General features: G+C 40.1%; 1 protein-coding gene across 2 annotated transcripts; it reads right to left on the bottom strand.

Annotated features, from left to right (window-relative positions):
• Positions 1–27,818: 27,818 nt before the first annotated feature.
• LOC143021246 (beta-1,4-glucuronyltransferase 1-like) lies at positions 27,819–50,074 on the bottom strand. Of its 2 annotated transcripts, none has more exons than XM_076178642.1 (6): positions 49,636–50,074; positions 48,806–48,940; positions 43,411–43,653; positions 42,200–42,727; positions 41,757–41,930; positions 27,819–28,763 (listed from the first exon to the last, which is right to left on the bottom strand). In XM_076178642.1, the coding sequence occupies exons 1-6, from the start codon at positions 49,711–49,713 to the stop codon at positions 28,569–28,571; spliced, it is 1,353 nt and encodes a 450-aa protein (XP_076034757.1). In that variant the 5' UTR covers positions 49,714–50,074; the 3' UTR covers positions 27,819–28,568. The 2 variants fall into 2 exon arrangements, with proteins under 2 accessions (XP_076034757.1, XP_076034758.1); XM_076178643.1 differs by having other exon boundaries at positions 49,716–50,074.
• Positions 50,075–72,089: the final 22,015 nt, after the last annotated feature.

The following is a 72,089-nucleotide window of genomic DNA, read 5'->3' as shown; positions in this document are numbered from 1 at the left end:
TCGGGGGCACAACATGGACGCGAGGACGCGGAAGATCAGCCTCCTTGTTGAATAAGAGCATCCGACGTTAGGTAAAATAAATTGAGTAATTCGTAATTCAATTGATCGAGATGGTCTTAATAAAATTTAATAAATAAATAAATATGAATGATAAAATATTAAAGGATAGATAATTTGTTTTCCTAACATTGCACCTACCAATTCTATATAATTCCTTCTCTGGGCTTATATCCCACGTCAAGTGAAATCCAAGTACTAAATGATTACTTTTTCCCCTATAGGACACGAGAACATTAAGTAATCAATCACACCAGGTTTTTTGAAAAATGAAACCTTGCAGATTTGTAGTCTCCTCTTAATCCTGTCGCATCTTTGACCCACTGGTCCACTTGCTTTGTCCGTGACTACATTTAGCAGAATATTTCCCCATAAATCTTCAATTCTACTTCCCATTCCTCCCAACTCTAATCTTTACAGTTAAAGTCACCCTCCATGACTGTATTGTTTTTTTGTTGTTGTTTTTTTATAATAATTTTCTTAGGCAAAAAGATACATCTGATATCTGACATTTTTGGCTGAAATTTAGCTTTTTTTCCATGCCCTCATCTTGGGGGACACACTAATGCAATCTCTTCTTTATCCTTGGTCATGATTCTCAGCCACATCTTCCCCCAATATCATGTTACACACTTACACACACACATATATATACAAACATATACTTGTGTATATATATATATATATATATATATACACACACATATAAAAACACTATCATCATTCCACCTCACATTTCATCTTTTCTGTCACATCTCCAGATTCTGTAATTACCATTTTCCTAATTGCATAGCAACATTTCTTGGTTTTTCCTAACTGAATACAAAATATCAGGTTTATTTAACTTCTTGTAATCAGCAATTGCTAACTTGGCTGATACAAATCTATTTGCATTGGTACATCCCACTCTTAGTTTCCCATTTTTTCTTGTAATGACCTTTTCTTTCCCACTCTTTTATAATGACCCATCAATTTCTATTACTTTTTATTGATCTATTTATTCATTTATTTACTAATTTATTCATTTATTTGCATTCAAACTCACTATGGGCCAAAAATCTCAAATTGGCATACTCTGACACTGTTATACAACTATGCATCCATCCATACATGCATAATAACAAAGACTCAACAGTGTGAAAATTTTTAACCCTTTCCATACCAGGTGTCACTTTTAATTTTTCTCTGGTTGCTATTTAGTTCATCTCAACTGCACCCACTTAATAATGAAGAGATTACAGATTATCTCCATTAACCTCTTCTGTACCAGGTAGGGACAGGAAACAGAAGGATGAAGAGAACAATGAATAGGTGTAGGGTCAATGCGTGCTATGACTTGGTCACTCATATAAGGAGAAAAAATTGCCTTTTCGGGAATGAGCATATGCAGGCAGGCACCAGATAGCCATTTTCCTTTTATTTTGGCTGCTGCCAGACTATTTTATTCATCTCCGTGGCATCCCCTAAATATCACAGAGAATAATGATATGAAAACCTTAAATCATCTCTAGATGATCCTACAAGAAAAATATTGCAGTGGAGGTCTTCTAATGACAAATGAATCAGCAACAGAAAATAAATAGATAAATAAATAAAATAAAAAATACAAACAAAATTAATAAAAATAAATAAATAAATGAATGAACGAATACATTAATTAATAAAATATGATGTCAGAAGGTATTATGCTGCAAGTTGTCTCCTGTACCAAATGAGGTCAGCACAGGTTGTCAGCTATCCTTATGGGTCAAGATGAAAGGAATACAATTATGGATGATGAGAGATCTTGTGCCTCATTCTGAGGTCAAGTGTCAGTCTCTCTGGAATGCACCTCTCGATGGAGGTGAGAGTGTTGACAAGTTTTGAAGATGGACTGCAGGGAGCCAATTTTGGTGTCTGTCTTCCACAACTACCTCCTGCAGGCATCACTTGCTGGTCCCTCAATCTAATTTAATTCCAAACCTAGCCTCTCCCCCTGGGACCAAACTGTGGGATGCACCCTCCCACCCACATCTAGCCTTTCAACTGGGCCTTCACTACAGGTGTCAATCCTGCAACCACATACATTTCCCAACACCTTATCTTATCTATCAGCTTGGACATACTTACCAAGCCATTATTTCACGAATGAAATAATGGCATAAATGATTATCCATATATTCTTGAGCTCTATTAGGTACACAGGTGCAAAAATAATTGAGATTACTGTAATTGGTTGGATACTTGTGAAGATGAAAAAATAATTGTAACAAATACTTAGATATATCTTGTCCTAACACATTACCTATATCTTAATGCCATGACAATTTATAACAAAAGTGCCAATTTCATCTTGAGAAACCTACATAAAGGTTTATACAAATATAATATTTGGTAAGTTAATCTAATCTGATATAAAATAATTAATTGGGAGGTGAAGTGCATTGCCTACATTTATTACTAACCTTTGTCATTCACCAAACTATAAAGAGATTTTTATGATAATAACACTATACATTTGCAATATTTCATTTGTGGTTACATATTTTGCTGTATTTTACAACTTGCAACTTTGTATAAACTACCCTCAAGCAACTCCATCCTGTGGAGAGACTACTCTATTCTATGCAATGTAGGTGAACTCCAGCCACATTCACCTCTTTGCAGTTTTGCAACTTTGCTCTATTGTCAGGTAATTTTAAATTAACCTGCCATTCAGCTAAGTAAGCCCCTACAGCAATAGGGTAATCATTGTAAGATCATAATTTTGTCAAATTTACTTCCCTCCTGTCAAACTTGTTTGAATTATTAATAATTCACTTTTGGAATGTGGGATGAATAATGTTACAACCTTTATTGATTACAGTTCAATTCAATCAAAATAATAACTTTGTTTATGCATAAAATTTGAACAATAATCTATAAAGGCGAGTAAATGCAAAATACTGGGGGATGCCACCTCCCCCATGGAAATTATGGCCTTGCAATTAACTACATTATGACTGCATATATATTGTTTTCACTTTACTAAAAAATAACTACCGTCTTCATCACAAAATATTGCTTTTAATGGTCCATAGGCCATCCTACGATCTCTAAGAAACTTTCAACTGTTGTCTGTTTTGTGTAAATAAGTGTGGATCTCTACAGGTATATATGTTATTCCCCATCTCAAAACGAGTAGTCAACAGTTGCATGATGTTATTGTGTGAGAAATAGAGAGAAAATGGTCAAAGCTGATGGAGATATTTTGGTACTAGTCAATATGACCGAATGGCTTCCCCTTCAAATGGAAGTAAAAGTGTGGAGAACATGACACTTTTTAAGGATGGACGGTAGAAAGATTTTCTGCCATGCCTACAATGAAGGACTACCACTTGCAGGTATCTATCCTAAACCCCTCATTTTGCAAGATGTACTAGCTTCGTTTACAAAGCGATTGCATACAGTCTACCGCCTATTGTCAACAGACATCCAATAATTGAAACTGGTGTTTTGTTGGGTACTGATATAATATGACATATCAATAATTTAATCTTACTTGTCTGAAGAATCATCGACTGCTGAATGTTTGGTTTAGGAAACTGGTCAAATTTGAAAAAAAAAATCCACGCGAGACAGCACTTAAAACCACCAACACTCATTAATTAGGCACATGCTCATTGCGTTAATCTAATGAGACATAATTAATACAAAAGATGATAATTTACTTACATTAACCATTCTTTATATACTCGTCTACTCTAATGTAATTTATCAAAATTGGACTGAATTTTTCTTTAATATTATATATTTTCGTTTTATAATTCAAATCTCCTGTTTTGTTATTGTAAAAAGTAAAAACATTACTTATAAGTCTCATAACTATTATATATATATATATATATATATATATATTTATATAAATATATATATAAATAATATATTTATATATATATATAATATATATATATATATATATATATATATATATATATATATCACTGGTGAGAAATGTAGTAACACATTTGTAAATCACAACTAATACCACAGTCGAACGAAAGAAAGTTGCGTAAGCGAAACTATATATTTTGATTGCAACTGCAATCCTCTTCAGTAGTAAAAAGTGGAAGGAGGATGCTATCCTCCTTCCACTTTGTACTACTGAAGAAGATCGCAGTGAACAACCGAAATATAGTTTCGCTTACGCAACTTTCTTTCGTCCGACTGTGGTGCTAGTTGATATATATATATATATATATATATATATATATATATATATATATATATATATATATTACACACACATACACACACTTTCGTCGGATGGACGGCGAGGATTAGAGTTCTGTAGAAAATTTGAAATTTTCGTGGACCTCAACGCAAAGGAAGTACCTATTGTATTTACAGGGAAGGGGATAGCTCGTGGTGTCGTGGGAAAGTGAGGAAAAAAGACAAGGGGAGGGATTACTGAGGGAAATGAGGAAGGGGAAGACTTGGTCCAGGAGGCCAGGCGTCTTGTAAACAAACGAAGGACCGATGATTTTGGTGATGGGATTAACAAAAATGGAAAGATGAGAAAGATAGATAAGAGCAGCACAATGGAAGGTGAGGATAATAATTTCCATGGATTTAATGAGGGGGGAGGCGGATACCAACCTCCCCCGATTAGCAAGACTAGAGGAAAAACTTGATAAAATGACCGAACATTGGGAAAATAGGTTCGGTAATATAGCAAAGATTGCGCAGAGAGTTGAAAAACTGGAAGAACTAGAGAAGGCGAACAAAAACTTAACTAATAAAATAGAAGAATTTAAAAGAAGTAGAAGAGGAGAATGAAGAATTAAAGAGGAATAATAAAGACAACAAAGAGGCCATAGCAAAAGAAGCACAGGGTTGGGGAAAAAAATCAAAGAAAACAGTAAAGTTGCATTTACTGACATAATTAAACAGCAAATGAAAGAACAAACTGAAGACTCAGTTATTAAAATGATGAGACAGAAGGAGAATATAGTAAGAGACTTAGCAGATAAAAAGAAATGTATAATTATATTAGGAATGGAAGAGAAACCTAGATAGAACCACAAGAATCACTGAGGAAAAAGAAAAAGTAAACAGTTTACTAGAATTAGTTCAGGAAGATGAACCTGAAATCATGAAACACATTGAAGAGATGTTTAGACTCGGAAAGTACTGTATAGTACAGATAAGACCAGACCAATTAAGATTAAATTCGGGTCACAAACGACGGCAGAGAATATCTCAGCAAAAAACAGGGAAACTAGCAGTAAGTGAACAATATAAAAAGGTATGGATAAAAAGAGAAATGAATAAAGAGGAAAGAGAGGAGGAAAAATGAAGAGACATGAAGCTAAGGAAAAAAACGAGAACAGAACAGAGTCAGAAAAAGAGAAATTCTATTGGAGAGTAGTGAATATGAAAGTAAGGAAATACGACATACTAGAGAAAAACAAAAGGGAAACAGAGAATACAATGGAAGTGGCAGAAAACTAGGAGTGTCTTACACAAATATAGATGGACTAATAACAGGATTGAATGAGCTGAAGGAAAAAGAACCGGACATAATGGGAATTGTAGAAACGAAATTAAAAGGTCCACTACCACCCAACAGCGTAGGACTTGATGCATATAATTATTGGATTAGAAACAGAGAGACAAAGCGAAGGGGTGGAGTTATGTTCCTGACTAAGAAGGATATAAACGTGAAGAGTGTCACATATGGAAAGAATACAGTAGAGATGATTATGTTCGAAGTGGAAGACAGAGATAAGAAGAGCAGAAAGTTTGTGATAAATTATGTGCCTCCAAAAACAGCCTCGTGGGAAGAGAGTGAACATAAAAGTATGTTAAAGGACACAAGGATAACATTAAATAAGATAATGGAAGATGGAGGAAGAATAGTTATGATGGGCGACTTTAATTCCAAAGAAGTCTGCTGGGAAGAGATGACAGTAAAGGGTGGAGACGGCTCATGGGGAAATGTTCTACTCGAGATGATTATTGACCATACAATGACACAGTGGATACAGGAGAACACTAGGTATAGAAATGAAGAACCATCGAGACTAGACCTAATAATCACATCTGAACCTAGAATAGTGGACAAGATTGAATATAAAACACCAATAAGTAAAAGTGACCACATATTGATTGAACTGGAACTAAATGAGGAAAAATACATGAAAAGAAAGGAACAATATAGAAAAGGAAGAATGATGTATGAAAAAACAAACTTTGATAAAATAAGAGAATTCTTTCAACAAGAAAACTGGGAAGGAATATACAAGGAAGAAACAACAGTGGACGAGAAATGAATATTTTGACAAAAAATTATAAAAATAGGAGTGGAAAAGTATGTCCCAAGACAAAAACAAGAAAAAGAATATGTAAAGTGCTGGTACAACAAAAGTTGTGGGGAGTTAAAAGACAAAAGAGATAAAGCTTGGACCAAATGGAAGAGACAAAAGACCTGAAAAATGGAAAATATATACTTGTTATAGAAATGAATATGTACAAGCGTGCAGAGACGAAAAGAGAAAATATGAAAAAGATGTCATAGAAAAATGTAAAGATCAACCAAAACTATTTTACAGATTTGTAAACAACAAACTGAAAAACAAACAAGATTTGGAGAAATTACGACAAGGAGTTGAATACACAGAGGAAATAGAAATGGCGGAAATTATGAACAAGCATTTTAAATCAGTGTTTACAAGGGAGAACATACAACCTGAAGAGATTGAATGGAAAGAGAAAGTCCCCCCTATGAAAGAAATAGAAGTAACAAAGAATGAAATAATGAAACACTTGAGTAATCTTGATGTCAGAAAATCGCATGGACCAGATGAAATAGCAAACTGGATTTTGAAAGAATGCAGGAATATTCTGGCAGACAAAATACATAGCATAATAAACAGTTCCTTGAAAGAAGGAAAAGTTCCAGAAGATTGGAAAAAAGCAAATATAGTACCTATATATAAAGGGGGAAATAAAGAAGACCCTACCAACTATAGACCAGTCTCTCTAACAAGTACAATAGCAAAAATTTGTGAAAGAATTGTCAAAAGTAGATGGGTAAAATATAAAAAAAAAAAAAAAACGTGCTAAATCCAAGGCAATTTGGATTCAGACAAGGACGATCATGCGTCACCAATTTAATATGTTTCTATTCAAGGCTAATAGATATAATACAAGAAAGAGATGGATGGGCTGATTGTGCATTTCTAGACCTAAAAAAAGCTTTTGACAAAGTACCACATAAGAAGTTGCTTAAGAAATTAGAAACTGAAGGAGGAATACAGGGCAAACTGCTTAAATGGATGGAAGACTTTTTGCAAGAAAGAAAAATGAGAGTAGTGATAAGAGACAAACACTCAAAATGGGATGACGTAATAAGCGGTGTTCCACAAGGATCAGTTCTGGCCCCAGTAATGTTTGCTATATATTTTAATGATATGGATGAAGAAATTGAAAGTTATATGAGCTTCTTTGCAGATGATGCAAAATTATATATATAAAAAAAGAACACGGAAGATTGTGAGTCACTACAGAGTGATCTAAATAAAGTATGGGAATGGAGTAGGAAGTGGGAGATGGAGTTCAACACTAAAACGTGCAGTATAATGGAATTTGGAAAAAGCAAAAACAGAATAACAAGATCATATGAATTGGGAGAAGAAGGAATAAAAAAAAGTAGAAAATGAGAAGGACCTGGAAGTTATTGTTATGAATATGTCACCTGAGAAACATATAAGTAAGATTTTTGGAGAAACTTATAATTTAATAAGAACAAAGTGCCATTTACATACCTGGATGAAGAAATGGTGAAGAAAATTCTAATCACTCTGATAAGACCAAGATTGGAATATGCAGCAACGATGTGGTCACCAAGTAAAAAAAAAAAAAAAATTGAAAGAATACAAACAGCAATTACGAAATCGGCACCAACACTCTCAAAACTATCATATGAAGAGAGACTAGCAAAACTTGAACTACAGACACTAGAGCAAAGAAGAGAGGAGATTTAATAACTATTTACAGAATCATGAAAGGCATAGAAATAATTGATAGAAAGAATCTGATAAAATGGGATAATAGAAATACAAGAGAACACGGAAAGAAAATCAAGAAAGACAGCTATAGAAGAAATCTGAAAAAGAACAGCTTTCCTCACAGAGTAGTAGACAGTTGGAACAAGTTAGATGAGAAAGTAGTGTGTGCAAAAACAATACATGAATTTAAAAATAGTTTAGATAAAATGAGATATGAAGACGGGGACACCACGAGCATAGCTCCCCTTCCCGTAAAATACTAGGTAAATACACACACTTTTGTCGGATGGACGGCGAGAATTGGAATTCCGAGGAATAAGGAAAATCTACGTGGATATCAACGTCAAGGAAGTACCTTATTGTATTTATAGGGAAGAGGAAAGCTCGTGGTGTAGTGGGAAAGTGATAAAAAAAGGAGAAGGGGAGGGATTATTGAGGGAAATGGAAGGAAATGAGGAAGAGGGGGACATGGTCCAGGAGGCCAGGCGTCTTGTAAACAAAAGACGGACCGATGATGATGATTTCGGTGATGACGGGATCAACAAAAATGTAAAGATTAGAAATATAGATAAGAGCAGCACAGTGGAAGGTGATGATAATAGTTTCCAGGGATTTAAAGAGGGTGGGGGGGGGGTACCAACATCCCCCGATTAAAAAGACTAGAGGAAAAACTCGATAAAATGACTGAGCATTGGGAAAATAGGTTTGGTAACGTAGCCAAAATTGAGTAGAGAGTTGAAAGATTGGAAGAACTAGAGAAGGCGAACAAAAACAACTAATGAAATAGAAGAGTTAAAATAAATTAAAGAAGAGAATGAGGAATTAAAGAGGAATAACAAATACAATAAAGAGGCCATAGCAAAGGAAGCACAGGGCTGGAAAAAATCCAAGAAAACAGTAAAGTTGCATTTACTGACATAATTAAGCAACAAATGAAAGAACAAACTGAAGACTCAGTTATTAAAGTGATGAGAAAGAAGAATATAGTAAGAGACTTAGTAGACAAAAAGAAATGTATAATTATATTAGGAATGGAAGAGAAATTTAACCAAAATAGAACCACAAGAATTAAAGAGGAAAAAGAAAAAGTAAACAGTTAACTAGAATTTGTTCAGGAAGATGAACCTGAAATCTTGAAACAAATTGAAGAGATGTTTAGACTCGGAAAATATAGTACAGATAAGACCAGACCAATTAAGATTAAATTCAGGTCACAAACAACAGCAGAGAATATCTTAGCAAAAACAAGGAAACTAACAGCAAGTGAACAATATAAAAAGGTATGGATAAAAAGAGATATGAATAAAGAGGAGAGGAAGAAAAAATGAAAAGGCAAGAAGCTAAAGAAAAAAACGAGAACAGAACGGAGTCAGAAAAAGAAGAATTCTATTGGAGAGTATTGAATATGAAAGTGAGGAAATGGACCATAACAGAGAGAAACAAAAAAGTGTATACACCACCTACATCACCACCATTTCCCACGCATTGTGAACGATGTCACAAACACCAACCAGACTCTCTGGCGCCTACCATATCCGCTCAAATCGCTGAGTCTGCATTTTAGCAGCCGAGCGCACCTCCCCGGGCGCCCACACACGGACTCACGAACACACACACATAATGGATGCCATTAGACACGACCCACATAACACACGGAAACATTACATATTAACGAGCCACCCCCCTGGATATGTATATATTACGACTTGTACAAAAAATATAGTAGGTAATTAGTGGGTTGCCCCAGCCATGTGGGGCGACGGACTTTCAAAGTGGAATTATTAAACAAAAGGATAAAACGCACCTCAAAAATTTGCTGAGTTAGGCACTTCCGGCAACAAAAACCCGGCGCACAGCGCCAAGAGGGTCGGTCTGATAGACGTGCCCTGTGTAAAGTGGTGTACTGCAAACTCTGTGTAAAACCATGTATAATAGTGTACTGCAAACTCTGTGTAAAACGATGTATAATGCTATACTGGAAACTCTGTGCAAAGGTGTGTAGAAAAGTGTAGTGAACTCTCCTTAAGATTAACCAATAAAGTGAAGGAAACTCAAGATCGTATCTGTAATTCCAAGAAGATACGGGAAGGGTAGGTAAATACTGGTGGCAGCATAAACCGCATCCCATTTCCTCTAAAAAGAGACTGGTACCTAGAAACCACCGTATTCTCAACCCGAAGCAAGCCAGCCACGCCCACCGTCGAGCAGCACGGACCTCGGCCGCGAGCTGACATCGCCTGCCTTTGACATCTCATCGACACCGCAGTACACTCTACACTGTCACGGGCATCGTCATCACCGACTCCAAATTACCTAACCACTTCTAAACAAGGTAAATAATATATCAACCCCTCACAATACTTGATAATATTGAAAATCCTCACCTACCCACCAAAACCCCCCCTGATACTTGCTTTTCTTTTCCATTCCATGCGAGCATCATTCCCCCATACTTCGAGTACCAACCCCCAACAAACCCAATAAGGAAAAGATAGCACCAATCCATCAAAATATATTTCATCCACGACCCAAACTGAACTTCGACCAAGATTCCTACGTCTGGCAACTCACAGTCTACGGGCTGCGACAGCCGCACCTGACGGTAGCTGCACGTACGTCCATACATCCAAATTCAGTCATACCTTTCCAAGGTATCCCAATGTTTATACATTTATGTATATTTTACGATTCATTCTAACTTTTTTTTTTAAATAACAATACATCCAACTTAAACGAAGCAAATATCATTATATTAATTTTTTTTTGTAACATCACTAAGATAACCACTCACTTATCTTTGCAAATAATTAAGTTAAGAGATTAGTCACTACGTAACATAGTACTATAATAACTACTTAGTGATAAAAAAAATTCCTCCTTACAAAGTACATATTCACTAATATTTAAGTATTATTTTATATATTATTAATTGTTACCAATCCATAATTATAATACCATTTCCTTTTACATAACCTTACTTTGTATTTTCCCAATTTATTATTTACATTTAATACCTTTTCAACTTTTACAATAATTTATATAGTTATATTGATATATATACCCTTTTTGTTATATTTCCACCACCTTATTATTACAAACCCATATTATATATCTCATTGTATACCCATTTACATTTAATATCTTTTCAACTTTTACAATAACTTATATAGTTATATTATTATATGTACCTTTTTTTATAATCTTATCCAATTACTACTACAAACCCATATTATATATCCCATTGTATACCCATTTATATTTTATATCTTTTCAACTTTTACAATAACTTATCTAATTATATTGCTATATATATACCTTTTTGTCATACTTTTATCATATTGTTATATGCACCTTCTTGTATATTCCCATTGTATACCCATTGACGCCCTATACCCCCCCCCCTCTTATCTAACTAGAACACACTACCTCTTAGGTAAGACATACCAAAGTTTTTTAATTTAACTATTTCAACTTAGAACTCCCATCTCACCTAACTACTTACTATACCTGTTAAGTAATACATGCATCTCTAGTTAGACACTAACATGGCTACAGGAACGAGAGCCAAGGTCAGAAATTTAATTGATGTATTTCTTTCTGCCTCTAAAGAAGAAAAACCCTCCCATGACTCAGACCATGCCACAACTAAGGCAGATTCTCAAATAATACCTGAGGATAACATTGACAACCCCCCTTTCACCATGACCACTCACAGGAAGATCCTTTTAACCCAACCCAACTACAACAACTCCCCAACCCCCTCCCCCACTCCACACCAAAAGTTCAAGTTACCCCTCAACTAGACCCTCAACAACGACCCCCCCACACCTCACCGCAACCCCAAATTCCCCCTTATGTAGACCCTCAACAACGACCCCCCCACACCTCACCGCACCCCCAAGTTGCCCCTCATGTAGACCCCCAGCAACAATCCCTAAATCCCACAACCCATGCATACGAGAACTTAGCCTTCCCTTCTCCCAACTTCCCGTCAAGTCCAACAGCCTTCACCCAACATCCCTACCCAGCACCTAACCTTGCCCCAACCCCATTGCAACATCCTCACCCACAACTCCAACCTACAGTAATCAATAATTACCAAACCATTACCCCTCTAACCGAAATCCCCACCTTCTCTCAAGCTAGCGGACTCTCCATCACTGACTTCCTGACGGCATGTGACCTTTTCTTTTCTAAAAATCCAAACTACTCTGACTTAGATAAGATAAATCTATGCCGCCAGAAAATAGAAGCATCAGATGAGCACCGATCTACCGCTCGGATGCTAGACAGTCTGATAGCCACAGGGATCGCATATAGCGATTATAAGCAGCATCTGTTAAATGTCTTTCAGAGCAAACAAGCAAACAACATTAACTTTCTCCTCACATTTCTAAATAATACTAGAACTCAAAAACAGACTAACATCAAAGACAATGTAGCCAACGCAATCAAGGAAATTAGGGAAAATCTAGAAAATAACAGCCCTTGGATCTGTACAACCATTACAGGAAAAAAGGCAGTGACATTAGAAAACCTATACACATTCCTGGAGATAGGCCTTTATCTTTCCCAACTCCCACCAAAGTGTCAAAGAGAAGCCACAAAAAGGGATTTAAACACTAGAAACCCATTAGCTTACACATACATATTAGACATAACCAACGCTTGCAACATCTCCCTCTCTGACCAGCACCATTTTGCTAGACTAAATAGCCTTCAGTCACACCAGCCCCCTAGCTCCAATACAGCGCAACCATCTAACTGGTGTTCCTACCATCTTTCAACAAGTCACAACACCAGAGACTGCATACAGAAACAACAAATGCAAGCACAACACCACATTATCCCTTGCTCAGTTCATGGAACTACTTCCCACACGGATTCTCACTGTAGAACGCAGCAATACCATCACCCGCAGTCAACACACCACACTACCCCTTGCTCAGTTCATGGAACTACTTCCCACACGGATTCTCAATGTAGAGCGCAGCAATACCAACACCCGCAGGCACAACACCGCGCTACCCCTTGCTCAGTTCATGGTACTACCTCCCACACAGATTCCCAATGTAGAGCTCAACAACAAATCAAACAACCCACGCCCCCCAGACCCCCCAACATGTCAAAACCAACACGGCCAGGCAAATACTGCAACCTACACAAAACCACAACTCACTCCAACGAGGAATGTTCTCAACAAAAATCACAACCACAACCTCATCAGAGAACAAACAAACAAGTTACCGCACCTCGACAAACACAACACATACAACTCAACACCGATTGGGGGAACGTGCACCAGCCTCACGCACCAGACCACCATAGGAACGTCCGACACACCACACAACTATATCACCCTAAAGGTGACATTAGATCAAATTACTGTTGACATGATGGTTGATACAGGAACAAACCTGAACCTCATCCCCAGAGCTCTCTATGAAGCACTAAATGACCCACCCCAAATTCAGTATTCAAATACGGAAGGCCTACTGATAGAAGGATCAACCATATCACTTCATGATATGATTGATATAAATATAGAAGTAAACAATTCCCAGGTAGGCTTCACATCCTTCCACTTAGCTGATGAATGGAGTCTCGACCAACAAGGTATAATAGGTTTAAAGTCCCTACGAGACTGGAAGTCCATCATCAACTTAGATACCAACAAAATCTCCTTCCGAGATGAAAGTAATGAGTCAACACTTCCTGAAACACCCGACCCAGACACACAACCTCTTTCATATCTATCTAGCTTAAATAAACCCTCTCCAACTAAGAGCTACTCATTCCGTCCACCACCTTATGTCACCTCAAAAGCACTGATGTCTAACACAGTCATCATACCCCCTAGACATTCAATAACAGTTCCACTATACATACCCGGAGCAATAGAACATCAGGATGTCATAATTGACCCAGATACGTCAAGAATAAATAACATAACCCTAGAATCTTCATGGGATGTAGTGTCAGAAAATAAACACACCCTAGCTATGTTAACGAATCTCTCAGACCAACACCGCAAAATTAAAGAGAACACATAAATTTGTTCAGTCCATCTCCATAATTCCCCAATCCAGGAACCACTCCCTCAACACATCAACACTGTAAGACAAACACAAACCCTCACCCCACATCCACCCCAACCAAATCACAACATCAGCCAACGGAGAGATGCGTGACAAGCTACAATACATCCTACAAAGGAATAGATCGGCTATCGCCTTAGAAGGCGAACCCTTAGGCAAATGTGATATAATCAAACATCACATCCAAATTCCCCCCAACACCCCCCCCCTCATACACCCCCGCTTACCGCATACCCCACAGTAGGAAAACACAAGTCAACAACAGTGTGCACGAGATGTTACACCAAGGTGTAATTTCTCACTCAGACAGTCCGTGGAACAGTCCCCTCTTCCTAGTCCCTAAGAAAGACGGAACCTTACGCCCTGTTGTTGACTTTAGGAAAATAAATCACCTAACTCAATCTGACCCACACCCACTCCCTGCCATGCAGGATGTCTTACAAGCTATAGGTAACGGAAACACAGTATTTTCCACAATTGACCTTAAGTCAGCCTTCTGGCAAGTGGAATTGACTGATGAATCAAAACCCGTAACTGCATTCTCCACTGATAAGGGACATTTCCACTTTGAGCGTATGCCCTTTGGCCTTAAGAATGCCCCCTCAACCCAACAGAGATTAATGACTCGCATTTTCAGCGACATGATAGGAATCTCATTATTCGTCTACTTAGACGACCTCATCATCTATAGTCCCACACAAACTGACCACCTTCATACACTAGAGATTGTCCTAAAAAGACTCAAAAACACCGGACTGAAAATCCAAATAGGAAAGTGCAAATTCCTACAGACAGAACTCACCTTCCTAGGCCATAAGGTAGACGCCACAGGCATCCATACCACCCCAGATAAAATAAATGCCATAGTCAACTTCCCAACCCCCAGAAACGCAGATGAAACTAGAAGTTTCGTAGGACTAGCATCATACTATAGACATTTCATACACAAATTTGCAGAAATTGCATCCCCTCTCACCAAATTCACAAGAAAAGGCGAGCCTTTCAAATGGTCTGAAGAGGAACAGACAAGTTTCGACACCCTTAAACATGCTCTTACCACAGCCCCTGTCCTTGCCTTTCCTGACATGAAGAAAGAATTCCTTCTTTACACCGACGCCTCCTCTAAAGGAATAGGCGCAGTCTTACAACAGAAAGATGAAAACGGGAAAGAGCACCCCATAGCCTACGCAAGTAGAGTACTGAATAAGCCTGAAAGTAACTATTCAACTACCCACAAAGAAGGACTTGCATTGATATGGGGCTTGAAACATTTCAAATATCTTATACTAGGCTATAAGATAAATGTTTTTACAGACCACCAACCCCTAGTCTACCTCTTTAACTCTAAAGACTTACATGGCAGAATTGCTAGGTGGAAAACCACCTTATTGGACTTTGATCCAAAATTAACATACCTAGCTGGAAAGGCTAACGTAGTAGCCGACTCACTAAGCAGACAAATCCACATATCCACCTTAACAAAAACCTGTATTCCTATGCAAGACCTTAGAGAAGAAACAGACAAAGACCCGACATGGTCTAAAGTAAAACAACATCTACTTTCAAGAACACCCTTACAGTCCCGACCACCTGTCCCAATAGAGGAACTCAAACTGGTCGACGGAATCATAAGGAGAACCACTAACGACAGAGAAGTTACTGTCATCCCCAAAGCCCTTGTTCCCAAGGTCCTACAAATATTGCACGACAGTGCAATGGGAGGCCACTCGGGCAGGGATAAGACACTGAATACTGCTAGGCATTCTTTCTTCTGGATCAATATGAAAAAAGACATAACCACGCACATACATAATTGTGTGACTTGCAACCAATTCAGAGGACCTGACCCAAAACAACTCAATATCAAAGACATTCCACTCCCTGCTGAACCATGGGAAACACTTGGCATTGACCTACTTAAAATGCCAACGAGCCATCAAGGTTCCAATTATGTACTCACGGCAGTCGACTATCTGTCAAAGTACACAATCCTAGTTCCACTACAGGACAAAACAGCAGAGACTGTGGCCAAAGCATTGGTTAACAACATATTCTGTAGATACAACATCCCCAGGCGAATGCTGTCTGACAATGGTTCAGAGTTCAAGAACCAGGTAATGCGCGAAATAGCACATTTATATAACATAAATCAAACCTTCGCCACTGCCTACCATCCACAAGGGAATGGACTTGTGGAACGAACAAATAGAAAAGTGCTTGAAATCCTCAGACCTTTGGCCAACGATCTTTCGGATAGTTGGGAAGATTGGCTACCCCAGGTACAAGCCAGTATCAACAGCACAGTCAACTCCGCAACAAAGATGTCCCCCCATGAGATCATTTTTGGCCAAAGAATGCGCCTACCCTACCAAATATTCAACCAACCACCACCCCCCTTATACAACCTAGATAACCTTACCCAATGCCTAAAAAGAGGCATGCAAAGTATATACAAACAAGTCAGAGAAAACCTCAAAGTAGCTCAAGAAAGAAAGAAAAAAAAAACACAAACGATCATCTCCACTTAGCATAACACTTGGAGACACAGTCATGGTCAGAGACTCTAATAGATCTAACAAACTCAAACCCAAGTTCTTAGGCCCCTTCACAGTCACAACCTCACTCCCCAACAATGTTTTCCTGTTAACGGACCCTTCCGATCACACAACCGTAACCATACACGGAGAGAAGTTGAGAAAAGTTAAACTTAACCTCGACCCAACCCCACCTCCCAACTACAACTCACCTACCGCACTAACACATAACTCACCCAAGCGCAAGTCCCATCACATGACACTACGTCGACGCAACTAAACATGCACTCTAGCTCTCGCCCCTGAAGATGCAGGACGTCATGCATCCCTCAGTGGAGGTTAAAATGGCCAATTTACAATAAGAACTCCCTTCCAAACATCTATCAAACCCTCTCTACTTCCTTCCGACCACTATAACCTTAGCGAGAGTCAGATAGCCATATCCTCATTCACTAAAACATAACCTTCATCCACAGGATGCAACCCATAATCCTGCTACCCATTCTCGTCCACCTCTCACTCTCCACTCCCATACTGATACCAGGAGCAATCGTCAACAACCATGGCAGCTTGCAAGATAGCACGACCCAACTTCCATATCTGTCCAGCTTACCCCTTCCATTTCCAATTAACCAAGTCCCAACCTTGCCTCTCAGAACTCACAACACCCAAAGTCAATTTTTCCGAGACATGTGATTTTCGCTTTTCGGACAACACTCAAATACACCACACCCACGTAGGACATAAACACTTCATATTTCTTCCCCACCCCACATTAGTATCCGTAATATGCCTACACAAACCACCCTCCCATCATAAGATCAACGGCTCTATCACTCTACCAGACACCTGCCACATCTATATGATGGACTCAATGCTCCTCCCCAACAAACTCCATTACCAAGGCACTCTCAACACCACCCACGATCTAGGTCCCATAACCCAACTAACGCTTCCACCCCTCCCTAAGATCCCCGATACCATCCTCCCAAGTAAGATAGACATGGTACGTCTCCTAAATAAATCAACTACTCTTGATATGGACTCATTAGATCTACACTATAAAATTTTACCCTATGCCTCCACTGCCCTCTCAATCTTAATCATCATTTTTGTACTAGTGATACTAACAAAATACTTTTGCATGAAATAAGTCTTTGAAACAGGTTTTTTTTTCTCCTTTTCCCAAATTGCTGTAAACCTAGGTTAAGTTTTATCTTGTGTCTCACCAATATCTTATAGTGACATATATATACTCATACAAACTCGTAGATAAGTTTCCCAGAAAACATAGAATATGACTTACAAACAGTGATATGTGAAATGTCATATAAACTCTTATATGATAGTTGAAAATATATGTAATATTGGTGAAACACAACCTTATTCCCCATTCAGAGACACAACATCGCATACCCATTATTTCTGGTTCAACATGTCCTCTTGGGACCTCATAATCAATTCAACATCACCCCCCCCCCCGTCTCCACATATAACCACCCAAAGATTTTGTGTCTCTGACTATATAACCATATAATTGTATATATGTATCAATATTTTGTTAACCATGTACCATTAGGTGCCGGGTGCTACCTAACCCCAGGGGGAGGGCGATATGTATACACCACCTACATCACCACCATTTCCCACGCATTGTGAACGATGTCACAATCACCAACCAGACTCTCTGGCGCCTACCATATCCGCTCAAATCGCTGAGTCTGCATTTTAGCAGCCGAGCGCACCTCCCCGGGCGCCCACACACGGACTCACGAACACACACACATAATGGATGCCATTAGACACGACCCACATAACACACGGAAACATTACATATTAACGAGCCACCCCCCTGGATATGTATAAAAAATATAGTAGGTAATTAGTGGGTTGCCCCAGCCATGTGGGGCGACGGACTTTCAAGGTGGAATTATTAAACAAAAGGATAAAACGCACCTCAAAAATTTGCTGAGTTAGGCACTTCCGGCAACAAAAACCCGGCGCACAGCTCCAAGAGGGTCGGTCTGATAGACGTGCCCTGTGTAAAGTGGTGTACTGCAAACTCTGTGTAAAACCATGTATAATAGTGTACTGCAAACTCTGTGTAAAACGATGTATAATGCTATACTGGAAACTCTGTGCAAAGGTGTGTAGAAAGGTGTAGTGAACTCTCCTTAAGATTAACCAATAAAGTGAAGGAAACTCAAGATCGTATCTGTAATTCCAAGGAGATACGGGAAGGGTAGGTAAAAAAGAAACAGAAAATACAATGGAAATAACAGAAAGTTAAGAGTGTCCTACACAAATATAGATGGATTAATAACAGGATTGAATGAACTGAACGAGTATCTGAAGGAAAAAGAACCGGACATAATGGGAATTGTAGAGACAAAATTAAAAGGTCCACTACCACCCAACAGCATAGGACACAATGCATATAATTATTGGATTAGAAACAGAGAGATAAAACAAGGGGGTGGAGTTATGTTCCTGACTAAGAAGGATATAAATGTGAAGAGTGTCACATATGGAAAGAATAGAGTAGAGATGATTATGATAGAAGTGGAAGACAGAGATCAGAAGAGCAGAAATTTTGTAATAAATTACGTGCCCCCAAAAACAGCCTCGTGGGAAGAGAGTGAACATAAAAGTATGTTGGAAGACACAAGAATAACATTAAACAAGATAATGGAAGATGGAGGAAGAATAGTTATGATGGGCGACTTTAATTGCAAAGAAGTCTGCTGGGAAGAGATGACAGTAAAGGGTGGAGAAGACTCATGGGGAAATGTTCTACTTGAGATGATTATTGACCACACAATGACACAATGGATTCAAGAGAACACTAGGTATAGAAATGAAGAACCATCGAGACTAGACCTAATAATCACATCAGAACCTGAAATAGTGGAAAAGATAGAATACCAGGCACCAATAAGTGACCACATATTGATAGAACTGGAACTAAATGAGGAAAAATACATGAAAAGAAATGAACAATATAGAAAGGAAGATTGATGTATGAATTTTTTTTTTTTTTTTATAAAACAAGAGCATTCTTTCAAAATGAAAAATGGGAAAGAATACACAAAGAAGATACAACGGTAGAAGAGAAATGGAATATTTTGACAAAAATTTATAAAAAAGGAGTGGAAAAGTATGTCCCAAGACAAAAACAAGAAAAAGAATATGTAAAGTGCTGGTACAACAAAAGTTGTAAGGAGTTAAAAGACAAAAGAGATAAAGCTTGGACCAAATGGAAGAGAGACAAAAGACCTGAAAAATGGAAAATATACACTAGTTATAGAAATGAATAGTGTACAAGTGTGCAGAGACGAAAAAAGAAAATATGAAAAAGATGTCATAGAAAAATGTAAAGATCAACCAAAACTATTTTACAGATTTGTAAACAACAAACTGAAAAGCAAACAAGAATTAGAGAAATTACGACAAGGAGCAGTTGAGTACACAGAGGAAATAGAAATGGCAGAAATCATGAACAAGCATTTTAAATCAGTGTTTACAAGGGAGAACATACAACCTGGGGAGATTGAATGGAAAGAGAAAGTACCCCCTATGAAAGAAATAGAAGTAACAAAGAATGAAATAATGAAACACTTGAGTAATCTTGATGTCAGAAAATTGCATGAACCAGGTGAAATAACAAACTGGATTTTGAAAGAATGCAGGAATATTCTGGCAGACAAAATACATAGCATAATAAACAGTTCCTTGAAAGAAGGAAAAGTTCCAAAAGATTGGAAAAAAGCAAATATAGTATCTATACATAAAGGGGGAAATAAAGAAGGCCCTACCAACTATAGAACAGTCTCTCTAACAAGTACAATAGCAAAAATTTGTGAAAGAATTACCAAAATAGATTGGTAAAATATTTAGGAAAAAATGTGCTAAATCCAAGGCAATTTGGATTCAGACAAGGACGATCATGTGTCACCAATTTAATATTTTTCTATTCAAGACTAATAGATATAATACAAGAGATGGATGGGTTGATTGTGCATTTCTAGACCTAAAAAATGCTTTTGACAGAGTACCACATAAGAAGTTGCTTAAGAAATTAGAAACTGAAGGAGGAATACAGGGCAAACTGCTTAAATGGATGGAAGACTTTTTGCAAGAAAGAAAAATGAGAGTAGTGATAAGAGACAAACACTCAAAATGGGATGAAGTAATAAGTGGTGTTCCACAAAGAACAGTTTTGGCCCCAATAATGTTTGCTATATATATTAATGATATGGATGAAGAAATTGAAAGTTATATGAGCTTCTTTGCAGATGATGCAAAACTATTAAAAAAAAGTGAACACAGAAGATTTTGAATCACTACAGAGTGATCTAAATAAAGTCTGGGAATGGAGCAGGAAGTGGGAGATGGAGTTCAATACTAAAAAGTGTAGTACAGTATAAGCTCTTTTAACCGGCACGAGTGGGACCAAAGACGTGCCGGAAAGGGGAAATCCCAGTTATGAGAAGGAATATTAAAAAAATACATTTATTGCCTTTATTCATAGAGTACTTAAATAAAATTCATTCAATGGCTTCACTTTTGTTGTTTATTTATTTACCAGTATATTCATATTTATCTATCTTTATTTATTTTCATGAAATCACTTATGTCTCTTTGTTTAGAATTTTTGTCTCTGCATTAAAAATTCATTTTGAAGACAGTGAAGAGACATCACATCGTGAGTCCCCATGTAGGTGCACTGCTCTGCAAACTTGATAAATGTTGCCAATCCTTTAGCAGCATCCTTCCACGTTACTCTTGGCTCTGGGTCATCTTCCTCTTCACTATCAGCCTCTGTTTCCTTACCATGCTTCTCCTCAATCACTGCCTGAATGATTTCGTCGTCAGTTAGTGTGGGGGTGATAGCTTCGTCATTGTCGACCTCCATCCACTCCTGAAGAGCTTCATCAGTGATGCTAAACTTAGCACTACCACGCATATCCTTCAACTCAGCCATCACTGCAGTGAGTTCCTGGAAGTGCACCCCGTTGTTTGCTGTCGGTATGTGTTTGTGTGTTGAGAGAGTTGCTAATAGACAGTCGCACGCTTAACATCAGGCGTCTTATTACAGTGGGCACTGGGCCTGACGGAGCGGTGGGACTTGTGGGAGATGGCGGGAAAGATGCGCGCCTCTAGCGGCGGCGGGAGTGGTGCGGGAATTTTAAATTTTATTTTTTCAAATTCTTACATTTTTATACAAAATTGTTATTTCCTCGTGAATAATATGCCGGTTATAAGAAGGAGCCGGATACGAGAAAAATGGATAAAAGAGCTTTTACTGTATAATGGAATTTGGAAAAAGCAAAAACAGAATAACAGGATCATATAAATTGGGAGAAGAAAGAATAAAAAAAGTTGAAAATGAGAAGGACCTGGGAGTCATTGTTATGAATAATATGTCACCTGAGAAACAAATAAATAAGATTTTTGGTGAAACTTATAATTTAATAAGAACAATCAAAGTGGCATTTACATACCTGGATGAAGAAATGGTGAAGAAAATACTAATCACTCTGATAAGACCAAGATTGGAATATGCAGCAATGATGTCGTCACCATGTACAACATTTTTTATAAAAAAACTTGAAAGAATACAAAGAGCAATTACAAAATTGGCACCAACACTCAAAACTATCATATGAAGAGAGACTAGCAAAACTTGAGCTACAGACACTAGAGCAAAGAAGAGAGAGAGGAGATTTCATAGCTATTTACAGAATCATGAAAGGCATAGAAATTATTGATAGAGAGGACCTAATAAAATGGGATGATAGAAATACAAGAGGACACGGAAAGAAAATTAAGAAAGACAGCTATAGAAGAGATCTAAAAAAGAATAGCTTTCCTCACAGAGTAATAGACAGTTGGAACAAGTTAGATAAGAAAGTAGTGTGTGCAAAAACAATACATGAATTTAAAAATAGTTTAGATAAAATGAGATATGAAGACGGGACACCACGAGCATAGCTCCCCTTCCCGTAAAGTGTAGGAGCAGTGTGGTGGCCTGTACATGTAAACAAACCCTCGACCAATCAGCGTGCAGCTCAAGCCAACAAAAATGGCTGCCGCCCGTGACATCACGGGGGTGCGTGATAGCAGCCACACAATATGAAAATTTGGGCTTGAGATGTGCGATAGTAGCCAATTTGATGTGCAATATGGAAATTGTGTCAGCTTTTCAAATATGCGCAATAGCAGTAAAACGCGACAGCTGAACGGGCGATAGCTAGGGGATAGGTGTGTATATATATATATATATGTATATATATATATAATATATATATTTTTTACCATTCTGACATTACTTGCATAAACCCTCACATGAAATGTGAAGATTGGTCCTCTCTTGTTTCCTGTCAATACAGTCAATCCATCCCCAAATCACCCCTCTTCTGGGAAAGACTGTCACCTTGGTATGTACATTGTTCTCCAACTCTGTCATCCATGCAACTTCACTGACATCCTGACCATAAGCTCTTATGACTTAATTCACTCGATCCACCCACTTTTCCCATGATTAAACTATTGCTCTCACTTCTGACACCACTAATTGATGTATCCACCAAGGATATATCTATTTTCATTCTTGTGATGTGGATAAAACACCTCATACTGCCTTGCTCCTCTATACCAATCCTATCTGTACTCATTCATGCATGAATCCTGAAGTTCCTTATGTATGATATTTTATCAATGTGTATTATATATATATATATATACATACATATACCAAGGCTTTTTCCCCCTTACAAGGGAGGTAGCCAAAAAGGAAAAGGCATAAAAACATTCCCACCCATTCCATCCCTGAATACACTCCACACCCCTCCACCCTCCCTCTTATCTTAGCACCTCCAGGATGATGGGTCATCCCTGCACCTTGTCCACTGCCCTGGGTCAGAAGCAGTGTCGCCAGACACAGCAAGGCCGCTTCATTAAATCGGCGACCCCCCCTCTCCGTCCCCCCATGCATAAAGGAGAAGACAGGGAGAAATCCCTTCGGGCTGCGTCAAAATTTGCTCACACATACTACCTCACCCCCCATCCCCCCCGCCCATTCCACCTCATGCATCACAACATCATCCATATACAACCATTCTCCATTCACCCCTGTCTTCTGTCCTCTCCCGTCCTTCCTCAACAGACATTCCCCTCTTCCCCAAAGCCCCCTTCACCCCATCCATCCACCTCATCCTAGGACGTCCCCTCATGTTCACTCCCTCCACATCTGCCTTCCATACCTCTTTTAGTAGTCTTTCTTCACTCATTCTTTTCATGTGTCCAAACCATCCTAATACTCTTTCATCAACCCTATCTCTCAACTCCCTTTCCACCCCCGTTCTTCTCCTCACCTCCTCATTTCTCACTCTATCTAGCCTAGTAACCCCCATCATACTTCTCAGACACCTCATCTCAAACACATTCAAACTCTTTCTCTCTTCCTCTCTTATGTTCCATGTTTCTGCCCCATACAGTGCTGTTGGCACAATCACTCTTTAATAAAGTCTCCTCTTAGCATCCATTCCCAAATGTCTATTCCTCATTACACTCTTCAATCCACCAAGGCATTTACTCGCTTCTCTCAATCTACATTCTACCTCCACCTTCACTCCACCTTTTCCTGCCACATTTGCACCCAAGTATCTAAAACTATCCATTTCCTCCAGTCGCTCTCCCTTAATGCTCACTTCCAGTCTACTGCCACTTTCACCCCTTGTACATCTCATCACCTTACTTTTACCCACATTTATCTTCAGCTTTCTTCTATCACATACTCTCCCAAACTCTGTCACCAACTTCCTCAATCCCTCCTCCAATCCTGCCACAAGCGCAGTGTCGTCAGCAAACAACAGCTGGGTCACCTCCCACTTTTCTCCATTTTCTTTAACCATCTCCAATCCCTAACCAACTACCCTTGCATTTACCTCTTGCACTACCCCATCCATGTATAAGTTGAACAGCTAGGGCGACATAACGCATCCTTGACAAAGTCCCACCTTTACCTTGAACCACTCACTCTCTCCATTTCTAATCCTGACACAAGCTCTACTACTCTCATAAAAACTCTTGACAGCTCCTAGAAGCTTTCCTCCTATCCCATATATCTGCATAACCTCCCACAGTGCCTTTCTGTCTACCCTATCGTAAGCCTTTTCCAGATCCATAAAAGCCCAAAAAACATCCTTCCCCTTTCCTATAGCTTTCTCACATATTTGTCCCGTCTGGGGTATTGCCTGCTTGTTATTGTGGCAAAGTACCATGCAGTTGATACTTAAGGGTCTATATGGGGCGCCCCTACGGACCAGAGCCACACATCATTTTGTCTATGATAGAGGAAAACTTTTCATAGAGAAATGATGACACTTTTATACTACGACTGTCCCTCCGTTATGCTGTCCCCCAACCCCTTGCTGCTCTCCTGTACCATTTCTCTGAGTATTCATTTTCTGCTGTGGGGGAATTCCCTGTGGTGGGGGAAAAGAATACTGCCACCAAGTATTTCCACTTGGATCGTAAGAGGCGAGAAGAAAGGGACGGGGAGTGGGACTAGGCATCCTTCTCCTTGTAGCCCCAAAGGGGACATTCCTAAATGAAAAAGTAAAGGCATAAGAGGGTCTGGGAGTTTTCGGAACAGCACCCTAAGGTTTGGATCTTTTAATGTGCGTGGATGTGGTACAGATGAGAGTAAAAGGGAAGAGATAGGTAGTATGTTTGTGAGAAGAAAGATGGATGTGTTGGCTTTGAGTGAAACTAAGTTGAAAGGGAAGGGTGAGTGTAAGTTTGGGAGTGTAAGTGGGAGGTTATCATGAGTGAAGAGAGGGCGAGGGAGGGAAGGGGTGGCTATTCTAGTAAGTGAAGAGATAAGTAAACGTGTAGTGGAGTGGAAGAAGGTCTCCTCAAGGATAATGTGGATGAAGGTGAAACTGGGAAAGGAGATGTGGGTCTTTGTAAGTGCATATGGGCCTGGCAGTGAGAAGAGTGTAGAAGAAAGGGAGGCCTTTTGGATAGATTTAAATGAGTGCATAGAGGATTTAGGGAGAAATGTCAACGTAATAGTACTGGGAGACCTTAATGCTAGGGCAGGAAATGGTCCAATTGATGGAGTGGTTGGGAAATGTGGAATTCCAGGAAAGAATCATAGTGGAGAGTTGATGGTGGAAATGTGTCTAGAAAGAGAGTTGATGATAGCAAATACAGTGTTTCGGAAGAAAGTCAAGCATAAGTACACATGGGAGAGGGTGGTGGATGGAAGGGTGGTATATAGAGTGTTGATGGATTATGTAGTGGTAAATAGGACTATGATAGGAAGAGTTAAGGATGTACATGTGCTAAGGGGAGAGGGTGGGGGAATATCAGATCATTTTTTGGTGGAAGGTAAGTTGAGAGTGGAGGATAGATGGAGAAAGAGGAAAGGGACAAAAGGTAGGGAGGTGCTTAGAGTGAACTCTTTAAATGAAAATGAAAAGGAGAAGGAGTACAAGAAGAAGCTGAAGGAGGAGTGGGAGGGAGTGAAGGATAGAGTAGAGCTAGGTGTGGAGGAGGAATGGGGATGGTTCAAGGAGGGAGTCACAAAGTGTGCAAGGATGATGTGTGGAACAAGAAGGACAGGAGGAAATAGAAGGAAGGGTAGTGAATGGTGGGATGAGGAAACAAAGAAGGTTGTAGAAGAGAAGAAGCGAGCTTTCATAGATTGGTTACAAAATAGGACGAGGGAGTCATATGAGAGGTACAAAGAAAAGAAAAGAGAAGTAAAGCAAACGGTAAAGGAGGCAAAGAGGAGAGCAGATGTGAAGTGGGGTAAGAGTATGACAGAAAATATTGAAAGTAATAAAAAGATGTTTTGGAAAGAAATTAAGAGAGGAAGAGGAGGCAAATCAAGTAGAGAAGAAAAGGTAAAAGGTGCAGATGGAGAGATGATAATGGAAGAGAAGGCAGTAAGGGGAAGATGGGCAGAATATTTTAGGGAGTTGCTAAATGTGAAGGAGGATAGGGAGGGAAAGATAGTTGCAGTGGGAAATGCTACGAAAATGACCGTGATGAGTGAGGAAAATGGAGGAGAAATAAGGATGAAGTGAAGGCAGTTGTTAAGATGATGAAAGCAGGTAAGGCACCTGGTCTGGATGGATGCCATGCAGAATGTCTAAAAAAAAACGAGGTACAGTGAGGGTGGACTGGCTGGTGAGGTTATTTAATGTTTGCTGGAGAGAGGGTAGAGTGCCGGAGGACTGGAGGAGTGCCTGTATAGTTCCACTTTACAAGGGAAAAGGGGACAAGTGTGAATGTAGTAGTTTCAGAGGGATTAGCTTGTTAAGTGTAGTTGGGAAGGCTTATGGGAGGATCTTGATTGAGAGGATTAGGAGAGGAACAGAGGGAGTAATTGGTGAGGAACAGTGTGGATTTAGGACAGGTAGAGGTTGTGTAGATCAGATATATATCTATATATATATATATATATATATATATATATATATATATATATATATATATATACCCCTTACAAGGGAGATAGCCAAAATACAAAGGCATAAAATCCACCTCCACCCAGTCCATCCCCACATACTCCACTCCCATTTACCTCTCTCCTTCCCTCTTATCTTGGATTCATTTGGTAATATAGTACTTTCCCTTCCTCCTACAGAGTTGAAAATAGGAAGAATGATGGAAAGTGTAGAAAAGATCACTAATGCCAAGTATGATGTGTTACTTAATGGAAAATGCATTCCAGAAAACCTGCTCCCTAAATTCACTAATGTATATATATATATATATATATATATATATATATATATATATACATATATATATATATATATTTCCAAGAATACTTAGAAGACTTATTCCTCTGCACTTTAATTTCTTCCTGTCTCCTTCCTGTACATGACCACCACTTTGGTTTTCTTCAAGTCTTTTGGTACTTTTCCTTCTTCCTTACACTTTGAACTAATCACTGATGCTGGTCTTTATTTTCTAATTCATATTCACTGATTAACTGCAATAGATACTATTCATGTCAGATCATAGGTTAAATAGAATTAAGAATTTATTGGTCATGGGAGGTACCAGGAAAATAAATGTCAGGTTAAGGATTTTACTATAAATATATGATTGCATATACATGAGCATTCACACTTTCTTCTGTGTACTCCACGTGCCAGAATTCAAATCTACTAGGGTGTACCTAATCAACCATTAAAATTATAACTCGACTCCAAACACTATAAATCTGAATACATGACCAGAACTTCCATAACCATGTCTGCATTGTTTGCAAATCTGCCTGAACACAGTTGGAGAGGATGAGATCACAGATAGAGCATGTTCGAGACTTACGAGGTAGGACAGTTAAGACCACTGTCATTTAGAATGGGAAAATATGGAGAGCATTGAATTCATACACCCTGCCCCCCCCCCAAAAAAAAAATACAAGTAAATAAATGAATTTAAAAAAAATTATGTTCAAAATCAAGATGTCATTATAGTGTTATTACACCAATACTTTATCATAAAATACTGCATTTTTTGTAACTTCTATGATATAAAACTTTAAAACTAACAATATATTCATGCAAGAATATACATACTGAGTTTTATGTTATCACCTTCCTAATATTGAAAACAACTAATTTATGTATCTTCATAGATCCAGAGAAATAAAAATTACTTAGAAACAATAAAAACCCTATGACAAGTAATATTCCTTATATACTCAGATCCATATCATATGAATACCTAAATCATACTATAACAAAGTTTATGTGTAGTTTCACTTTGTGTTTTACAAGTTAGTGCATGCATAGTTTTATTACCAATTACAACACAAGCAATCAGTAACATCTTCGAGACGACTCTGGGTATTTGTCCTTCAAATCTGCTTTAAATTGTCGAAAGAGAATTCGATTCCTTTCTTGTTCCGAGTCTTTGGTGCTGTGAAAGGTATTGGCAGTCTTGAATCCTGTGTGAACAACAAATGCAGAATCTAGTACCTGAAACCCATATCCTGACACATGAAGTTCACAAACCTGTAAAGTAAATAAAATATGTGATTACAATATGACCCAGGGCAGTGGGCGAGATGCAGGGATGACTAGTCATCCAGGAGGAGCCAAGAAAAGAGGGAGGGAGGACTGGTGAATAGGAGTGGAGTATGTGGGGATGAAATGGGTGGGTATAAATTTATGCCTTTTGACTTAGGCTACCTCCCTTGTAAGGGAGAAAAAGCCCTTGGTATATGTATGTACAATATGCTACTCTAGCTATATAGTAACAGACATTATGATTTTTTTCATATTAGTATTTTATTGGTGATAACCAACACACACGCACACACACGTCGGTCATAGTGGCAGCGAAGTCTGGACTCGGTGATAACTCCAAATTTCGAGGATCACAATGACAAGGAAGTACCTGTGTTGTATTAATAGGGAAGGGGAAAGCTCGTGGTGTAGTGGGAAGGTGAAGAAAAAGGAGAAGGGGAGGGATTACTGAGGAAAATGGAAGGAAATGAGGAAGGGGAAGATAGGGCCCAGGAACTCAGACGGTATGTAAACAAGAGACCGCCAGATGATAGCAGTGAAGTCGACGTGATAAGTAAAGATGTAAAAATTAGAAATATAGATAAAAGCAGTGCAATGGAAGGTGAAGATAACTATTTCCATGGATGACAGAGGACATGACAACCTCCCCCGACTAGTAAATCTAGAGGAGAAACTAAAAGAAATGAATGAAAATTGGGAAGCTAAGTTTAAAAAAATAAAGTTAATTACTGAAAGAGTTGATAAGCTGGAAGAACTAAAGAAGGAGAATCAAAACCTAACTAAAAAAAATAGTAGAATTAAGGAATCAAGACATCAATGACGTGGTAGATGAATCAATTGATTTAAAAATAGACCACAGAGCTTTGCAATTAGAGATGTCAAACTTACGCAAACTAACAACGAAATAATCAGAGAATTAAATGATCTGAAAAGTGAACTAGGTATGATTAAAAGAGAAAATGAAAAAAGGAAAACGAGGATAGAAACAAGAATGAAGAACTAAAGAGGTCAAAGAACAATTACAAGCAGTGACTGAAAAGATGGGAGAATCAAAGAGACAGATATTATTGGAAAAAAAAAAAAAAAATGGAAACTGGAACATGAAAATAAAAATATCTCTTCCATAGAAATAGTACAACAGCAGGTAGAAGAGAATGCAAAGGAAACAGTGATTAAGGTAATAAAAGAAAAGGAAAACTGGGTGAGAGACACAGCGGACAAAAAGAAATGCATTGTGGTTTCTGGTATCAAAGAAAAACATAATGTACACAAATACCAAAGAGAAAAAGAAAAAGAAATAGCGAAGGAAATACTGAAAGCAGTTCAGGATGAGGGTCAAGAGTTGGAGAAGGAAATTGACAACATGCATAGGATGGGTACATACTCTAAAGAAAAAACTATAGGCCAATGAAAATCAAACTAAGGACTCAAATGATAGCTGAAGAGATACTATCAAAAGCGGCAAAACTAGCAAACAGTGAAAAATATAAAAATGTGTGGATAAAAAAGGAAATGAACAATGAAGAAATAGAGAAAGATAGGGCACTAAGAAATGAAGCTAAGGAAAAAAACGAGAGAAAATCGGAAACTGAAAAAAAAAAAAAAAGTTTTTTTGGAGAGTGCTAGATCTGACACTAAAAAAATGGTACATCAGGAAAATGGAAACATAAATCAAAAGAGAAGAAAAGAAAAAATTAAAAGTGGCATACACAAACATGGACGGTATAATTTCTGGAATAAATGAATTAAACGACTATTTGCTAACAGAGAAACCAGACATAATGGGAATTGTGGAGACAAAATTGAAAAGTTCTATACAATTAAGCATGGTGGGACAAGGTTTATACAACCATTGGTCAAAAAACAGAATGGATAAACAGGAGGAGTCATTTTATTGACTTGAAAGGGCTTAAATGTGATAAAGATAACAGAAGGTAAAGAAAATGTGGAAATTATCACAATTAAAGTTGAAAATAGCAGTATGAAAAGCAGAAAGTTTACACCAGTATATGTGCCCCCAAAAACAAAGGCTTGGTCTGACAGCAATCACTCAAAATTACTGGAAGACACAAAGAATAAATTATCTGAGATACTGATAGATGAAGGAAACATAGTAATTATGGGTGACTTTAACACAAATGAAATAAATTGGGAAGAATTGACAATAAAAGGTGGAGAGGAACTCTGGGGCAACATTCTACTGGATTTGACCACTGATTATACATTGACTCAATGGGTTAAGGAAAACACTAGATATAGAAACAATGAAGAACCATCGAGATTAGACTTGGTATTCACTTCTGAGTCTGAAATCATGAACAAAATTAATTATAAGACACCAATTGGGAAGAGTGACCACATACTAATAGAGTTTGAACCAAAGGAACAAAATGATGTGAGAAGAAATGGGAAACATAGAGAAGGAGGATTAATGTACAACAAAACTGACTGTAAAATTGAGAAAAAAAAAATCAAAATGCTAACTGAGAAAAATTTTCAAATGATGAAACAAAGATGGAAGAGAAGTGGAACATATTTAAAGAAAAATACAAGGAGGGAAGAGATAAACATGCACCTAAAAATAAAGAAAAAATGGTTTACATAAAGAGTTGGTATAATAAAAAGTGTAGTGAAGCATAGAAGAAACAAAGCCTGGAAAAGATGAAAAAAAAAGAGTACTGAATGGCAAACATACATCAAACTGAGAAATGAAAATGTAGATATACATAGAGTGGAAAAAAGAAACTACGAAAAAGATACAATAGACAAATGCAAAGACCAACCTAAACTATTTTACAGATATGTAGATGACAAACTAAAAGACAAACATGAAATAGTGCAACTGTGCAAAGGAAATAAAGAGTATATAGAAGATGTAGAAATGGCTGAAGTAATGACCAGGCATTTTAAGTCTATATTTACAATTGAAAGCTCACAAATTTGGGATGAAGGACAGAGAGAAGGATCCCCTAAAAGGAAAGAAATAACAGTGACACAAAAAAAATAAGGGACCAAATAAAGAACCTTGACATCAGAAAGTCATATGGGCCCAATGGAATAGCAAACTGGATACTGAAAGAATGTATAGATGAACTTACAGACAAAATACACAAGATAATTGACATCTTACTCAAAGAAGGAAGTGTATCACAGGATTGGAAAAATGCAAATATTGTACCAATATATAAAGGAGACAAAATCCAACAAACTATAGACCAGTATCCCTTTCAAGCATAATTGTAAAAATATGCAAAAAAAATTATAAAAAATAAATGGATTAAACACTTGGAAGAGAACAAAATACTAAATCCTAAACAATTTGGATTTAGAAGTGGAAAATCATGTACTACAAACTTAGTATGCTTTTATTCAAGATTAATAGAAATAATACAATAGACAGATGGGCAGACTGTGCTTTCTTGGACTTACAAAAGGCTTCTGACAAAGTACCACACAAAAAGCTACTAAGAAAAATTGAAACAATAGGTGGAATACAAGGAAAATTATTGGAATGGATGAAAGATTTCTTGAACGGAAGAAAAATGAGGGTGGTACTTAGAGACAAGAACTCAAATTGGAAAGATATGATAAGCAGAGTCCCCCAAGGCTCTGTATTGGCTCCAATAATGTTTGCTATTTATATAAATTACATGGATGAAGGCATGGAATGTTATATGAACTTCTTTGCAGATGATGCAAAACTATTAAAGAGAGTAAGTACATAGGAAGATTGCAAATCTTTTCAAGAAAACCTGGACAAAGTCTGGAAATGGAGTCAGAGGAGTGATATGAACTTAACACAGCATTAAGAAATGTAATATAATGGAATTTGGAAAAAGCAAAAATAAAATCTCAGGTCAATATAAAATTGGTACAAAGGAAGTTAAAAAAAAAAAAACTCAGAAAGGGACCTGGGAGTAACTATGTTAAATATGACACCACACAAACATGTCGACAAATTAGTCGGAGATACTTTTAACTTATTAAGATCAATGAAAGTGGCCTTTGCCTTCATGAATGAAGAAATGGTAAAGAAAATACTAGTTACACTGATAAGACCAAAATTGGAATACACAGCATCACAATGGACACCTAGTACCAAAAAAAAACCATAAAGAAACTAGAAAGAATTCAAAGAGCAACAACAAAGATGGCACCAACACTTTGCAGTTTGACATACTAACAAAGATTGGACAAACTATATTTACCAACCCAAGAACAAAGAAGAGAAAGAGGTGACTTGATAACCATTCACAGAATTATGAAAGGTATGGAAATTCTTGATAGGGATGACCTACTAAAATGGGACAGAAGAAATACAAGAGGACATGAGAAGAAACTGAAGACAGTTACAGAGGAGATCTGAAAAAGAACAGCTTTCCACACAGAGTAATAGATATCTGGAACAAACTGAAAGAGGAAACAGCGAGTGCTAAAACTATACATGACTTTAAGAAAAAACTGGATGAGGAAAGATACAACAGTGGGTCACTACGAGCATAGCTCTCCTCCCTACAACTAGGTAAATACTATCTCAAATGACATGATACCAGACAAACACGTCAACAAATTAGTTGGAGAAACTTTCAACTTAAGATAAATGAAAGTAGCCTTTGACTACATGGATGAAGAAATGGTAAAGAAAAACTAGTTACACTGATAAGATCAAAATTAGAATATGCTTTGACACTATGGACACCTAGTTCTAAAAAAAATAAAATAAACTAGTAAGAATTCAAAGAGCATCGACTAAGATGGCGTCAACACTCTCCAATTTGACATATGAACAATGATTGGATAAACTAAATTTACCAACCCTGGAACAAAGAAGAGAAAGAGGTGATTTGATAACCATCTACAGAATTATGAAAGGGATGGAAATTCTTGAGAGATGACTTACTAAAAAGGGACAGAAGAAATTCAAGAGGACACGAGAAGAAACTTAAGAAGGACAATTACAGAAGAGATCTGAAAAAGAATAGCTTCCCACATAGAGTGATAGATATTTGGAACAAACTGAATGAGGAAACAGTGAGTGTTAAAACTACACATGACTTTAAGAACAAACTGGATATGGAAAGATACAAAAGTGGGTCACTATGAGCATATCTCTTCCCATAAAATAAAACTAGGTAAATACAGAGAGAGAGAGAGAGAGAGAGAGAGAGAGAGAGAGAGACAGAAAAAGAGAGAGAGAGTGTGTATTTACCTACCTAGTTGTATTTACCTAGTTGTATTTTACGGGAAGGGGAGCTACGCTCATGGTGTCCCGCTTTTGTATCTTGCAATGTCTAGTTTACTCTTAAATTCATGAATGGTTTTTGCAAACACTACTGTTTTGTCCAGTTTGTTCCAAGTGTCCACCACTCTGTGTGGAAAACTGTTCTTCAGATCTTTTCTATAACTGTATTTTTTTTAGTTTCTTTCCATGTCCTCTTGTGTTTCTCTTGTCCCAATTTAACAAAACCTCTCTATTGAGTATTTCTGTGCCCTTCATGATTCTACAGATGGTCAGTAAGTTGCCTCTCTCTCTTCTTTGCTCCAAAGTCGGTAACTCTAATCTAGCTAGTCTTCATATGACAAGTTTGAAAGTGCTGGAGCCATTTTTGTGGTTGCTCTCTGGATTCTTTCAATTTTCTTTATATTCTTTTTGGTACTGGGTGACCATAATGTCGCCGCATATTCCAGTCTAGGCCTTATTAGTGTGACTAATATTTTTTTAATCATTTATTCATCCAAATATGTAAATGCCACTTTTACTGATCTTAGCAAATTTTAGGATTCTTTGACAATTTTGTTTATTTGTTTATCAGAGGACAAGTCATTTGAGATGATTACTCCCAGATCTTTTTCAGATCCCACTTTCTTTACCTCCTTAGTTTCAATTTTATTTTGTCCTGTCATTCTATTTTTACTTTTTCCAAACTCCATTATGCTACATTTCTTAATGTTGAAGTCCACTTCCCATTTGTGACTCCACTTCCAAACCTTGTTCAGGTATTCCTGTAGTGAATAGCAATCTGTTTCGGTTTTTACTTTCCTCAACAATTTAGCATCATCTGCAAAGAAGCTCATGTAACATTCCACATCATCATCCATGTCATTCACATAAATAGCAAATTTTATTAGAGTCAATACAGATCCTTGCAGAGCTCCACTAATCACCTCCTTCCAACCTGAATCTTTTTCTCTGAGTACTACTCTCATCTTTCTACCATTCAGGAAGTCCTCCATCCAGTTTAGCAGGTTGCCTTGTATCCCTCCTATATTTTCCAGTTTTTTTAATGATTGTGTGGTACCTAGTTGAAAGCTTTTTTTAAGTCCAAGAAAGCACAATCAGCCCATCCATCCTTTTCTTGTATTATATTTATTAGTCTTCAGTAAAAACAGATTAAATTTGTTGTACACGGTCTTCCCTGTCTGAACCCAAATTGTCTTGGACTTATCATATCATTTTCTTCCAGGTGTTTTACCCATCTATTCTTGATAATTTTCTCACAAATTTTGGCTACAGTGCTTGTTAGTGAGACCAGTCTATAATTAGTTGGTTCTTCCTTGTTTCCTCCTTTATATATTGGTACAATGTTGGCATTTTTCCAGTCTTTTGGTATTTTTCCTTCTTTAAGTGAGCAACTTATTATGTTATATATTTTGTCCATTAGTTCTTCTTTGCATTCTTTTAGTATCCAATTTGCAATTCCATCCAAGCCATTCAATTTCCTAACATCAAGGTTTGATAATTGCTCCATTATTTATTTTGTGTTATTGTTATCTCACTAATGGGAAGAGATTGCACTTTGCTTCCTTCATCCCAATACTGTACTTTCTAGTGAAAACTGACTTCAAGTGATTATTCATGACTTCAGCCATTCCTAGATCTTCTGTGTATTCTGTATTTCCTTGGCATAGTTTCACTCTTCACTGTTTATTTTTTTTAAGTTTACCATTCACATATCTATAGAATAGTTTGGGTTACTCTTTGCATTTTTCTATCATGTCTTTTTCATAATTCCTTTTTTCCTCTCTTCGCACTTTTACATACTCATTTCTATAGTTTATATATATTTGCCATTTTCCAGTTGTTTTTTTCTTTTCTCCAAACTCTATCTCTTCTATCTTTTGTGTATTCACCTAGTTGTATTTACCTAGATGTATTATACAGGAAGGGAGCTATGCTCGTAGTGACCCATCTTCATATCTTTCAGCATCAAGTTTTTTCTTAAAATGTGTGTATTTACCTAGTTGTATTTTACAGGAAGGGGAGCTATGCTCGTGGTGTCCCGTCTTCATATCTCATTTTATCTAGACTGTTTTTAAGTTCATGTATTGTTTTTCCACACACCACTTTCTCATCTAACTTGTTCCAAATGTCTATTACTCTGTGGGGAAAGCTGTTCTTTTTCAGGTCTCTTCTATAACTGTCTTTCTTGATTTTCTTTCCGCGTCCTCTTGTATTTCTATCATCCCATTTTATTAGATCCTCTCTATCAATAGTTTCTATGCCTTTCATGATTCTATAAATAGTTATCAAGTCTCCTCTCTCTCTTCTTTGCTCTAGTGTCTGTAGTTCAAGTTTTGCTAGTCTCTCTTCATATGATAGTTCTGAGAGTGTTGGTGCCAATTTTGTAATTGTTCTTTGTATTCTCTCAAGTTTTGTTATACATTTTTTTGTACTTGGTGACCGCGTCGTTACTGCATACTCCAATCTTGGTCTTATCAAAGTGACTATTATTTTCTTCACCATTTCTTCAACCAGGTATGTAAATGCTACTTTGATTGTTCTTATTAAATTATAAGTTTCTCCAAAAATCTTGTTTATATGTTTCTCAGGTGACATATTATTCATAATAATGACTCCCAGGTCCCTCTTATTTTCTACTTTTTTTATTTCTTCTCCCAATTTATATGATCCCACTATTCTTTTTTTGCTTCTTCCAAATTCCATTATACTACACTTCTTAATATTGAATTCCATCTCCCACTTCCTACTCCATTCTCATACTTTATTGATATCATTCTGTAGCGACTCACAATCTTCTTCAGTGTTCACTTTTTTCAACAATTTTGCATCATCCGCAAAGAATCTCATATATCTTTCAATTCCTTTATCCATATCATTAATATATATAGCAAACATTATTGGGGCCAGAACTGTTCCTTGTGGAACACCACTTACCACTTCATCCCAATTAGTGTTTGTCTCTTATCACTACTCTCATTTTTCTTTCATGCAAGAAGTCTTCCATCCACTTCAGCAGTTTGTCCTGTATTCCTCCTGCAGTTTCTAATTTCTTAAGCAACTTCTTATGTGGCACCTTATCAAAAGCAAAATTTCAGGTCTAGAAATGCACAATCAGCCCATCTATCTCTTTCTTGTATTATTACATCTATTAGTCTTGAATAGAAACACCTTAAGTTTGTGACACATGATCATCCTTGTCTGAATCCAAATTGCCTTGGATTTAGTACATTGTTTTTTCAAATGCCTTACTCATCTACTTTTGATCATTCTTTCACAAATTTTTGCTATTGTACTTGATAGAGACTGGTCTATAGTTAGTAGGGTCTTCATTGTTTCCCCCTTTATATATTGGTACAGTACTATAATTGCTCTTTTCCAATTTTTTGGAACTTTTCCTTCTTTCAATGAGCTGCTTATTAGACTATGTATTTTGTCTGTTAGTTCATTCCTGCATTCTCTCAAAATCCAGTTTGCTATTTCATCTGGTCCATGCGATTTTCTGACATCAAGATTACTCAAGTGATTCATTATTTCATTCCTTGATACTTCTATCTCTTTCATAGGGGGGACTTTCTCCTCCCATTCGATATCTCTAGGTTGCATGTTCTCCCTTGTAAACACCGATTTAAAATGCTTGTTCATAATTTCTGCCATTTCTATTTCCTCTGTGTATTCAACTCCTTGTCATAGTTTCTCTAATTCTTGTTTGTTTTTCAGTTTTTTGTTTACAAATCTGTGAAATAGTTTTGGTTGATCTTTGCATTTTTCTATGACATCTTTTTCGTATTTTCTCTTTTCTTCTCTGCACACTTGTACATATTTATTTCTATAACTAGTATATATTTTCCATTTTTCTGTTTTTTTGTCTTTTTTCCATTTCATCCAAACTTTATCTCTTCTATCGTTTAACTCCCTACATCTTTAGTTGTACCAGCACTTTACATATTATTTTTCTTGCTTTTGTCTTGAGACATACTTTTCCACTTTTTGTCAAAGTATTCCATTTCTCTTCTACTGTTGTTTCCTCCTTGTGTATTCTTTCCCAGTCTGCTTTTTGAAAGAATTCTCTTATTTTATAAAAAAAAAAAAAAAAAAAAAAAAAAAAAAAAAAAAAAAAAAAAAAAAAAAAAAAAAAAAAAAAAAAAAAAAATCAATCATACATCAATCTTCCCTTTCTATATTGTTCATTTTTTTTCATGTATTTTTCCTCATTTAGTTCCAGTTCAACCAATATGTGGTCACTTTTACTTATTGGTGTCTTATATTCAATCTTGTCTACTATTTCATGTTCTGATGTGATTATTAGGTCCAGTCTCGATGGTTCTTCCTCATTTCTATATCTAGTATTCTCTTGAATCCATTGCGTCATTGTATGTTCTATAATCATATCAAGTAGTACATTTCCCCATAGGTCGTCTCCACCCTTCACTGTCATCTCTTCCCAGCAGATTTCTTTACAATTAAAGTCACCCATTATAACTATTCTTCCTCCATCTTTCATTATCTTATTTAGTGTTATCCTTGTGTCTTATAACATACTTTTGTGTTCTCTCTCTTCCTATGAGGCCGTTTTAGGAGGCACATAATTTACTACAAACTTCCTGCTCTTCTTGTCCCTGTCCTCTATTTCCATCATAATCATCTCTATTGTTTCCATATGTGACATTCCTCACATTTATATCCTTCTTAGTCAGGAACATAACTCCACCCCCTTGTTTTACCTCTCTGTTTCTAATCCAATAATTATATGCACCAAGTCCTACACTGTTGGGTGGTAGTGGACCTTTCAATTTTGTCTCTACAATTCCCATTATGTCCGGTTCTTTTTCCTTCAGATTATCATTCAGCTCATTCAAGCCTGTTATTAAGCCATCTATATTTGTGTAAGACACTTTTAATTTTCTACTATTTCCATTGTGTTTTCCGTTTCCCTTCTGTTTTCCTCTGCCATGAACCATTTCCTCACTTTCATATTCACTACTCTCCAATAGAATTTCTCTTTTTCTGACTGTTCTTTTCTCGTTTTTTTTCTTTAGCTTCTAGTCTTTTTGTTTTCTCATCCTCTCTTTCCTCTTTATTTATTTCTCTTTTTATCCATACCTTTTTATATTGCTCACTGTCTAGCAGACAGTGAGCAATATAAAAAGGTATGGATAAAAAGTTTCCCTGTTTTTGCTAAGATATTCTCTGCTGTTGTTTGTGACCTGAATTTAACCTTAATTGGTCTGGTCTTATCTGTATTGTATTTCCAAGCCTATACATTTATTCTATTTGTTTCACTATTTCTGGTTAATCTTCTTGAACTACTTCTAATATATTATTTACTTTTTCCTTTTCCTCCTTCATTCTTGTAGTCCTATTTTGATTATACTTCTCTTCCATCCCTAATACAATTATACATTTCTTTTTATCCGCAAAGCCTCTTACTATATTCTCCTTCTCCCTCATCACTTTAATAACTGTGTCCATAGTTTGTTCATTCATCTGCTGTTCCATTATACCTCTAAATTCCATTTTATTGTTCTCTTGTACTTTTTTCCAACCACTTACCTCTTTTGCTATGGACTCTTTATTTTCTTTATTATTCCTGTTTAATTCCTCATTCTTTTCCTTTACTTCTCTTAACTGTCTTTTTAATTCTTCTATTTCTTTAATTAGATTTTGATTCTCTCTCCTTAGTTCTTCCAGTTTATCAACTTTCTCGGCAACTAGAGTTAATTGGACAAACCTAACCTCCCATTCTTCGTTCATTTTTTTTTACTTTCTCCTCTAGATTTACTAGTTGGGGGAGGTTGTCACCTTCTCCCTCATTAAATCCATAAAAGCAGTTATCTTCTCTTTCCACTGAGCTGCTATTATCTATATTTCTGCTCTTGACACCTCTGCTTCCTTGTTGTTCGTCTGTGTGTTCTGCCCCCCGTTTGTTTATGCTTCTCCTGAGATGCGGGGCCCGTTCATCCCCTTCCTCAATTCCTTCCATTTTCCTCAGTAATCCCTCCCCTTCTCCTTTTTCTTCACCTTCTCACTACACCACAAGCTTTCCCTTTCCCTATTAATACAACACAGGTACTTCCTTGTCGTTCAGATCCTTGTAATTTTGAAGATTTTACCGGAGTCCAGACTTCGCTGCCACCCCAACCAACATGTGTGTGTGTGTATAGGGGGAGTTGGGTAGGCATGGGGCAGAGATCCACAATCAAGATAAGTCAAGTCACCTGATGCACAGTTTATTAGTTCTGAACCACACCTGTGACACAGGAAACCATGCCACACAAATAACTAAATCAACAAGAAAAACACAATTTGGTTCTGGACCTCAACCCAAAATCACCCTTTCACTGTCAGCTTGTCTGTCACTCCCACCATCCATTGACACATCTCCCTCTATGACTTCACCCAACAGAGATCAAAAGTAATGGTGCAGCTGTTCACCATGTCCATCATGTTTTCTTCTGTGATCTCAGGACAACCACAAATTCGATTGACAACATTAATGAAACAGGCTGAGGTTCATGGGTTGGCCATCAGGACAACACATGATATAAAATCCTTCAACAGATTTTTTGATTTAGGAAGCTGGCACCAAGGTACATGTCCATGCCATAAACACCCATGCATTGGGTAATTCAACTGTGCATTTCAAATCATAGATATCAAATCAAAGAATTTATTGTAAATTTCAAATATAATTGAACCTCAGATAATAAATGCCCCATTTAACAAACTTATTTTTTTTTTTTAATTCTCTAATACTGCTTTGGCACATTTGCTGGAATTATTTTGGTTCACTTATGTTTCAGTTTAAGAACATAGTTATGGAACAGATTAGGTTCATTATCTGAGGTTCCACTGAACATATTTTTTCAATACCAGTCCAACAAGAATGTGATTCTATAAGTACTCCGTATAGCTTTCATCTTAAATACAAAAACTGAACCTATCTATCTATATACAAACAGCTTTTTTCCCCTTATAAGGGAGGTAGCCAAATCAAAGGCACATACCTACTCCCATCCATTCCACTCCCATCCACCACCCTTTCTTCCCTCTCATCTTAGCTCCTCAAAGATGAAGGGTCATCCCTGTATCCCGCCCACTGCCCTGGGTTAGAGGCAATGTAGCAAGACACATTACAACCATAGCAAAGGTGCTTCACTTAACTGTCCATCCCCTCATGCAGAATAAAAGAGAAGATGGGGAGACATCCCTTCAGGCTGCATCAAAATATCATTCACACATAAGCACCCCTTACCCCCCAATCCCTTGCCCCTCCCTTCCTTGCATAACAGTATCATCTATACACAGTCACTCTCCACTCAGCCCTATCTCCTGCCTTCTCCCTTCCTTGTATGGAAGGGAGAAACTGAACCTAAAAATGATAATAAGTAGATAGACAAATAAATAAATCCCTTTATTACTTCAGACAAAAGCTTTTCATTCAACATGACAAGAAAATCATTTCTGTTTTACTCTGTACTCAATGGTCAGAGATTGTTTGAATCCTACTTGTTACAATAACTCCATCTTTGAAAGAGGTAGTTCATGATATTAAATCAAGTCTATCACTACATTTTTCAATGTCTTTTTGACTCACCTGGCTGATTCTATTAAAACCATACTCAATGGTCAGAGATTGTTTGAATCCTACTTGTTACAATAACTCCATCTTTGAAAGAGGTAGTTAATGATATTAAATCAAGTCTATCACTACATTTTTCAATGTCTTTTTGACTCACCTGGCTGATTCTATTAAAACCATACTGACGAAACCGCTCATCATAATGCGGGATATCAGTTGGAGCAATGTAGAAGGGTTCCCAAGGATCCCTCCACAACACCTCATAAAGAGGTCTAACTTTACTGCTGTCCACTACAGTTGCTTTCTCCCATGCAGTGTAGTCAGTGTATTTCTGAAAATTATTTGTGAAAAAATATTACTTTTTATTTTCTTAAGTATTGAGAGAGAGAGAGAGAGAGAGAGAGAGAGAGAGAGAGAGAGAGAGAGAGAGAGAGAGTTTATGATTCAGCTCAACCATCCCACCATCAAAGGGGAAAAAAGTCTTCTGATATGTGTAGATATGTATGAATTATGTATCATATAAACCCATATATCATACAAACAAGACATATCACAAACACTACAATACAACTTTACCAATACAGAAATCAACACCTTTACCTGACATTTCCAGCACATTTCCTGATAGAATGGACGTGCATCTCCAGACTCTAAAAGTTCCAGAAGACTTTCTTTATTCCGAGGAACATCCATTTCTTCTTTCACTTCATAAGATGGGACTACCCAAACCATTTTATGCTCTGTTGTTGCTTTTTTATATAAATCATTATGTTTTGCATAATTAAGAAAAGCATGGTGAAGATTTTCATTAGGTTGCATGTCCACATCTAGAACCAACATAAACTGTGACCTCACAACTTTGATTGCTGTGTTCCTTAATAAATTATTTGGATACTGGATGCCGTGGAAATTGTAACTGTTCTGATCTTCACTTCCAAGAATGAGGTGGCATGGCACAGTACCAGCTGTTGGGACCACATGCGGAGATGTCGGAGAATTAAGAGGAAACACAAGACTGAATGTCACATTCTCTCGAACAGCTGAGAAACATTTCTGCAACTGCAAGAAGGCTTGAACACTAGCAGGCACTTCATTGCTTAAGACAAAAACTGCAACAGAAACTGGACCCTAGAAAAAAAAAGACTATAGTGAAATTATAATCAATAGAGACAACACACATTTATCAATAATTCTATATCAAATAAATTTGTTAGACAAAAAAGATAGAAAGAGTGGAAGAGAAAGAGACAGAAACACAATCACTCAATACTCTTGAGATACTGCTTCTGACCCAGGGCGGTGGGCAGGGTGCAGGGATGACCCGTCATCCAGGAGGTGCTCAGATGAGAGGAAGGGTGGGAGGGGTGTGGAGTGTATTTAGGGATGAAATGGGTGGGAGTGTTTTTATGCCTTTCCCTTTTTGGCTACCTCCCTTGGAAGGGGGAAAAAGCCTTGGTATATGTATGTATGTATTTTTCAATTTTCTGCACATAAAGTTAAGTTCAGTTTGCATAAATTTTCTGCAAAATATTAAATAAAGGTACCCCATAATTTAAAATATATGTCCATAATTTAAACTGGAAACAATTCCTAATCATTTTCATTTAGTTTTGATTCCAATCCACCAAGTCAACTTAATTACTTTTTTGCTCAGTCCAGTACTAGCTAGAACTAAATAATAGATCTTTCTACATGAACTAACACTGGATAAGATGTATACATTCATACATACATATACCAAAAGGCCCTTTCCCCCTCTCAGGGGTGGCCTATTAATATTTATAGGCATACATAAATATCCATTATCTTACTTGCCACACTTTGGTAAGCTGAGGAATATAATGCAGTTTTGAAAGTGAACACTGTGTGACCAGGGTTACTTCTTCAAGCTTGACTGTAGACCTATCTTTCACTTCCTCTTCTTCTTCTTGTTCACCTTCTTTTTCCATAAGTTTTCCTTGAACAACATTAGAAGCAACACGAAACTCCCCTGAGCTGTCTAGGACACTTAAACGAGCAATGCGACTTAATATGGAAGCGTGATCGTCTGAAAACTATGGAGAAAATGTAAGAATAGTCTTTCAATCCTCATTATTCATGTAAAATCTTTTCCACATTCAAAATGTATGACATGTGTCTAATAATATAAAACCACACTAAAGCACAACATTAAATCTGGGTATAACTACAGTTTCTTAGGGTTATCCTTAGATATCTTTGGGAAGAAATAATGTACTGTTTGTGAGAAGAAAGATGGATGCATTGGCACTGAGTGAAACTAAGTGGAGAGGGAGGGGTGAATGTGAGTTTGGTAGTGTAGTTGGGAGGTTCTCAGGAGTGAAGAGAGGATGAGGGAGAAAAGGAGTAGCTATATTAGTAAGTGAAGAGATAGGTAAGCATGTAGTGGAGTGGAAGGAGGTTTCTTCAAAGTTAATGTGGATGAAGGTGAAACTGGGAAGGGAGATGTGGGTTTTTGTAAGTGCATATGGGCCTGGTAGTGAGAAGAGTGTAGAGGACAGGGAAGCTTTTTGGATGGATTTAAATGAGTGCATAGAAGAATTAGAAATGTCAATGTAGTGGTATTGGGAGACCTTAAGGCTAGGGTAGGAAATGAACATATAGACGGAGCGGTTGGGAAGTGTGGAGTTCCAGGGAAAAATCATAGTGGAGAGTTGATGGTGGAGATGTGTCTTGAAAGAGAGTTGATGATAGCAAATACAGTGTTTAGGAAGAAAGTCAAGCATAAGTATACATGGGAGAGGGTGGTGGATGGAAGGGTGGTAGAGCATTAATGGAATATATAGTGGTAACCAGGAGTATAGTAGGAAGAATTAAGGATGTACATGTTCTAAGGGGAGAGAGTGGGGGAATATCAGATAATTTTTAGTGGAAGGTAAGTTGAGAGGCAAAGAGGAGAGCAGATATGAACTGGGGTAAGAGTATGACAGAAAATTTTGAAAGTAATAAAAAAATGTTTTAGAAAGAAATCAATTGAGGAAGAGCAAGCAAATCAATTGGAGAAGAAAAGGTACAGGTACAGGTGGAGAGATAATAATGGAAGAGAAGGCAGTAAGAGGAAGATGGGCAAAGTATTTTAGGGAGTTGCTAAATGTGAAGAAGAATAGGGAGGGAATGGTAGCTGCAGTGGGAAAAGCTAAGAAAATGACAGTGATGAGTAAGGAAAATGGAGGAGAAATAAGGTAAGATGAGGTGAAGGCAGCTGTTAAGATGATGAGAGCAGGTAAGGCACCCGGGTTGGATGGATGCCATGCAGAAGGTCTAAAAAAAGGAGGTACAGTGATGGTGGACTGGCTGGTGAGGTTATTTAATATTTGTTTAAGAGAGGGTAGAGTGCTGGAGGACTGGAGGAGTGCCTGTATAGTTCCACTTTACAAGGGAAAAGGGGACAAGTGTGAGTGTAGTAATTTCAGAGGGATTAGCTTGTTAAGTGTAGTTGGGAAGGCTTATGGGAGGGTCTTGATTGAAAGGATTAGGAGAGAAACAGAGGGAGTAATTGGTGAGGAACACTGTGGGTTTAGGACAGGTAGGGATTGCATAAATCAGATTTTTGTATATACCTAGTTGTATTTTGCGGGAAGGGGAGCTATGCTCGTGGTGTCCCGCCATTGTATCTCGCAGTGTCTAGTTTGCTTTTAAACTCATGAATGGTTTTTGCGCATACTATTTCATTATCCAGTTTGTTCCAAGTGTCCAAAACTCTATGTGGAAAACTGTTTTTCTTCAGTTCTCTTCTATAGCTATGTTTTTTTATTTTCTTTCCATGTCCTCTTGTGTTTCTCTTGTCCCAGTTAAGTAAGTCCTCTCTATCAAGTATCTCTGTGCCTTTCATGATTCTGTAGATGGTCAGTAGGTCACCTCTCTCTCTTCTTTGCTCCAGTGTCGGTAACTCCAGTTTAGCCAATCTCTCCTCGTATGATAGGTTTGCAAGTGCAGGTGCCATTTTTGTAGCTGCTCTTTGGATTCTTTCTATTTTCTTTATATTCTTTTTGGTACTGGGGGACCACAATGTCACCGCATACTCTAGTCTAGGCCTTATCAATGTAACCAATATTTTTTTTATCATGTCTTCGTCCAAGTATGCAAATGCCACTTTTATTGATCTTAGCAAGTTGTAAGTCTCTCCGACAATTTTGTTAATCTGTTTATCATAGGACAAGTCATTCGTGATGATTACTCCCAAATCTTTTTCGGATCCTACTTTCTTTACTTCCTTGGTTCCAATTGTATATTTTCCTAATATTCTGTTTTTGCTTTTTCCAAACTCAATTATGCTACACTTCTTAGTATTAAAGTCCACTTCCCATTTCTGACTCCAGTTCCATACCCTATTTAGGTCTTCTTGCAGTGCTTCACAGTCCTTATCAGTTTCTACTTTCCTTAACAGTTTGGCGTAGTCAACAAAGAAGCTCATGTAACAGTTCACGTCCTCGTCTATGTCATTCACATAGATAGCAAACATTATTGGTGCCAATACAGATCCTTGCGGTACTCCACTGATCACCTCTTTCCAATCTCAATATTTTTCTCTGAGCACTTCTCTCATCTTTCTACCAGTCAGGAAGTCCTCCATCCATTTTAGTAGGTTCCCTTGTATTCCTCCTATGTGTTCCAGTTTTTTTTAGTAATTTTCTGTGTGGTACTTTGTCAAAGGCTTTTTGCAAGTCTAGGAATGCACAATCAGCCCATCCATTTCTTTCTTGCACTATGTCTATTAGCCTTGAGTAAAAGAATATTAAGTTTGTGGTGCATGATCTTCCTTGTCTGAACCTGAATTGTCTTGGGTTTAATATGTTGTTGTCTTCCAGATGTTTTACCCATCTATTCTTGATGATTTTCTCACAAATTTTGGCTATAGTGCTTGTTAGTGATACCGGCCTATAGTTGGTGGGTTCTTTCTTGTTTCCTCCTTTATATATTGGTGCAATGTTGGCATTTTTCCAGTCATTAGGTATCTTTCCTTCTTTGAGTGAGCTATTTATTATGATGTGTATTTTGTCTGTTAGTTCTTCTTTGCATTGTGGTAAGACAGATATGTGAGAAAGCTATAGGAAAAGGTGTTTTTTGGGCTTTTATGGATGTAGAAAAGGCTTATGACAGGGTAGACAGGAAGGCACTATGGGAGGTATTGCAGATATAGGAGGAATGTTGTTAAGAGCAGTCGAGTTTTTATGAGAGTAGTAGAGCTTGTGTTAGGTTTAGAAATGGAGAGAATGCGTGGTTTGAGTGGAACTTTGTCAGGGATGTGTTATGTCACCCTTACTCTTCAATTTATACATGGATGGGATGGTGCAAGAGGTAAATGCAAGGGTAGTGGGTCAGGGATTGGAGATGGTTAAAGAAAATGAAGAAAAGTGGGAGATAAACCAGCTGTTGTTTGCGGATGACACTGTACTTGTAGCAGGATCAGAGGAGGGATTGAGGAAGTTAGTGACAGAGTTTGGGAAGGTGTGCAAAAGAAGGAGGTTGAAGCTATATGTGGGTAAATGTAAGGTGATGAGATGTACATGGGGAGAAAGTGGCAGCAGACTGGAAGTGAGTATTAAGGGGAGAGACTGGGGGAAGTGGACAGTTTTAGATACTTGGGTGCAAATGTGGCAGGAAAGGGAGGAGTGGAGGTGGAGGTAGAATGTAGATTGAGAGAAATGAGTAAATGCCTTGGGGGATTATAAAGTGTAATGAGAAGTAGACATTTGGTAATGGATGCTAAGAGGAGATTGTATGAAGGAGTGATTGTGCCAACAGCACTGTATGAAGAATAAACATGGAACATTAGAGAGGAAGAGAGGAGTTTGAATGTGTTTAAGATGAGGTGCCTGAGAAGTATGATAGGGGTTACTAGGCTGGATAGAGTGAGAAATGAAGAGGTGAGGAGGAGAACAGGGGTGGAAAGGGAGTTGGGAGATAGGGTTGATGAAAGAGTATTGGGATGTTTTGGACACATGGAAAGAATGAGTGAAGAAAGACTAGTAAAAGAGGTGTGGAAGGCAGAGGTGGAAGGAGTGAACTAAGAGGTCGACCTAGGATGAGATGGATGGATAAGGTAAAAGGGGCATTGGGAAAGAGGGGAATGTCTGTTGAGGAAGGATGGGAGAGGACAGAAGATAGGGGTGAATGGAGAATGGTTCTATATGGATAATGTGATGCATGAAGTGGAATGGGTGGGGAATGGGGGGTGAGGGAGTATGTGTGACAAATAAATTGACACAGCCTAAAGGTATATCTCCCCGTCTTCTCCTTTTCTGCATGAGGAGATGGAGGAGGGAGGTCTCCAATTTAATGAAGCAGCCTTGCTGTGTCTTGCGACTGCTTCTGACCCAGGGCAGTGGGTGAGATACAGGGATGACCCGTCATCCAGGAGGTGTCAAGATAAGAGGGTGGAGGGGAGTGGAGTATGTTAGGGATAGAATGGGTGGGAGTGGTTTTTATGCCTTGTTTTTTGGCTACCTTCCTTATAAGGAGGAAAAAGCCTTTGATATATGTATGTATGTTTGTGTTGCATAAGTGTGGAAATGTTTCTACTGGTTTGTAGTAACAGGAAGAGAGCAGTCACTACTTGTCACTTGTGAGTGCAAAGTTGGACAATATGTAGTCAAAGCTGATAGAAAGAGATCCTGGACCCAGTCTGGAGACCAAGCATCAGCCACTCAGGGTTTTGAAGATAAGCAACATGGAAAAAGACTCTTCACTCTGACATTTCTTTTGCAGGACCATCACTTGAAGTTCAGCATAACCAACAGTAATTTTAAACTAATAATAAGTTTTGACTCAAGTTTTGCTGACTAGATATTCAAAGCCCCACAGCAGATGAACCCTCACACTGATCTTTTTGGGAAGAAACTTTGGACATTGTGTTCCATTACTATGGGACTGCTGCTATGTTGTAGTAGTAGAGTGAACAGACACTATTTGTAAGCTCTCCTTGTGATTACAGAAGGAGGAACTATGAAGTTATTGATGAAAGCTCTTGGACCTAGTCTGAAAACCAAATGTCAGTCCTGAAGGGTTGCTCCTCCTGACAGAAATGAAGAAGTTGATTGGTTTTGAAGATCTTGCAAGATCATCTCATGAATATACTCATCACTGGTCTCTCCCTATTAAAATCAACCTAATATTTTGCAAGTTGCAAATTAATAAAAGCACCTATAAGATGGTAAGAAAGCAATAACACTATATCATACTACATACCTTTTGTCCTAAATAAAAATCTTTTTTCTTTGAGTGTGACACTTTGTGTTGACTTGTTGTTCTTTTTTCTTCCACTTCTTCCTTCATCCTTTCAATTCTTAATTCAATTTGCCATGTTAAAACCTGATTGACCAACTGCAAAGAAAAAATAAAACAAATCTTGATAATCAACCCATTCTAGTAAAATAAAATCTTAGTTTGATACTAACTCCATGCATTATACACAGCAATTACTTTACAGACTTTAGTGACAACCTTAAGAATAAGAGTCACACAGCATTCTTATGTTTTGGGAATTAACGCCCACTTGCAGAGGACTGCTGATCCCCTTTATTCTACCAATTTATTCCTCTTTTCTGCTATCTACTTACAGCTCTCCTTTTTTTGTATGACTTCATCCAAAATCTTTCTCTCATACATACTGTCATTGTGATTTTTACTAAACCCCTCCCAAATGGCAAATACCATAATCCTGATTATATATACACTATGACCAATTTTTGTTTGGAGCATACACCAAAATTGGAAGTATAATTACCTACATGCAAATAATTGTTAATATCAACACATATCATTACTTCCAAATTAAATATAATTTTCCAAAGTTGTTTGAACACTACATATGATGGGGGGTTCTGTTTAAATGTTCACAGAAATTTATCTATTTTGTGTAGCCAAAGAGGGTTGGGGGGAGTGGCTGATGAAGCACATCTTGTTTGACAAATGGATCCCAATATTTTTGTCCCATCAAGAATAAATGCCCATACATGACTCTTAAGTTCCCTCTACACCAACTTCAATCCCTGTCAACTTTGTAACATTATACAAACCTGAAGAACAAGTGCAATAACTGAAAGAGTGAACACAGTTCGCCAGGATATGACTTGTGTTATGATTCTTGGAAACATACTGTCATATTGTATTTTTTCTTCTGTTTATCTCACTCTTCTTAATGATGTATGTTTTGTTGCCAGAAAGTGCCTTGGGCACTGATGTCAATCACTGTCAACTGTTCATAGTTGGACTGGTCATATTTGAGTCTATAGAACCTTAAAACCATCGAGGTTTTCGAATTCATTCTATTGTACACTTGAATTTAAGCTGCATGTATTTTCATAGCATTTAGATTGTGGTCTAACGAACAAATATCATCAAAACTTTCTGCAAATGCCATCCCGTACCCTTGATAAAACATTTATAATAAACACCATCCACGCCTATTTCCTGACTATTTACAAAACACTACTTCGCTTCGATGTTTGTACTTTTGTTTTGGTAAATCTAACACAAACGATCACATGTGTATATGTGGAAATCATATGATAATTATAAATCACATAAAGAGAAAAGTAAAACACCAATACAGATATGTCAACGATGAGTTAATAAAATACATAATTTGTGTGAGACAACTTTTTATTGCATTCTACCCCTTCAGCCCAATGGCGTATTTGTTTATTCAGGCTAACGTTAACCTACTATTCAACTGAGCTCTAACACAACATTGTTTGATTTCTCCCCTTCCACAAGAATCTAATTATATATATATATACATATATATATATATATATATATATATATATATATATATATATATATATATATATATATATATATATATATATATATTGGTGAAGCGTGGCAGGAGATTCTCTCTGAGGCATATTCTGTTAAAAACGACAGCAAAAGAATTATTGATTAGTTTTTTCCGTGAGCTCTCAAGCTTGCGAAAAGTAGATTTTTGGTAGGGGGAAAGGGAGTAAATCAGATTTCCAAAATTCATAGGAAACACAAAAGTTATAATAGACACAAAAGTATAGTACACAATAAACACAATACAAGAAATACAGCAAAAAACAAAATACAAGCACAACAAAATAGTTATCAAGACGTTTCGCAGATCTTTCTGCATCCTCAGTTGAAGTGAAAAGAAAGGGAAAGGGAGCATATTTTAAATGAAATGGGAAGCACGGGGAGAAGTCACCGTGTTGCAACTGGGGGAAGTCACACGCAGGACCACAAACACTGGGAGAGATCACAAGTTGTTGGAAATGGTACTCGGGGAGGTCACTCCCGGGTTCGGCGCCAATCTGCTTCTCAGTCTTTGGGAACGACGTATGGTAGGAAGTTCTTCCCTTTCGCGGGGAATGGGGAGCCTCTGGGAAGGAGAGCCCGATGTCTTGGGATTGTCCATCTGGCTCCTCCGAACAGGTTTCATGCTAGGGAGGAGGGCGAAATCATTTACCTGCCTATTAATGGCAGGTTGCAGCTCCTTTATCCATATGGCTTCCAAGATAGCCAAGCGCTGAGGGTCCTCTTCTTTTGCCACAACTTCGGTGTTTTTTACCATAGTCTCCCTATCGAGGTGGCGTCGATGCTGGGTCCAGTGGTGTTGCTTGGGTCCTCCGTGTTGCAAGTGCATGGTGATTCTTCTAGATAATGTGGTGGTCGTCCTTCCCACGTAGACAGAAAGGGGCGTGCAGTCCTCCTCTGGGCATGTGTATTTATATACTACGTGGGATTGACGAACCTCCTGGGGTTCTGGAGCGGGTTTGTTCCTTAAAAGTAGAGAAGAGGTCTTTCTACTTTTGTAAAAGATTGTGAAGGACAATTTATCACTTTCTTTTTTGGGGACAACATTTCTATAGATTATGTTCTTTATAATCTTTTCATCCTCCTTGTATTTGGTAGACATGCAAGCTTTGTAGAACACCTTAATTGCGGTCCCTTCGTGTCCTACTGTAGTCGGTCGTGTTTGTTTATACCAATTGTCGATCACTCTGCGAAGATTGGCTTGGACCTCGTGATTCGTGTAACCATTGTTGATAAGGAGTTGGTGGACCCGATCAAACTCTTTTTGAGTGTCACTCCAAGAAGAACAGTGGCTGAGGGCTCTTCTGAAAAAGGCGCTAATGGTGGCGTCTTTGTACCTCTGAGGACACTCGCTCTCTCCATTCATGCACAGTCCGGGATTGGTTTCTTTGACGTAGACACTATAAGAAAAAGAAGGACAATTAGTCTGCTTGAGTAGGACGTCCAGGAAGGGGAGGGAACCCCCTTCACTGTGCTCTACGGTGAAGTTAAGTCCCGACACCTCCATGAACTTCCCCCTCAATTGATCAATTTCAGAAAGGGAGTCAGTTTTTACAAATATATCATCTATATATCTGCAATAAAGGCTAGGTTTTTCAATTTGACTAAAAATAAATTCCTCTACAGTTCCCATGAAAAAATTGGCAAACAGAACACCAAGGGGGGATCCCATGGCAACTCCATCAATTTGGCGGTAGAGTGTCCCACGGGGAGAGCGGAATGGGGCTTCTTTGGTGCAAAATTGAAGCAGGGTCCGTAGGTGTTCTTCAAGTATGTTAAGTCCGGGGGCTGGTCCGCTTCTGTAAACTTTGTCGCATATGAAATCTATCGTTCTATCCACAGGGACATTGGTGAACAGAGATTCAGCATCCAGCGAAGCTATGAATCCCTGGCTGGGAGCGTCTTTCACCAGTTCTATGAACTGGTGAGAAGATGCCAGGCTGAATCTGCTGGGGACAAAAGGGGGTTAAAAGTTCATTAAGTTTTTTCGCTAACTGATATGTAGGAGTAGGTATCTGGCTGATAATGGGTCTAAGAGGGTTGTTGGGTTTATGCGTCTTAACATTGCCATAACAATAACCAGGTTTATACTCGCCGAACAATTTACAGAATTTTATACCACCTGCAACCGCGTTGTTGACATCTATGATCTTGTTGACCTTCGAGGTAAGTTCCGGGATAGGGTTCTTCTGGATGGGCTGGAACTTAGTCCTATCCTCTAGAATGGAGTCAATTTTCTCCAGGTATTCGGAGGTAGAAATGAGAACGAATATTGATGCCTTGTCAGCACGTCTTATGGTTACTTCTTGGTTGTTTCGTAGTCGTTGGGCGGCTTCAAAATGTCTCCTCTGTAAAACAGAACTAGTAAAGGTTCCACGCTGCTTGCCGGCTTCAGCAACAAGCTCAGGCTGCAAGCGTTGGCTAACATCTAAAATACCCTCCTTAGCGAGTTTGAGGATGCTTTCTATGAGGACCTCTATTTCAACTCTCTTTTGGTGTGGCCTAGGTTTGGAGAGGACATGACAGTTTAGTCCCATGTCGAGGAGCTCTTTTTGATCAGAGTCAAGATCAATGTTGGTTAGGTTGACGTAGCTCTCCAAAGGCTGAGGGACTTTTATTTGTCCACCATTCATGGTGCTTAGTTTCCGTATCCCCTTCCTCTCTACTGCATTTGTGTATGCAGAAAGGGAAGACTCCAGCATGGCATTGATCCTTTCTTTATGGGAGGTATTGATAACCTCGCCGTCCCATTTTTCTTGTAAGTCCTGTACCTTGCGGTATAGATGTGAAACAATGGTCTTCTTCCTTTCCAGTTCATCAGCGACCAGGGTCCTCCTGTACTCCTGGGTCGTAGCATTATTCTTGACTGCCTTGTCGTAAAGTCTAACATTGGTGAAGCGTGGCAGGAGATTCTCTCTGAGGCATATTCTGTTAAAAACGACAGCAAAAGAATTATTGATTAGTTTTTTCCGTGAGCTCTCAAGCTTGCGAAAAGTAGATTTTTGGTAGGGGGAAAGGGAGTAAATCAGATTTCCAAAATTCATAGGAAACACAAAAGTTATAATAGACACAAAAGTATAGTACACAATAAACACAATACAAGAAATTAATACAAGAAATACAGCAAAAAACAAAATACAAGCACAACAAAATAGTTATCAAGACGTTTCGCAGATCTTTCTGCATCCTCAGTTGAAGTGAAAAGAAAGGGAAAGGGAGCATATTTTAAATGAAATGGGAAGCACGGGGAGAAGTCACCGTGTTGCAACTGGGGGAAGTCACACGCAGGACCACAAACACTGGGAGAGATCACAAGTTGTTGGAAATGGTACTCGGGGAGGTCACTCCCGGGTTCGGCGCCAATCTGCTTCTCAGTCTTTGGGAACGACGTATGGTAGGAAGTTCTTCCCTTTCGCGGGGAATGGGGAGCCTCTGGGAAGGAGAGCCCGATGTCTTGGGATTGTCCATCTGGCTCCTCCGAACAGGTTTCATGCTAGGGAGGAGGGCGAAATCATTTACCTGCCTATTAATGGCAGGTTGCAGCTCCTTTATCCATATGGCTTCCAAGATAGCCAAGCGCTGAGGGTCCTCTTCTTTTGCCACAACTTCGGTGTTTTTTACCATAGTCTCCCTATCGAGGTGGCGTCGATGCTGGGTCCAGTGGTGTTGCTTGGGTCCTCCGTGTTGCAAGTGCATGGTGATTCTTCTAGATAATGTGGTGGTCGTCCTTCCCACGTAGACAGAAAGGGGCGTGCAGTCCTCCTCTGGGCATGTGTATTTATATACTACGTGGGATTGACGAACCTCCTGGGGTTCTGGAGCGGGGTTGTTCCTTAAAAGTAGAGAAGAGGTCTTTCTACTTTTGTAAAAGATTGTGAAGGACAATTTATCACTTTCTTTTTTGGGGACAACATTTCTATAGATTATGTTCTTTATAATCTTTTCATCCTCCTTGTATTTGGTAGACATGCAAGCTTTGTAGAACACCTTAATTGCGGTCCCTTCGTGTCCTACTGTAGTCGGTCGTGTTTGTTTATACCAATTGTCGATCACTCTGCGAAGATTGGCTTGGACCTCGTGATTCGTGTAACCATTGTTGATAAGGAGTTGGTGGACCCGATCAAACTCTTTTTGAGTGTCACTCCAAGAAGAACAGTGGCTGAGGGCTCTTCTGAAAAAGGCGCTAATGGTGGCGTCTTTGTACCTCTGAGGACACTCGCTCTCTCCATTCATGCACAGTCCGGGATTGGTTTCTTTGACGTAGACACTATAAGAAAAAGAAGGACAATTAGTCTGCTTGAGTAGGACGTCCAGGAAGGGGAGGGAACCCCCTTCACTGTGCTCTACGGTGAAGTTAAGTCCCGACACCTCCTCCGAGGTGTAATGACCGGGGGAGTTCCTTGGGCAACTGAACCTTTGCCCGTGCGTTAAAAGTGGCCATTCTCCTGAAGAGTTGTGATGGTCGGTCGTCTCCGAGTTCGCTGTGCTGGATTTCCTTGTACAGCTCGTTATCGGGCCTGGTGTAGTGTTTCCTCAAGGCAGTCTTGAGGGCTACACATTTGTTTTCCTCTGGTGTTGAACTGACGACGTCACGGACGAGAGCAATGACGTCCGTCGGTAGTGCGGCGATGTATGCTCCGAAGGCTTGCTGGTCCGGCACGTCGTTCTGCGTGGCTAAGTATGCTTCGGCGTGAACTAGCCAGCTCTCCAAGTCATGGGAGAAACTGGAAAGTTTAACCTGTGAGCCTGCCATCTTCCTGGTTGTCCTCACTCGGGGTCGCCACTTTGTTGTGATTAGGTTCGGATAAGCCAGGGAAATGAAACTCACAATAACACTAAGGCACTTGGGTTTTAATGAACACTAAGCTCGTAGAGGGAAGGTCCGGATTAAGGGCCTCTTCAAGTGTCGTAGTCGGAGAGTGAAGGGTAACTTGAAGCTTGGAGAAGATAGCTGCTTGGAGATGAGTGCTGCTTGGAGAGGAGTGCTGCTTGGAGAGGAATGCTGCTTGAAGATGTCGTGCCCGGGAGTGAATTGATCATCTCGGCAAGACGCCGTCCTTTCAAAGGAGGCTGATGGGTCCCCGGGGACCTTTCCCAAGTTTCTGATTGGCTGCTGGCTGGTTGGCCGAGACGTCTTTGCTAACTACGCTTGCCAACTACAGAGAGTATATAGGCCTAGCTCGTGTTATGTGAAGGCCAGAGATAAGATAGATTCTGAGCTGAAAGGATACCCACGTTGGATTACTTCGCCACCAAAATTACGCCTTATAGCCGTCTTTCACCCTAGTCTCTAGCTCTGATTGACGTGCTACGACCATTTTACCATCGAAACATACTGCTACCCGAGACAATTCCCCCTTCTCTGTGGAATCTCGCTCTGGCATAACTCTCCCTGCACGATCGGCGTAGCCCGTGTGGTTCTTTTGAAAATCGCCTTTACGGCGGGAGAGGTGGGACCACTTCCATCAAGACAAGCCCGGTCTCGCACGCTCTAGGTGCACTCGGGCCTCGTGTTCGTTTGACTGCTTGCAAGGTAGACAGGTTAGACTTAGCACCAACGCGCTAGATAACGCCCGCGAATCCCCGCCCCCTTAAATTTCCGTTTTTTTCACGAATTTCTGTTGCGAGTAACTTAGATTCCTCTCGTTATCAGTGCCGCCATGGCGGCTACTGAATCCGTGACTGGCGTGTCGAAGAAGCGTCGATGCGCTCCAGGTTCGGCGGCCCCATCTGACGATGAAGCTGCTGTCGTGATGGCCCCAGTTAGTGCAAAGGGTGGCAAGCTCCCCACCTTCAAGGTCGTACCCTCGGCGGGGTACGACACCGCTTTTGAGGTGGTGAGAGCTCTTGAAAAGGGCCCTCTCCGTGGTAAGCTTTTGTCCCTCCGGCCCCTCGGCGATGGTAACGTGCTACTGTTACCAAGCACTTACGAACTCGTCGAGGAGCCGGACGGGATCAAGTCGCCAGTGAACCTGGAGCGTCTCAACCCGGAAGACAGGCAGCATCGACCCGTGGTACACGATTACCCGACCACCTACATGACTGAGGCCATCGAGGACCACAGTCAGGTAATCGCGGCCACGAGAATGGGCCGATGGGACAAGACGCCGACACGCCAGGCCCTCATAACTATCAAAGGCGAACCCTTCAGCAAGATTGACCTGGGTTGGTATGGGAGGTATGATGTACGAACGTACATCCCTGATCCTCTCCGTTGCTTCAGGTGTTAGCGCTATGGTCATCACCAGGCGAGGTGCACTTCGAAGCAGCCCAAGTGCGGCATTTGCAGCATGCCTCATGCCACTGAGACTTGTCTTAACAAGTTCAAGGCTGGCACTGAGACTGTTGCCAAATGCCCCAACTGTAGTAAGAAGCACCACGCCTGGAATACCTCGTGCGCAGTGCGTAAAGTTCAGGCCATTGCCTGTAAGGAGAGGACAGAGAAGCGGCAGGACTTCATACCTGCCCCCCAGGAACATTTGTATGGGGCAGTAGGAAACACTCTCCTACCACAGCACCACCACCACCTACACACAGTGCTCCTGATCTGAACAATCAGGAGCATTTTCCAACACTGAACCCAGCTCCAACATAGACTAACACGAAAACACAACCAGCTCCCAAAAAAAGCCACGCCCACCTCTAAACCCGTGACTGCCTCTAAACCTGCGCCCACCTCCAAATCCACGCCTACCTCCAATCCCACCCCCAAACCCACGCCCCCAGTACCAACCCCACGAGCACAGGACCGACGGTCCCCTCCACCTCAATATCCGTCCGATGTCATCCCCCTTAGGGAGGATGATATCGACCTGATTGTGACTGGCGTCGCCTCTGCAGTCGCTACTACCCTCGGGGAGAGCGACCCAGACAAGATGCTAGTCATGGTAGATAGGGCCGTCAAGAACGTGCTCAAACTCCTGAAAGAGAAGAGGAACCCTAGGCGAAAGGAGAGGACTCCCTCCCCCTCTACCTCCTCCTCCCCCGCCTCTTCCACTACCTCTTCCTCTTCCTCAACCTCCTCCCCCTCCCATTCCACTTCCCCCAAGCCCGCCACACCCACCTTTACCATTGGGAAAGCTACACCGACAACCTCAAAGACTAGGAAAGTGTCTTCTGCTAAGCCCCAACGTCATTTTGCGCTCAGGCTTGAAGACTCCTCTTCTGATGAGGAGGGAAACGCTCCCACTGTTACAAAGTCGCAACCCATCTTGTCGTCTGACCGGGGAGGACAAGATGAGACTGTAACGGAAACCGACAGGGAAGAACATCGCCCTGTTCAATAATCACTTAAGGTTGCTACAGTGGAACGTAAACGGGTTCCGCAGCAAAAGCTCGTATCTCCTTGCGCTTGCGCAAGAGCATGATTACGATATCATACTTCTCCAGGAGACATTGGTGAGCGATGAGGTGCAATTTCCGGGATATCGCATCTTTTCCCTCCCTCGCTTACCCACTACTAGGGGGTGCATGATCTTAGTCAAAGCATCCATCCCCTGTAGTGAGATCATGGACCCTGTATCATGTGGGGATGGTGTAGAAGTTCTTGCGGTTCGACTTTATCGGGCCCACGAAACGTACACCATCTACAACATATACAGGGACCAGAGAGCGGATTTGGACCTTGGAGAAGTGTGTGCTCTTGCTGCGGACAGGCTCCTCATCATAGGAGGGGACTTCAACGCCCACCATGATGTTTCGATGTCGCCCCATGGGCCCAATGTCGCTGGGTGCCACTTAAGTTACGTACTAGATGAATGCCCTGACATTGCGTTGTTGAATGATGGTAATCCGACGCACGTGCAAGGTGGACGACTTGATCTGACCTTGGCGACGGCCACTCTCCTCCCTAGGGTAACCTGGAAGGTGCATCCTATTGTCACTAGCGATCACTTCGGTGTCTCTGTGCACATACGGGATGCACCACCCATACCAGCTGTATTACCTGTTCCCAGGTGGAAGACAGCTTTGGCAAACTGGCCAGTGTTTGAGAGGTCTGTTGAAGAATGGGCAGCATCCTACGTTCCACCACAGGACGTGGAAACGTTAGAAGCTGACTTTTCTGCAGCCATTCAGGTGGCTGCCAACAGAGCCATCCCAAAGACTCGCCAGTCCCCCAGAGAACATAAGAACAGCTGGTACTATACCCCCGAGGTGAGAGAGGCCAACCATCGGGTGAACATGCTTAGGCGTGTTTTCCGACGCCGCCGAACTCAGACCAATTTGGCCAACTTGCGCGCTGCAGTTCATGACGCTCACGTCATAGCTGCAGATGCCAGAAGAGCTAAATTTCTTGAATGGTGTGAGGGCTTTAACGCTCACACCTCCCTAGCAGAGCTGTGGTCTAAGCTCCGTAAAGCTACTGGCAGGACTCAACCACGACGCACTCATCATGCCCCTGATGCTGAGGCGCAGCGGCTGGTGCAGGAGTTTGTCTCTCGCTCCAGCAGCACCTCACTCCCGCAGTGTGTTCAAGACACACTGCAGGACCTCCAAGGAGTGAGGCGCCATAGTGTTGAGGACATGATGAGTCGGTCGGATGATACTGACGCTAGCTTTACGCTTCAGGAGCTACGGGTCACACACAAAACCAGCTCAGACACGGCACCTGGAGAGGACCTCGTCATCTATTCCATGCTGACCCATCTTGGGCCAGCGGGCGATGAGGCACTTCGAAGGGTGATAAACGAGTCTTGGAGGACTGGCAAGCTACCAACAGCCTGGAAGACGGCAATCATAACGCCAATTCCAAAGCCAAAGGAACCTAGTGCTTATCGCCCCATTAGCCTGACAAGCTGCTTGGGGAAGACAGCGGAGAGGATGGTGCTAAACAGGCTGCTGTGGAAACTGGGCCCAATGCATGAGCATATCCATGCTTACTGCAAGGGCACTGGCACAGCAAACAGTATAGCAATACTCCTCAATGCTGTCAGTGGCACACTGTCCATCGTGGTCTTTTTGGATTTGAAAAAGGCGTTTGAGCTGGCCAGTCCACTTGTGATATCAGACACCCTTGCTCGCAAGGGCGTAAAAGGCAAGCTGTTTTCTTGGATTGCTGACTATCTCAGTCACCGGTCTGCGAAAGTACGCTTTCAGGGTCATATATCAGAGGACAATATGCTGGAGAATGGCACTTCACAGGGGGGGGGGGGTTGTCCTCAGCCCCACTCTGTTCAATGTGCTCGTCTCCAACATTCTGGAACTACCTCTACCACATGGGTGCAAGGTCATCTGCTATGCAGATGACATTGCGCTCATAATTACTGGGAAACGGCAGTGCTTCAACAGGGCTCAACGCTGTTTAAGCGCTGTAGCGACCGAATGTTGCAGGTTAGGGTTAAAGATCTCCCCTACAAAATCGAAGGCCATGGCATTGAGACTCTGGAAAGAAGGGAAGCACCTCATCATCCAGGACCTTAAGCTGGACTGGGTTCACCAGTATCAGTACCTGGGGGTCTGGATTGATGAGAGGCTCACCTTTCAGAAGGAACTAGCCTATCTCAAGGAGAGACTGAAGGCAAGAACCACAGTTATGAGAGCAATGACGGGGAAGGCACTTGGTGCCACGCATCGGGTCCTTCGCACATTCTATGTGCACACAGTCCGCAGCTTGGTGGACTACGCTGCCCCAGCTCTCATAAATGTGGCGACTGCCAAGCTTGAAGAGCTGGAGCCTTGCCAAAATGCCGCAGCAAGGATTATCCTGGGAGCTCAACCTGGGACCAAGATTGCTAACCTCCAGATGGAGGCTTCATTGCCTTCATTAACGTCACGGGTCAGAAGGCTGGAGGTCGACTTTCTTGCCAAGATAGTCCAGAGCCCCAGGATAACTGAGCTAAGCCAGAGCCTTGTGATAGCTCTGGGACGGTTGGGTACTCATATCCACTCTGATACCTGGCTATCACAGGCGGCTGGACTTCTGGACTCCTTCAGGTTCACCAGCGCTCTCCTTGAGAAGGGTAGGGACTCTCCACACCCAGAGTTCAAGCCCCCACCACCATGGCTGTCGATACCTGCAACCTTCGTTGTCGCAAGGCTTCCCAGTAAGAAGAAGTTATGTGATCAGGAAAGAGTACGAGCGCAGGCCCTACAAGGCATCCGCGCACTGTCGGAACCTGGAATGGCGGTCTATTATACGGATGGCTCCGTAGACCCCAACAGGCCCCGTAGTGCGGGGGCTGCCTTCGTGACGGATGGTTTGTACTTCGGCAGGAGAGTATCTGATCATGCGTCCACTCTCCAAGCTGAGACCATAGCGGTCCAAGGAGCGTTAGAGCATGCTCTAATATCTCGAGCTGGTCCTGTGGTAATCCACACGGATTCACAGTCTCTGCTAGGCAGCTTAGAATCGACACAGCCCAGCGACAATGTACGCCTACTGACCTCCATCCTAGCACTTCTGCTGAAGCTGCATCAGCAAGGCAGGAGTGTTACGCTCAACTGGGTACCAAGCCACGTAGGTGTCCCAGGTAACGAGCTAGCCGACGCCGCAGCTGAAGCGGCGCGCCAAAGACCCGAAGTCGATGTTGTCGTCCCTCTCAGCAGAAATCAGTTGCGCATACGCACCAGGGCTCTTAATCAGGTACAACGGTTCCTTCAGCACAGACTGGAGGCAGAGGTGTCAGAGAGGGCGAGGTGGTACAGGGCAGTCACAGACTATGAGCCCCTTGTACTTCCTCGCTCCACACCTAGAAAAGTGGAAACTCTGCTCTTCCGTCTGCGACTGGAGGACCGTTGTTTCTGGCAGATTAAAAGCAACTCAACACCGGAAGAAAGAAGATGCCGCCACTGTAGCCACCCCGAAGCCACCCTCAAGCACTACCTCAAGCATTGCCCCGCAACTGCTTTTCTGAGGAGAGGGCCTCCGACAACATCTGAGGGTCTTGTGCGTCGCCTATGCCGCCACCTAAGCGATTACGAACTGCGTCGGCTGGTGGAGTGTCAGCCCCCCCCCCTTTAATTCTTTATATTTTTGCACTTGTACTCCATGTCAGGAAGGGTGAATTCACCGAGATGTGCATGCGTATTTCACATAGGCATGCACATCCGGTAAATGTATGGGTGGGCGTGGCCAAACCACGACCACTCATACATTGAATCCCCCCCCCCTTTTTTCATAAAATTTATTAAATTGTTACCATTCACTAAACATTGAACACAGTCCACGTTGGGAAGGGTGCATTCACCGAGATGTGCATACGTATTTCATATACGTATGCACATCTTGTGAATGTATGAGTGTGTGTGGTTGGGGCCACACACACTCATAAGTCAAATCACCCACCAAACGGGCTCACAACCAAAGCCCGTGGGAGCCTAAAACTCCCAAATTAAACACACACACATGTAACGGCCAGTCTGGTTTTGACCAGCAGCGCGTCACTACATTATCCTAGGCAATTGTTATTGTTATTTTGAACTATGTGTTCTTTTCGTTATCTGCTCTGCATTTCATGTATTTGATTAATTGCCAAATACACTTATTATCATTATATATATATATATATATATATATATATATATATATATTATATATATATACATACATACATATACATATATATATATATATATATATTTTGGTAGGAGGCCATGTTGTATACATGATTTCAAGAAATCTACAGCGACAATGGCGTTGTTGAGTTTATATTGGAGCTTTAATTTCTCTCGTGCAACAAGTTTCTGTGGTGGTTCCAAATAGATGAGAAGGTGTCCAAAAGACATTGGGTGCGGTTTTCTCTTTTTTAATTCTCCTATACGTATTTCGACCTTACTCGGTCATCCTCAGGGAGGGAGTAACAATAGTTGGTGATTACAGGGTTTAAATACAGGCCGTACATTGGCCGAACACTGGGAGAGGTCATTTCATGTAGCCGTGATCCACAACACTCCATCGAATCCATTATCAAAAACAAGATGAACTCCTTTACCGGCCAACCAACACCCACAAACACCAATATACCAACACTGGACCTGTACTACAAAGGACATATGAACACCGGCTACAAAGAAGACGAAAGAACACTTCAAAATATTATCACACGTAACATTCGACCCAACAACCCAGACACTAAGATACGCCTAATCGTATACTACAAAACCTCCAAAACACACACCCTGGTTATTAAGAACAACAGCCAGCCCCCCAACCCTCCTCTACAAGAAGTCAACGTCGTGTATAAGTTTGATTGCCCTGTCGGTGATTGTCAGCACCGCACCTCCTCATACATTGGCATGACTTCTATGACCCTCTCCAAAAGACTCTCATACCACCTCCAGAATGGCGCCATCAAAACACATATGACGAAAGAACACAAAACCACCATCACCAGACAGACACTAAACGAAAACACTAAAATAATCTACAAAGCCCACGACCCCCTTCGCCTTAAGATGGCCGAAGCAGTGAACATATACATCGAGAAACCTTCCATTAACATACAACTCATGCCCACAACCACACTCCCAAGCAGTAGACGCACATAACACAAACAATAACACCCCTTTCCACAATCCACAAGGAAGTTGCTACTTCCACGTACGCAGCGCTACGGATCACGGCTATATGAAATGACCTCTCCCAGTGTTCGGCCAATGTACGGCCTGTATTTAAACCCTGTAATCACCAACTATTGTTACTCCCTCCCTGAGGATGACCGAGTAAGGTCGAAATACGTATAGGAGAATTAAAAAAGAGAAAACCGCACCCAATGTCTTTTGGACACCTTCTCATCTATTTGGAACCACCACAGAAACTTGTTGCACGAGAGAAATTAAAGCTCCAATATAAACTCAACAACGCCATTGTCGCTGTAGATTTCTTGAAATCATGTATATATATATATATATTATATATATATATATATATATATATATATATATATATATATATATATATATATATATATATATATCGATGTTGATGGCTCAGAATTAAAATGAATTGTGGTTGATATATATATATATATATTATATATATATATATATATATATATTACATCTTCAGAAGATGTCATATACGAAAGTACTTGCTGTCTACAAGTCTCCCTTCTCCTGTGGTTATTTTGCACATATATATATATATATATATATATATATATATATATATATATATATATATATATATGTATATATATACATATAATTAGTAATGTATTTGAGCACATTAGGGTCGATTCACACACATCAGTGCCGTATCCGTACCGTGTCAGTGATATCCGTTACGCTTCCGTGACGTCTATGCGCACATATCCGTAGTGTCTCCGTACAGCGTGAATCAGCGATTTCCAAGATTACAATTTTTTCAGGAGTAGAGTTGGCATAATTCAAGGGCAGGATTTGTGTTATAGCAATTTCCATGACTGTAAATTTGAAAATTACCCAAGTAAGAAAAAGAAGGGAAAGGCTAACCTTAAATTTATGGCTAGCTCACATGTTTTGTTAGTAATGTGGTGTACACATGTGCCCCACAAGTATGCTTGCAGGTGCAAATTGATGCACACGAGTTCTGTGGTAGTCTGACCTGACTCAACGCTCGAAGGGGTTGGATCACCCCAATTAACCCATTCAACTCCGATGACAAGATGTCTTGTCATTTGGTCAGATAAAACAAAAAATCATAAAACACCAAAATGTTTGATCAAACACCAGAAAAATATGACGTCAGTCCTCGCTTCGCTGCGAGCGAAGCGAGGACTGACGTCATATTTTTCTGGTGTTTGATCAAACATTTTGGTGTTTTATGATTTTTTGTTTTATCTGACCAAATGACAAGACATCTTGTCATCGGAGTTGAATGGGTTAAGTCGCGTCTGGTCAAGGCGTCAGATCGGGCCTGGGTATATATATACCGCCTGCCCCGCCCACCCACCGAGGCATACCAAGAACCACCCCCGTGGGAGCAACCGCCTGTTGAGGTGACGTACACGTCTCTCCCAATACCAAAGACCCTGTGTTCTTTGGAGGAGCTACGGCAGCTCGCCCTTGTGACCATGGCACAAGCCTGGGACCCTGGCAGCGCGGTGGACTTTACGGATGAATCCGTTGACCGCGGCAGAGGCACAACCGGGGCGGCAGTGGTCACGGGAGAGGAGGTACTCTCATGGAGGACATCTGACCACTGCTCCACCTTCCAAACGGAAGTGATCGCCATCCAGCACGCCAAAAACCGCCGTGAGGAAACCGTGATCATTCACACCGAATCCAGGGCCGCTTTACGGGTGTTTCAACAGGCACGTCCCACCCAAGACATCGCCCTCATCACGACCACACTAAGTCTCATCCAGAGCCACGTTGGAATAAGAGGTAACGAGGACGCAGATGCGGCGGCACGATCAGCTTCAGCCCTCCCAGCTGTCAGCCACCATGTCCTAATGTCCTTAGGACAGATCAAGATGCACCGCAGCCCGTCATGTGAATCTGCATCACCAGGAGCTCGAGGCCACCAAGTACCAGGCTACTTGGTATGTCCTGGACACCGACTACCAAAGCCTCGAAAGCCCTAGAGATCTAAGGAGAGCGGAAGAAGTCGCGTTGCATCGTCTCCGGTTGGGCTATTGCACCAGAGAGGAGCTACGAGAGGATTTCGCCACCAAAGGGTGCAAACACTGTGGCTACCCCGCCCACCACCCACTACTTACTTCGGTGCCCTACCACTAACAGCTTGAGACAGACAGTCCCGCACCTCGGGGAGGCCCAACTTTACATCAGCGAGCCAACAAGAGCAGTCTGCTTCGTGACCTCAGCTAGAGAATTCGTTTTCTGCAGAGACACCAGCTAGTAAATACCTGTGAAGTTTATATCTCGGAATAGTGACAAGTGGTTGTGTTGTGTTTTTGTAATTGTATACGTATAGCGCTATACATTTACAGATATAAGATAAAGTGTAGTGTCCTATTAATTTAGAATCAAAACAGTATTCTGCTATTGTACTCCAAAAGTAGGAGTAATAGTATAAGGTAAGCAAAGTAAGCTTCATGTTTTTAGTTTATTTAGAGACCGCTTTTGTTTTTGTTGATTTATATTTTCTCTTTGCCGTTTGTATTGCTAAAGGAGGAGCGAAATGGCTTGTGAAGGTTGTGTGAACCTGGAGGACCGTCTCAGGATGTGTGAGGAGGCAATTCGTCTTCTCAGGAGTGCACTCTGTGAGAAGAGTGAATCCTCCCCACAGCCCAAAGAGCGTTCCACTTCTTCTCCTTCTGCCACTGCCGTGAGCGAGTGGCGCTCCGTGGGGTCCCGTTTGTCAAGCTTGCGTTCGGTAAGCGGGTACCCTGCGGAGCAAACGCTGGCTCTAGCCAATCATTTTGCTCTGCTGGAGGATGAGGTGGCTGAAAATCAGGAGTTCTTGGTGGTGGGGGACTCCATGATGCGAGGCTAAGACGACATCTTGCAGCGGAAGACTAAACGACGTTGCAAGCTTGTATGTCAACCGGGCCGTGGGATCGCCGATTGTACCCAGGCCATCAGGGAGCAAAGATGGACGAACACGGTTACGGTTGTTCATACGGGAAGTATCGATGTGAGTAGGGTGAGATCAGAGGAACTTGTTCGGAATTACTAGGTCCTCCTTCAGGAGATGAAGGAACGTGGGAGCCGTCACGTAGTCTGTGGGATCCTCCCGAGGATCTACGCAGGCTCGTGTTGGAACAGTAGAGCCATAGGGATCAACGAGAGGATATCACGATTGTGCACGCATCTGGGATACCACTTTCTTGATCCTTGGTATCTCTTTTCCAGGTGTCATGACCTTTACACTTCTGATGGGATCCATCTTACCCGCAGAGGCAAAGATGTTTTTTACAAACCTCATTGTGGGAGTTTGTAATAAATTAGTTTTTTTTTTTTTTTTGGGGGGGGGGTAGAAACTCAAAGGGAAGGGAAAATAGAGTGTACTGGGGAAAACAGAGTAGAGTATAGCAATAATGTAGAACAATATGCCAGTGTAGGACAAAATATAATTTTAGGATATAATGTCGGTAGAGGACGAAATATTACATTAGGATGTAATGTCAAAGGACAAAATATCACGATGGGATGTAATGACAGTGGAGGACAAAAGATCACGATGGGATGTAATGATAGTGGAGGACAAAATATCACGATGGGATGTAATGATAGTGGAGGACAAAATATCACGGTAGGATATAATGTCAGTGGAGGACAAAATATAATTTTAGGAAGGGATGTCGGACAGAATGTCAATGAACGACGGGAGGCCGGTGTGGAACGCGGTGACGTAGGGGAGCAAAGTGTACATAAGAGATCGGATGACCGTGAGCGACCATATGTCCGTGATGGGGGAAATGTTAATGAGGCATTGAATGTCAATGAAGGACCAAATATCAATATAGAGCAAGGTGTCAATAAAGAACAAAATTATAATGTAAGGCATGATATTGAAACTCAAAACGTGTCAAAAAGAAATAATCAAGAGTTTCTTAAAACCATGTACTTTAATGCTCGTAGTATTAGGAACAAATTCCAAGAAATATAGGTGTATGTCAAAGGCAAAAATCTCGATATGATAGGAATAACCGAGACATGGTTAAATGGTGGAGAGTTTGAAGCTGAATTTCATATTGCGGGATTAAACGCTTTCTTCAAGATAGAAACCACAAGAAAGGTGGGGGTGTTCTGTTGTACGTTAAGAGCAATGTCCATGCTTGTGTTTTAGAGAGAGTGAAACAGGATGCATATGATAGTTTGTGGGTAGAATTAACCCAAACAAATGGACAAACAATGAATGTAGGTGTAATATATAGGCCAAAGACATTATCATTAGCAGACAACAAACTGTTGTTTCAAGAACTCTCTAGTTTCTGCAACCGGGACTTATTGATAATGGGTGATTTAAATTTTACGGACAATGATTGGATGACCCTACAATATGGCCATATAGGTGGTCGCTTGATAGATTTTCTCGATGACAATTACTTAGTTCAGCATGTAAGAGAGCCCACAGGAAATGGAAACTTACTCGATCTATTGATCACTAGCCGCGAAAGCATGATAACCGATGTAGAAGATGATTCATACTTACATTCCATTTAAGGACAGATGTCTCCCAAATAAGGCTCGCCCAAAATGGCTTGACAAAGTAACTGAAAAAAGTATTGCTAAAAAAAAAGACAGGTTTATAAGAAACACAAGTGCTCGGGTGCATCTAATGACTATCAAAGTTATGTATTAATACAGAGATATTTAAAAAGACAATAAAAAACGAAAACGACAATATGAAATGAATATCGCTGATAAATCCAAAGAGAATCCCAAAGAATTCTATAGTTACATTAGAAATAAAAAGATTATTAGGAATCACATTGGTCCACTGTTATCTGCTGACGGCCAACTTGAATATTCAAATGAAGGAATGTGTGATATTTTAAACAATTATTTTAGCTCAGTATTCGTAAACGAAACACCTCAAAGTGAACTTCAAACTATTTATGAAAAGTCTGGGGTGAACTTACTCACTACGGTAAATATAACAAAAGAAAAATCAAAAGGTGTATAGAAAAACTCAAAGTTAATAAAACACCAGGGCCTGACGGTTCGCATCCAAGAATCTCAAAGGAAATAAAAAATGAGATTGTTGTTCCATTAGAAATTATTTTCAAGAAATCCATCATATCCGGAGATGTCCCAAGAGAATGAAAGCTAGCTAACGTTACTCCCATATTCAAATAAGGTGACAAAAAGAAACCAATTAACTACAGGCCTGTAGGTTTGACTTCAATCGTAGGAAAAATGACGGAAAGTATCATCAGAGATGCTATCGAACATCATTTAGAAAGTAACTTTTTGATAAATGATAGCCAGCATGGTTTCAGACGGAAACGTTCTTGCGTGACTAACTTACTCGAATTTTACATCACAGTCACCTCGAATTATGACGAAAGAAACAATAAATATTTAATATATCTAGACTTTGCAAAAGCTTTTAACACCACCCCCCACGTAAGACTACTTACTAAATTAGCTTCACACGGAATAAGTGGTAGCCCATTAAGTTGAATGGTCGAAAACAGAGTTGTTTTAAATGGAAAAACTTCTAGTTGGAAAAATGTTACAAGTGGAGTTCCTCAACGTTCTGTTCTAGGGCCACTTCTATTCATAGTATATATAAATGATATAGACCACGGACTAAAATCTATTATTTCAAAATTTGCTGATGATACAAAAATGTGCGGAATGGCAAATTATTACTTAAACCAATTAGATATTCAAGAATATTTAGATAAATTACAGCAATGGTCTGAAATGTGGCTGATAAAATTTAACACAAGTAAATGCAAGGTAATGCACATAGGTAGAAATAACAGTAGGTACGATTACAAGTTATTTGGAAATTCGTTAACAAAAGTGGATAGTGAGAAGGATCTCGGGGTAATTATCAGTAACGATCTCAAATCATCTAAGCATTGTATTTCGGTCTCTGAGAGAGCAAATAAGATTCTAAGACTCATTGCGCGATCTTTTGACTTCAAAAGTCCATCACTCATTAACAAGCTATAAAAATCGTTAGTTCGTCCACATTTGGAATATGCTGTTTCTGTATGGTCACCGAATTATTGACAGACTGGAAAAAGTACAACGGCGAGCCACAAAACGGATTCCAAATATCAAAAATAAATCATACAAAAATCGACTAAAACATATGAATCAGTTTTCCCTAAAAAGTGTAGACTCAGAGGTGACTTGATACAGGTCTTTAAGATTCCAAAGGGAATTGACATCAAAAGTGACAAAATTTTCACACCGAATGAGAATCCGACAAGAAACAATGGTCTCAAACTGTCAGGGAATAGATTTAATTTGGAAGTGGGTAGAAACAATTTCGCCAACCGTGTAGTTAACGAATGGCATAAACTTCCTGCTTTAAGAATCATTTAGATAAGCACCTAAGCAACATGCTATAATGACTGTCATTTATTTTATATAATTTGTTTATTTGTTTTGTTATCATTTGTCTGTTTTATTATTATTTGCTTGATTCTCATTCATTATAAGTTATCTATCAATTTATTATTTACCTGTTTAATATTTAACTATACCTATGCATTTATTTGATCTATTATAATTTAATTTATTATAGTTTGTAGTAGTTTTAGTTCGGAACAACGGCAGGACAAATGAAAATCAACACAAAATATCTAATCTCTTTCTTTTGGTAATTAGCCACAAGGTGCGACACTAGAAGTGTCACATGAGAAATATATGTGAAGCTCGGACTAAGGCCACAGCTTAGTGGAGCTTATGGTTGTAGCTGGAGGTGGAGCCTAACGTCAGCGAGGCGGTAGCAGATGATGACGGCGAGGCTCGATGGGACAGCTTGAAGACTGGACGAGGAGATGTAGTTTGTGCGCTGGTCAGTCTGGTCGGTACTGTTCTGCCCATCTCGGCGAAACGCCGACCTTTTAAGGAAGGCTGGCGGGAACGTGAGGAGCTTTCCAAGTTCCTGATTGGCTGACCCCTGGCTGGCAGGGACACCCTTGCGAACTACGCTTGCCAACTACAGGAACTTGAAGATTTCTTAGATCAGTGTGTGACGGGTCGTAGGATGCATCACGTCACTTCAAGTTTTTATCTATTCATTTATTTATTTATCATTATTATAATTTTTTCGCATCCGACCTTGATATGGACCTAAACGTCTCCTGTCGGCATGCTCCGCCTTTGTAATCCTTTATAACTCCTCCGTACAGCACAACGGCACCTGAGCACGCTGCTGAGGGTGGTGCGAGCTGCTCCACCATTTTGATAGACCACGGGAGGAAATCAACGCCCCTGGGTAGCGTCCCATTGCCGCCCAAACCAGCGGCGGGCTCCACCATAGCTCGCATTAAAAAATCATCATCATCATCAATCACCATCATCATCAGCGGGCAAGCCACTCAGTCACAGTAGATATTCCATTTAGTCTGCCTTCTGTTCTGTAGCTCGCCACTAGGCCTTCGCCGTCGCCCCCCCCCCCAACACACACACGTGGGGGACCGCGCCATGTCAATCCTTAGGCCGACGTAGGACTATTCACTTGAATAAAGCGCATAAGCCACACTGAGTGTCGATCCCTACCTTGGCACCATAGTCCAGTAACATTACACCCGTATGTTACAGTAAAAATGAAGAAGGTATCCATCAATAAAAAGTACTTTAACATCTGCTCAGAAAAAAAACTAACCTTAAATTTACAGCTAGCATAATGTTTTTAGTAAAAAATGTATCAATGTCAATAAAAAGTACTTAAAATGTACTTTCATTTCCTATGTCGATATATATTGGTTGCAACAAACCATACAGAATAGGATGATCTCGCATCAATTCAAGTTGGACATTCATTTCTCGAACTCGCAACACGCGTCTGACGTCCGTGAAAAACTCCAAAATATCGGCAGCGACGATACTCAAATTCACAGAACTGACACGGAGAGTCAAAACACGGTACTGCACCGGACAGGTGCGAATGCGGCAGCCCAATTCAAAGTAACGGTATTTTTTTCACTGACACTGAAGAACTGAGCGGACACGGCACTGATGTGTGTGAATCAGCCTTTAGATGGTACACATTTCATCATGATTAATAACGGAATGAGGATTTCACCAAGGTCCTCTTCCAGTTACATCCCGAGCCACATAAAAAAGTTCACTGTATGTAACTCATCATATCCCTGAAGACGATTCCTCGACGGTAATCGAAACGTCAGACTCAATAAAGCCGTCATATCGAGTCTCGTGCTTTACTCTCCTTCCCGACACACACACACACACACACACACACACACACACACACACACACACACACACACACACACACACACACACACACACACACACACACACACACACACACACACACACACAAACTCACACACATGGATTGCGAATCACTGCAGGGGGACCTGAACAAGGTTTAGAAACTGTGGTACTCACTTGCTTTGTGGGATCTTCGGTTGCTTCTGGATCAGTCCTTACTCCTCCTTGGAACGCACACAGCACAGTCCCTAAGCTAATTTCCCTATCTCCTAACTTCTAATACTAGCCCCTCCCTTCCTTGGTGGGTTCCCCTCCTTTCCTCTCACACTCGCACCTCTACACACCCGCAGTCCTTGCTTGATACTGCCGACCCATACCGACACACTTGATACCACCGCTCGCGCCCTTTGACCCCCCCCCCCACACACACACCGGGTAACCAACCGCCCGTCCGCGTCACATACACTACATTCACCCCCCCACCCTTGATCTCGAGATCAACCTACTCTTCGTCTCCTTCATCTCTTACTTCGTAGTCCTGTAACCACTGTGGGGGACGCCTGATCGTGGTGGGGTCTCCGTGACACCGCCCCCTCATTCGCCGTCACTCCGTGACTCTCCTCCTCGTCTTCTCCCTCACTCACCACGCGCCGAACATCCAAAATATGCCGCGGCACTCCCTCGACAGAGACGTTGTTCCGCGAATTCACCTCCGTCACTATCCCTCTCGTCCACTGTGACGTGCACTTCCTATCCCTTGGCCTCACCCATACCTCCTCCACCTGCACTGAGGTGGGGCCTTCTTCACCATTGGCCAGTAGTCCCGGCCCCTTCTGGAGATGCTGCCAATCGTATTTAAACACGGCTTTTTGCGGGACCGAGCCGTCATCTTGGCCTGAGCTGGGGGACATATTAAAAAAAAAAAAAAAAAAAAAAAAAA

The sequence above is a fragment of the Oratosquilla oratoria genome, chromosome 41 (genome assembly GCF_046742065.1).
Source record: "Oratosquilla oratoria isolate Oo_2021 chromosome 41, ASM4674206v1, whole genome shotgun sequence".
Taxonomy (NCBI): Eukaryota; Metazoa; Arthropoda; class Malacostraca; order Stomatopoda; family Squillidae; genus Oratosquilla; species Oratosquilla oratoria.
The sequence above is the reverse complement of the archived record's forward strand: the minus strand, read 5'-3'. Positions and strand labels throughout refer to the sequence as shown.

What these genes read in the sequence shown, in the direction of transcription:
- LOC143021246 (XM_076178642.1), bottom strand. Translation starts at nt 49,713, where the DNA reads ATGTTTCCAAGAATCATAACACAAGTCATATCCTGGCGAACTGTGTTC. An exon ending in AAATGTGCTGGAAATGTCAG is followed by an intron (nt 41,931 to 42,199) that starts GTAAAGGTGTTG and finishes AATAATTTTCAG; the next exon opens with AAATACACTGACTACACTGC. An exon ending in GTTTTAATAGAATCAGCCAG is followed by an intron (nt 28,764 to 41,756) that starts GTGAGTCAAAAA and finishes TTTACTTTACAG; the next exon opens with GTTTGTGAACTTCATGTGTC.